General features: G+C 39.1%; 1 pseudogene; it reads left to right on the plus strand.

Moving 5' to 3' along the window:
* The first annotated feature begins 4,164 nt into the window (after positions 1–4,164).
* Positions 4,165–53,498, plus strand: LOC100617314 (p21-activated protein kinase-interacting protein 1-like; annotated as a pseudogene).
* Positions 53,499–72,089: the final 18,591 nt, after the last annotated feature.

The following is a 72,089-nucleotide window of genomic DNA, read 5'->3' on the forward strand; positions in this document are numbered from 1 at the left end:
CAGATGAATACCTTAGGCTAGGAAGAGTAAGAGTTGAACAACTCAAATCTTTTATAAGCACTTAGACCCTCCTGCAGCCAAAAGAGGCTGACCACTGTTAATGCAAAGCTAAGGAGCTATATTGTTAGAGGCTTGATTGGATTTCTGGACTGGTATTTGAGATGTACTGCAATAAAATCTGTCATGGGGTGCACTTTGCATGGTTTAGCCTAGGAAAAAAGGCAATAAACTTCATGGCTGGTTTGCTGTTGCCTGCTAGACTATTGGCAATTAGCTGCGCTCAGATGCCTGAGGAATCATTTGTGGATTATCTCACAGTAATATTCTGCTGACTTCTTTTACAGGTGAAAAATCGGGGGGTAATAGACCCATCTGAGCAGGAGAGGTTACTCCCAGATGGACCTAACAATGCCCTTGTCTATCTTTCCCATCTTCAAGTTCAGCTCTCCTACTTTGGGGGTAGTGCCAAAGATGGGTAGTGGAAACATACTGTAACTGCTTGGCTTTGACATCTGAGGACCCTGGGTTTGAATTCTGGCCACTCCACTTTCTCGATATGTGTCCTGGGGAAATCGCTTCACCTCTCTGATCCATTGCCTCCTCCTCTCTACAGTGAGGTGCTTAGATCTGATGCCTTTTAAGGTCCCCTCTAGCTCTAACCCTAATCTTGTGGTTCCAAGTTTTCCCATCCAGTTTGCTATGACTAAGTGTTCTCCAGCCTTATGGGTTGCTCTTTTTGAGACTAGATTCTAGATGTTTTTCTCCTAGGAACCTTCTGGAACAAATCAAACTGCTTTCCAAATGCCCTCCACCCTTCCATATGCAGTGTGTTGCATTTTTGTGTTGTTTTATTGATTCACAGATTTCTGGCTGGAATGCTTTATAAAGCTAAACAATGCCTATCTTAGTGTTCCCCAATTTACAGATAAGGAAACTGAGGCCCAGGAATGTTAGGGGCCTTGTTCAACATTGCCCAGAGAATGCTCGACAGAGGTGTGACTTGAAGCTAGGTTCTCCTCTGACTATAAAGCCAGTGTTTTCCATTGTGGCATATGTTAAGATTATATGCATCTGAACATTTGAATGATTTCTTCCTAGCTAGATTGTAACTTTATTGAGGATGGTGTTGACTTTGAAAAACACAGAACTATTAAATAGACAGAAAAAAATCACTCTTTAATCAAGGAAAAGGGGTTTCAATGTGATAGTGGGCCTCCACACAGAGCTGTGTGCTAACAACCACACAGATTCCACACAGAGGATTGAACTCTGGCCGCTCTGGACACTGATCCCTGGGAAAGCCAACCTAGCTAGATTGGAGCTATTAAAGTTGGGAAGCTTAAATACCTTTCTAGGTGAAACATGAGGATGGGAGGGACAGTTGATTGACTGTACAATGGTACCAAAGGAAAATGGGGAGTCCTAGACAGGAATAACAGTGAGGGGCTGATGCTTTACAATGGGCACAAAAGGGAAAGTATGGGGCCACCCAGGTAAAGGACTTTGACCTAAGAGGAGAGACCATTGGGACAAAAGAGACCCTTAATATCTGATGGGATTAGCCATTTTCACCCAAATTACCTTGAGGTCTATTGTTAGTCCTGACCTGTGAAGTAGCACTTTCCCTCAGGGAGGAACTCTCATGTGACAAGGTCAAACCTTTAAGCTAAATAAACTGGGGATCATTAAATCTTCTAGGCTACAAGTTTGGGGTTTCTAGATTCCATGTTGACAATGGCAATGCATCATCTTCTTCCTTTTTTTCTGTGAGGTTCTGTAGTATCCACACTGAAGTGGGATGAAGCACACAGCTAGCCTGATCCTCAAATGGGTGACTAAATATTGAATTTTAATGGAACTTTCACTAGCATTTCTAAAGAGTCACATTAAATGGGAAGCCCAGGAATGACCAGATCACAAAATTGGCATCTATCCTTTGGTATTTTTTATCCCCAGCTATTTCCCTTCAATTTTCTGACTTCTGTTCAGGGCTCAGATGAAATGCTTTTCCCAGGGTGATTTCTAGGAGGCATTCTGAGGTTAGATGTCTTTTCATACAGAATACTAATTAGAGGCAAAGAAAAATCCTTTCTGTACTTCCTCAATATTATTAGGGCAGTGTGTTTCCAGGGTCATAAAGGCTTTATTCTTTTTTGTTCATTGTTTAATTCTGTAAAATTTTCTAGAAACTGCATGCTGATTGCTAAAGACTCTACTCTGAACAAATGCTTAAGACTAAATCTACCTTTGCACACTAAGTGATAAAAAGTGAAATATTCAAAGAAATGAGTGTGTTTGTTTAGTCTACATAATATGAATAATTGGCTTGAGTTTTCTATTCACTGAAATAATTAGTTGTTTTGTATTTGTATAGACATGTTGGGGAAAATGACAAGAAGGAAGGGATCAGCATGTTGAGTTTTCCTAAATTTACTTTTCTCTCTACCCCAAGTCCATTGATTCTTTATGGGCTCCCTAGTTGCCACTGTTTCTGCCATCATTAGGCCAGGTCTCTCTTGTCATGGTGATCTCATTATCTGGTTTGTAGATCCCTACTCTCATTAATTCAAACAAGACAAGGTTTCTTGTTTTTTCTCAAAAGGAAGCTTTAAAATATAGCAATGATGAACTCAGCCATGACAAAAGACAGAAATATATAGAGACCTCTGTTTGGCTTTTAAAACCTTTTTTTAACTGACCCCTTTCTACCTCTTGAGTCTTCTTAAACTTTACTTCCCTCTGAGTACTCTATGTTCTAGCTCCATTGGTGTTCTTCACAAATGACTCTCCATCTCCAATCTTGGTGCCCTTACACCTCTTGATGCTGATACCCAGAATGCTCTCCTCTTCCACTTCTGCCTCTTGATTCCATGGCTTCCTTTAAAACACATCTCAGGTAAAATCTGTTGCAAGAGATCTTTCCCAGTTCCTCTTCTTACTAGTGTCTTCCATCAGGGATTACATTCTAGTTCCTCTGTATGTATGTACTTAATAATTGATAAGTCATCTCCTTCATTAGAATGCATGCTCCTTGAGGTCAGGCCCCAGTTTTCCTTTTCTTTGTATCCCCAGTGCTTAGAACAGGGTCTCCAAACTTTTTACACAGGGGGCCAGTTTACTGTCCCTCAAACTGTTGGAGGGCTGGACTATATAAAAAAAACTATGAACAAATCCCTATGCACACTGCACATATATTATTTTAAAGTAAAAAAAAATGGAAACAAACACAATATTTAAAATAAAGAACAAGTAAATTTAAATCAACAAACTGACCAGTATTTCAATGGGAACTATGGGCCTGCTTTAGGCTAATAAGATGGTCAATGCCCAGTTCCATATTTGTCACTGCTAGCTGGAACAAGTTCCAGAAGTGCAGTGGGGGCCGGATAAATGGCCTCAGGAGGCCGCAGTTTGGGGACTTAGAGCAATGTCTGGCACACAGTAAATGCTTAATAAATGTTTGTTGACTGATTCTTGACTGATGAGTGATAGAGACAGAGGTGGGGATGGGAAATGAAGTATCATATGTGTGGAACAATAAGGCTCATTTTGTTGCATCATAGAGCACAGGCATCAGAGTAATGTATAATAGAGTTGGAATGGTAAATTAGGTCCATGTTGTCAAGTTAAATAGAGGAACTTATATTTGATCCTAGAGGCAGTAGGGAACCATTAGAATTTGTTAATTGAGGTAGTGATAGGATCAGACCTGTGCTTAATGAAAATCCCTTTGACAGCTACTTGGTAGATGAAGCAGAGAGGGTGGATAGAGACTTGAGATAGGGAAGTTATTTTAGAAGTCATCAAAGTAGTTCAGGCAAAAGGTGATAGATAGTTGAACTAGGGTGGTGTCCCTGTGAGTAAAAAGGAGGGAGCTGCCAGAGATCTTGTAGAGATATTGTGTTCCTATTCTCTATAGAAACAACAAGATTTAGCAACCGATTTGATATAGAACAGTGATGGCAAACTTTTTAGAGACTGAGTGCCTAAACTACAACCTTCATGTTGCATGTGAGCCCCCCTCCCCTTTATTCTAGATAGAGGAGGGAGGATGTGCTCTCATTGGGCTGCTGGGCAGAGGGGCAGATGATGGGAGAAATGTCCTCAGGTGCATGTGGAGGGGGGGAGCAGCCCCTCTGGCACATATGCCATAGGTTTGCCAACATGGACATAGAGAATGAAAGTGGAGAGTCAAGAATGTCACATCTGAATGACTATGAGGATAAAGGTAAAGAGGTCCAGAAGAGTAATGGATTTGGGGAAAAAATAAGAGGATTCTACTTTGGACATATTTGGAGATTTGTATGAGGCATAACATGTGAAGTATCTAACAGGAAGTTTGTGATATTTTTCTGAGACACCAGAGAGAGATTAGAGCTAGATATGTGGATCTGAGAGGCAGATCTAAGTTGTGAAGGATTTTTTATCTAAATATTTGAGTATGCTAGAGAAAATGGGGAGCCACTGGGGATTCTTGAACTTGAGCAGGGGTATGACATAGTCAGATCTATATTTTGGAAATTCATTTGTTACCTGTGTTGTAGGTGGATTGAACACGAGAGAGGCTAGAATCAGGGAGACTAATTAGAAGGATCCTACAGTAGTTCAAGTAAGAAGTTATAAGATGTGAATTTGACTTGTGGCCATGTGATGGGATGGTCATGTGAGGACATTGAAGGGGATATGGCTGAGAGATGGTTTGGAGTCATAGACTTGACAAGACTTGAAGGGTGAGCTCAGAGTTGAGGATAACTTCAAGGTTGCATACCTGGGCAGCTAGGAGAGTGATGAAATATTCTCCTTGACAAAAGCAGAAAAGTTAGGAAGGAGGTGTGGAGTTAAGGGAAAACCCAATGAATTCCAGTTTGGATGTGTTGAGTCTTAGGTGGGACATTCAGGTAGAGCTGTCCAACCAGCAGATGGAGTAGAGGTAGGACTCAGAATAGAGAGATGAGGGCAGGATATTTATATTTGAGAGGGATCTACACAGAGATGAGAGTTGAACTCATTGGAATAGATGAGGGCCTATGGCTAATTTCCCTTTTTATACCCCCTATATTCCAGCCAAACTAGTCCACTTACTGTTCTCCTTAACAAGGATCCCATCTCCCATCTCTATACCATTACACAAGCTATTGATCATGCCTAAAATGATTTCTCTCCTCACCCTCTGCTACTTGGAAGTCCTCAATTCCTTCAAGACTCCAGTGCTAACCCTAAGCTAAGTCTCTCCCTTATCCCCCAGTTGTTAATGCTCCCCTTCCCCCAGATTACCTTGTATGCATGTCATATGTACTTTGTATTTATTTACCTCTCTACATGTCTTTCTCAATAGAATGTGGGCTCCCTGAGGACAGAGATGGCTTCATTTTTGTTTCTGTTTCTAGTGCAGTGCTTGGCATATAGTAGTTGCTTAACAGATGTTTATTGATGTAAGTATAACAGATTTGGTTCCGTTTTTATGCACGAGGAAACTGAGACACAGGGAAAATAAATGATGCGTGCAAGACCAAAGAGTGGGTTAGTGGCAAAGCCAGGACTAGAACTTGAGATTTTCTCACCTTCCCTTTTGATTAAGAAGGTAAAAAAGAGTAAAAATGCTTCATAGTTTATTAGTGGCAAATAGTATAAGTAAGTGATATACTTGGGGTTGGAGAGACCTAAATTTGAATCCTGCCTTAGACAATTATTAGTTGCATGACCCTGCAAAAATCATCTGACCTCTTTCTGTCCCAGTTTACTTTTCTATAAAATGGGCATAATAATAGCACCTACCCCACTAAGTTATTTTAAGTAACAAATGAGATAATATATGTAAAATGCTTTGCAAAAAACATTAAAGCACTTTATAAATGTTAACTACTATTATTAGCTATTATTATTGGGGTGAAGGAGTCCGTTGATTAGTCAAAGAAGATGTGGGTGGGTAGTATCTGAAATAAGATCGCATTCAGCGTATATCTCTTACCTTTGAATATACCTTTTAATGTGACAATTTCACACCATTCAGTTCATCTGAATCTTTTTAAACTTTGAAGAGATTGAGTTTAAAACAGGATTACTAATTGAACTATTTGATCTCCTAGAAGTGAAAACAAGTGCCCAAGAATTACTACTCATAATAAAAGCCATTAATAACCTATTTAATTCCAACACTAAAATAACTGTTAATTGCACAAGGCTTAATAGTGGTTAATCAACCTGGCAGAGGAAAATCAAGGTATACTTTAGTAATAAACCAGTCATGTGAAGTAAATCAAGGATGAAAGTCAGACTCCAGTTAATTTATTGAAAAATGGTATGGGATTTCCAAATGATTTTTACGTTTTCTATATTTTATCATGCTCCCAAAGAGACCAGCAGTTTCCCTGGGGATACCATGGGTTGAGGTTGTACTTTGCTCCAAGTTCTAGTCACTTACGAGAAGACAGCTAGAACCAATTGGGCATTTCTAGATGAAATGGTGGGGCCTTTTCCCATGGGGAAAGATGCATATGCCTGTTTAAAAATTATCCAGGCTTGTTTGGTTGCCTTAAAGTGTTACCAAGAGGCATCTTAAACAAGGTAAAATTTGTCATCTTGCTTGGAGTACAACCAAGAAGAACTAATTAGCAGGGAACACTTTCCCCCTGCTGGCTGCAAAATTAGTCTTGAGGTCAAAATAAATGATAATGAGAAAGTAGGGTTATTAAGTCTAGAGCAGAGTTTCCAGAGGATAAATATAAAAGGTCATTGAATAGAGTATTATTAGTGAGATGGTTTCAGGCTAGTAGGTTTAGATTGGCTTAATAGAACTGACTGAATTTTAAAAAAAAAATAAATTTGCATCACATACTTGACTTTCATCTGCCCTGAATTATTAAATGAACAAAGATAAGTTCTCAGGAATTTTTAATCTTTCAGTTGAATTCAGAACATTCTGGGATCTTTATTTTGCAGAAGCTAACTGTGGCTGTTAGAACTCATCACAAAATGAAAACATTCTGTGCTTTGATAAATATTCATTAGCATTGGGGGGGGGTCCAGACTTGTGATTTTATTGCTGTGGGTAATTTCCAATGTGAAAATTCCTTGCACTGATGTAGATTGGCAGCTCTCGGTAATATAGATTGTTATTTTTGTGAGGGCTTAAGTGACTTGTCCAGAGTTACCCATCTCCTCTGTCAGAGACAGAACTCCAACCCAGCTTTTTCTGACTCCAAGGCTGCCAAGCTATCTATCCACTGCATTACAATCCACTATCTGCTTTATAGGAAAGACAGCATAATGCCTTTATTTCCTATAAAAGTGTCATTTTTCCTCAATAAAGGAAGAAACCCGGATACTCTCTTCCCTTTGCAAACAGAATCATTCCATCAGTGGTAGGATCCAAAGTGCCTAAGATAATGAATTATATTTCCTAATATGGCATCACTAGGTACAAAGGTGAGGCAGCTAGGTAGGAAAATGCATAGAGTACCAGGCCTGGAGTCAGGAAGACTCATTCATCTTCCTGAGTTCAAATTTGGCCTCAGACATTTACTAGGCTGGGTGACCCGGGGCAAGTCACTTAACCCTGTTGGCTTCAGTTCCTCATCTGTAAAATGAACTGGAGAAGGAAATGGCAAACCACTTCAGTATATCTTTGCCAAGAAAACCCCAAATAGGAACATGAAGAGTAAGACGACTGAAAACAACTGAAAGGTACATGGTAAAATCATAACTCCCCTGAGCCTGGCACTCAGCACCTTGGATGTCATAAAATCCAGGAGGAACTTCAGAGGTCATTTAATCCAACCCATCTTTCACCACGAATCCCAGTGTGCCATACCTGACAAATGAGCATACAGCTACTACATCCAAAGTGATCCTACTACTTCCTCTTATAACTCCCTCCACTTTGGGAGAATTCCAAATCCTGGGAAGCTAGGAGTTGGGAGCTCCCCCAACTAATTCATTTTTCCAAGATAAGGCTTGAATGCGTTTAAATTTAGTCTTTCCTTTCAGTACTTTAAAAATATACGAAAATTACTTGTATTCCTTTCTCTGCACCATTTTGAGAGTTCCTTATCTTTAAAATTGAAGCTAATAAAATTTGTGTTACCTTACAAGGTTAAGAGAAAAGTGTTTAATGAACTTTAAAGTGCTTTACTTAGAGGATTTGCCCAAGACAATGGATTGTCCATGACTGGAGGCTGGGTGATCTTGTTGGGGATAGTGTAGAAGAGTTTCCTGTTAAGATACTGATTAAACTAGATGGCCTCTGAGATCTCTTCTAATTCTGAGTTTGTGTGATGTCCAGAATTAAACTTGATACCTCCACCACCTCCACTTCTGTTCTCTTCTTACTTCTTTATTTCTATGGATGGTAATAATCATCCTCTGAGTCACCCAGGCTTGTGATCTTGGTATCTTTCACTCTTATCCATCTTTTATACCCAATCAGCTTCTGAGTACTATACCTTTTACCTCTTCATTATCTCTTGCATTAATTCACTCTCATCAATTTCTAGTTTAAATGCTCACCTGGTCTCTCCCAAGAAGCTTCTTGAAAATTCTTCTTGAAAACAGGAAATTTTTCATTGTTGTGTTGGTATCTTCAGTGCATAGCACAGAGCCTGGAATAGAGTAGGTACCTAATAAGTATTTTATGATTGATTTTGTCAGCTTAAAAAAACCCCAACAACCCTTAGTTTGATCATTTCTGTAGCCATTTTCTTCTGTCTCATATTTATTTCTCCTCTTACCTTCAAGATTTCATCTTTTGTCTCTTTTGGAATTAATAAATGTATTGATTTTCTAGTGTGATTTTAAAAAATGCACATATAGTTCATTAGTCTTCTCTTTTTCTATTTTTAACATATATTTTCAGAGATGTATTTTTTTCCCTCTGAGCAGTGCCCTAGACATATCCCCAAAATATTGGTATGTTTTCTCATTGTTATTCATTTTACATAGTTGTTAATTGTATCCATGATTCATTCTTTGACCTACTAATTATTTAGGATATCATTACTTAGTCTATATTTAGGTCTCCCTTTTTGGCTTGTGTTTGTTGTATTAACTACTATTTTTATTGTATTGTGGTATGTAATGGATGTGTTTAATATTTCTACCTTTTTATACTTATTAATAATTTCTCTGAGGTCTAGCTTAATAAATATTTTCCATTAATGAATGAATATAGCACTTTATCACTACTAATGTTATGATAAAATGAAATATACAGGGTATATTGCAGATAATGTTTTATTAAATTTATTTCTAGGGAAATGAACCTAGAGAGAAGAAATGATTGTCCTTAGTATAGTCAGCACATGCCAGAGATGGGTCCTTAAGCAAACTCTTGACCTCCTTCCCCTACCCAAGTTGCTTCTTCTGTCTAGGCCTCAGGTTCTTCACCTGCAAAATAAAAATGTTTACCTAGAATCTAGAACAGAAGTCCTTTACCTCTATTGTGTCATGAACCCCTTTGAGCAGTCTGGTGAAATTTGTTGACTCCTTCTCAGAATTATACATTTTGAAAATGTATAATTAAAGAAAATACTTAATTTCTGGTAGAGGTTACTGAGAATAAAGATGTTATTTTGTTTCCCTATCCAAGTTAGCAGACCTCCTCCTGAAATCTGTCTGTGGGCCCCAGATTAGGAACCCTCAGATTAGATAAATACTAAGGCTCTATCCAACTCTGAATAGTGCTCTGGATTATACTATATATAGTGTCTTTAAGTGAAGAGCCAGGTTAGGAAGTTGCCCAATGTTCCTTCCTTCTCTTTCCTTCCTCACATTTCCGGCTGGAATCTGGAGTAAATTGAGTTATTATCATGAGGCTGATATCACAGTGTTATCATCACTTGCTCTCATATGGGTATGGACACTAAGCTGGAGGATTCACAAAGTATGTTCCCGATAGTTGACAACAGTGGTAACAGGCCACCCCACTCCCCAAGGCCCCAACTACAATGACCATTCAAGGGGAGGAAACCTAAGGACAAGAGTCCTTTTATCTTGTGTCTTTTTGTTCTTCTGATCTGTCCTTCCTCATAGGATCCTTTCCTGCCAAGAAGTACATCACCTGTTACAGATACACTGATTCCTACAGGCACATTCTGGTTTCTGGAGGTTTGTTAAGATCTATCAGCAATGAGCCTTCTTTAAAATATGGCTGCCTTTCATTTTCCCACTTCAATTTCGATGAATTCTGGGAAGTGAAGAGATAACTACTGCCCAAGTGATCCCAACATATGTGGGCAGAGAAGGAAAATGGTGTGATTGCTGGTAGGAGTACATAGTCTCCAAGGTATCCTCCCACGACATCCTTCTTCTCCTTCCTGTCTCCTCAGAACCATAACTAGGGCAAAATGAGCCAGGCTTTGCTCCAGGGCACCAACATTTAAGAGAATTTAAAATTAAAACTTAAAAAATCTGCACAATTTAAAAATTCTTGGCAACACTGACTCCTTCAGCAGTGTATATAAACAAGCAATCTTTAGCAAGAATAATCAGACTCCTGAAGCTTACAGATGTCCTGTCTCTTCTCCAGTCTATCTCCTACCCTCCCCATTCCTATCCTCAGTCTCACATACCTGCTGAGTTTCACCTGCCTCTCCCTTCTCTCCCCACAGTGACTTTTCTCCAACAGTAGCCTCTTCTATCCTAGGCTGTGTCTCTTTCTGATTTCAGGGACTACAAGTTGTATCTCCCACAATAGGGTTGTGTTTCAGGATTTTCCTTCCAATTAAGCTGAATTTTTAAAGTATTTCTTGTCTTTTTTTCATATAAAGACTTAGAAAATTCATGTGAGACTCCACTTACTGCTACTTTTCTCAGGCACCAAAACTACTCTACCCAGGGAACAATCTCATACTATGTTTAAAGAGTCTTTTATTTTGCATAGGTTTGAAAATCCTTTCAAAGGTCATTTCTGACTTGCCTTTGAAACAATGGCTCTGAGGCTCTTGGATACATGGGTTGTGGCAGCTAGCTGTGGAAATTGCTCTGCTTTTGTGAGTGTGATCAAATGTAGTTTGGTCATCATTGTTCAGGACACTTCATTCTCAGGCTATCCAAATCCCCCACTGACACGCTTTCTCTTTATTCCCGTTGAACGGGTCTTCCATAAAGTCACCTTCTTCAAAGCCTATGTCAGCATCTATATTTCATGCTCTACAACTTCAGCATTTACCTTGAGAGGAGTACTATTAATTACTTATTAGGGTTGCATCTCAAAAGTACTGAGAGAATATCATGTTATGAAGGGAGAAGGCGGATTCATTGGGATATTCACTTGGGGCTCCTGAAGACAAAGGGGACAGGCCTTTGATGAATGCCCTTGCAGATGCCCTCTCCAGGTTGGCTCCTCAACATCAGGCCAGTTCTATGCATCTTGTTCTAAGGAGGCATATTTTTGGCACCGGTCACACAGAGCATCCAGAAATCTCCCCTCGCAAGCCTTCTCATCCACATCATCAAAGAGAAGAGGAAATTCTTTCCCAGCCTCTTAGCCTTCAGCCTCATTACCTAGGCTGCTTAGGTCAGATACTACAGCCATAGAATCAGGTTTTTTTTCAGGAAATGTCTTCCAGCAACTAGTAATATCAGCAACACAGAACTGTTTGAAATGCAGATTGACTTTAACTGCTTTTTGCCTGACTATGTGAAAGCCAGAGATCCATTGATTCCTGGTAGATCCATTTACCTGTAGGACAGCCCCTCTGCTCTGTATTGAGGATATGGCATGAACCATCATTGCCTCCCTCCAGCTTTGTGCATTACAGGAAGCTCTAGAGAGGAGACCCTACCACTATTTTATTGCCAGTGCTTTTTCATAGCCCAGATAACCCCAGGGTAGATGGGAAGTGTCAATGAAGGTAAAACTCTCCAACCCCTCCATTAGAGGGGCTAAGAAAATAGGAAACACCTCAATAAACAAGCCACTGGGTGCCACTACAGTAGAGGGAGCTCTGGGCCTGGATTTAGGAAGGCCTGAGTGAAAATATGACCTTAGCTACTTCCTAGTGGTTGGACCGAGGCAAGTCACTGAACCTCTGTTTGCCTCAGTTTTCTCATTGATTAAAATGGAGAAAACAATAATGCCTGCCTCCCAGGATGGTTATGAAGACCAGAATTAATGATTGTAAAACACTCAGCATAGTGCCTGGCACATAATAGGCCATTTATAAGGCCATTTCTTTCCTTCCCTCTTTCTAGGAGTTAGATGAGAGTGTACATATGGACCTACTTGGCTTTAATTTAACTAGGAGGTCTTTTGATTGAGTAGGGAACACTACAGCTATCTGAGGAGGAATGAACGTAGATATCAGAGACATAGAGTTGGAAGAGACATATGAGGAAACGAAGGATCCCAGAAGTTAAGTGACAGGCTCAAGGTCACAAAGGTAGTTAAGTATCCAAATAGAAAGTTGGAGATGGCTCAGCAGTATTCTTGACCCTGAGCCCAACTAATGAACCTGAAAGCTTTTAGCTGTCTGCGGACATTTTGATTCTGACTTTTTATGAAACAACTGGAGCAAAGGTAAGGAGGAAAGCAGATTTCTCTTTGGGAATGCTCTCTTTGGGAATCATCTCTCCAACAACTTGCACAGGACTCGGTACTTTTCAGTTTGCCCAGTTTGAAGGAAATATGAGAATTTCATGGAAGTTGGGAACAGAGAAATTGAGCTGTGCCTTGGAGAAGTGAAACCTGTGATGTCTAGAGGCTTAATGCTCTGTTTGCTCTGTTCTGCAGATGCGGAACGGTTTGAAAGGAGCCAAGACTAGTGTTCTGTAAGAGACATGAGAGGAGAGGGTGGCTATTGAATTCAGTGTCCTGTTTGCATTGGAAGTCTTTTCTTGATGATTTCATATAGCAAACCGGTTTGTTTTGCAAGAGAACACACTGTATGAGGACTTGAACTGAAAGTCTGACAATCTACTGAGCCAAAAATTCCCTGAACCTGGAAAGTCCAGAGGAGAACCAGATCCTTATGGGGAGTCTGACTAGAACTGGGAGGAGGACTTGAGTTCAAATTCTTCTTTGAATATTTTCTATAGCTAGATGACCCTGGATAAGTCACTTAAGGCCCCCATAGCCCTAGTTTTCTTATCTGTAAAATGGGGATCATTATAGCACTTACAAGAATTTTTGTGAGGATCAAATTTGATAAAAGTCAAGCATTTCAGAAACCTTAGATATAAAAATATCAGCGATTATTGTTACAATCAGTTTTATGGTTGCTTGGGCTGACCTAACTTGCTTCAGAAAATTTCCTTTAAAAACCACTATAAAAAACCCAGTACTTGTATAAATCACAAATATCTATTACCGCATTTGGAAACATTTTCTAACATGACCTCTGGATTTGATTTGGGCTGTTTTCCCTAGTGATCAGATGGTGAACACGGGCAGAAAAATGGGCCAGTTTCAGCAACTCTTCCTCCATCTCTACCTTTATCACTGACCCCACCTCCACCCCTTTAACCTACAAGAATAAAAGCCCTGAAAAGCATCTGAAAGCAAAAGTGAAGCCGGCTAAGATAGTGACTCTCTAGCTTGGCAAGCAAAGAGATCAGAATGAGCCATGGGTGTTCCAGAAAATAGATGGCTATTTCTTAGCTACCGGGACATAATCCTTCATTTATTTTGCAGGGTGTTTAGAGGTCATCCAGTTTTTGGAAAACCTACACTTGTATAAACATTCCTCACAAAGATCAAATTTCAAATTTAGGCAATTTTCCGGGGGGTGGGGGGGAGGAACTTTAGAATAAAATATTTTCTTATCATAGACTTAATGTTCCTCAAACAGGAACATTCAGTATGCAAAGAGCAAAAAAGAGGTCCACATATGAAATTGTGACCTTTGGAAATGTACAGTTTTTCCAAATGCTTATCAAACTTATCACAGTAGTAATGAAATTGCCCTGTTTCTACTTCCTGCCAAAGTTGGACTCCTTCTCTTTTCCTAAAGGTGCCTCTGCAAGGCCAAGCCCCTTTTACTCCAGACACCAATCCCTATGATGGCTCTCCACTTATACCAGACCATATATGGGATAGCTCTTTTAGCGCTGGAGTTGAATATGATTCTTATATTAGTCTGACTTTGAGTCAGCTAGGTGATGAGTATAGTAGATAGAGTGCTGGACTTGAGTCAATAAGACCTGAATTCAACTTTGACCTCAGATGCTTCCAACTGTGTGATTTTGGGCAAGTCACTTAATCTCCATCTGCCTCAGTTTCCTCATCCATTAAATGGGACTAATAAAAGCACTTACTTCTTAGGATTTTTGTGAGGATAAAATAAATAAAGAATCATAAACCTAGGTGCTTAATAAATGTTCGTTTCTTTTCCTTCATTCAGCAGGAAGATCTGGATTATGTGATAAATGTGAATAACATGAACCTGGAAGTAGGGAAGGTGTTAAGCGATGGTGGTAGAGGGCAATGGTAATTATGGGATCTTCTAAATCTCCAACCATGGCAAATGAGTTGATAGTATCAGAAAGGGTATGTAGTACTGGAAAGGGTGAGCAGCAATGTAGTCTCATCCCCTGGGGGGAATCTAGATCTCAGTGATGCCAAGAGATCGAAGATACCAGAAAGTAAGAGGCTAAAAATGAAACGTTTATTAGTTATGGAGTGGGACTTTCAGAGGGAACAGTGGAGCAAGTAGGCAAATCTAGGATAGTACATTGGGAGGTGGGACTGGGGTGGAGAGAAAACAATGCTCTAAACATGCCCCTTATTTCACAAGGCACATACCAACAAATATTTCCCCTCCTGAACCCGATGCATGCCCCTATAGCTTTTAGCATATGTTAGTACCAGTCCATAGTTCAGAGCCTTACATATTTTCAGCAGTGTTTGGCACACAGCAAGGGTATAATGAAGGCTTGCTGATTCTTTATCAGCTGAAGGGATGCCAAGTTGAATTATTTCTTTGATTAATTATTTTCTTTCATCCAAAGAATAATGGACAATTTCCTGATAGAGAATCACAGAATTTTAGAGTTGTAAGAAGAGACTTTAGTATTGTTATATCTCACTGTTCACTTGAAAAAGAATTCCTTACTATTATGCTTTCTACAAATGGTCATTCAGTTTTTGCTTGAAGGTATTAACCCACTCCCTCCTGAGGCAGCCCGTTCTCACTGTTGGGAAGTTATGAAGTCATTCCTGACTTCAAGGCTAAATTTATATCCCCCTGACTCACATCTCATGTTCTTAGTTCTCCCCTCTGGGCCCAGATAGAAAGAATAAGGCTAATCTCTCTTACTCATGTGGCATGATCTTCTTCTGAACATTTTCCAGTTTGTCAATATCCTTCCACAAATATGGTACCCAGCACTGAACACAACACTCTGTATAGTTACCATCAATTATTCCTTTTGGTCTAGGTGAAATTAGAGGACTCAGGGAGTGGATGTAGCCTCCTAGTTAACATTCCTTGTAGGTTTTTTAAAGACTGGGTTCAATTGAGATGTTTCAACTTTGCTGTCTGGCCCAAGCGAACTCTTAATACTTGAGATTCCTCAATCATTCTGGAGTCTATAAAAATAATAATGGATAACATTTATATAGTGCTTACTTACTATGTGTCCAGGAATATACTAGGTGCTTTACATATGTCATCTCATTTGATCCTCACTACAACCTTGGGAGGTAGGTACTATTAAGATCCTCATTTTGCAAAAAAGAAAAATGAGGCAGAGATAAAATGACTTACCCAGGGTTAACTTTGAAATCAAGTCATCCTGACTCTAGATCCAGTTCTTTATCCACTATGCTTCCAGACTTGGGGGGTTGGTAATTTTCAAGTAAAATGGTAATTCACACAAAGATAAAGCAATGCTTACTTCCTTTCCCTTGTATCCCCAAACTTTTGTAGCCAAAGTCTCTTCTTGCCCAAATGTAAGGCCAATCTTTCCCATAGATGAGGACAGTTTAAGAGGCTGTATACCTTTGAATCAGGGCCTAAGCAGAGTCAGCCTGAGATTTGTCCTTTTTTCCTTTTTGAACCCTGATCCCTCTGAATTGAAACCTGGCTTCTCCTCTATCCACTCCCCCTTGAATTTCACACTTGACTCTCTGATAAATTCCCCTTAAATGGGGTCCCACATTGTTTTGCCAGTCCTTCTCAGAACTGGAGCCCTTACCTCTTTATTGAACCCGTGTCCTTTTGGTTCTTTCCTTAATATATGCTGCTAGACATCTCTTTTGTGGCTTGTCTGCTTGTTGCACCCTCCATTTATTGTTCCTAACACTGGAATCCCCAATATTGTTTATAAGCTCTCTATCATGAATTTGGCAACTATTATTTTGGCTACTTAGAAGCATTCTTTCTTCCTCCTTCTGTGTTTTGTGATTTGTGACATGACTGGATAGTTGTGTTGTTAGTTGAAATAATGTACAGAAATAAATCGGGGGTCAGGAAGAGCTGGGTTCAAATGTGCCTATACTGGCCACATGTCTATATACAAGACACTTCAATTCTGGGTCTCATTTTTCTCCCCTGAAAACAGTACAACTAACTCATTGTGAAGCTAAGATGAGATGATGTACACAAAATTAAATTGAATCTGCCAGAAAATCTATTATGTGTCCCTGTTCTCAAGAAGCATATCTTTTCTATTGGAGGAGAAACAGCTTGGCATTGTGGGTAGTGAGTCATCCTTAGAGGCAAGAACATCTTGGTTCCAGTCCTGCCTCTGACACTCATTTAATTCCAAAAACTTTCTAGTCAGTAAGTTGGTGTGAATTAGGCACCTACTGTGTGGCAGGTAAAAGACAGTCCTTACTCTCATGGAACTCCCAGTCTAATTCTCTAATATGATAGAGTTAGTTGTGAGAGAGAATTTAAACTTTTTGTTTATTTTAACTTAATCAATCAAGAACTTGGCATCCCCCACACTTAATTAATCCTAAAAGACCACAAGCACGCCCTCCCCAGTGCTAGGCATATTGGGAGACTGTGATTGGTTCCTGAGATGTCATAGACCAGCCCACAGTGAAAGGAACTAGAAACCAAAGAGACAGGAAGTGACATGGAGAAAACTACTTATAAAAGCCAGCCAAGGGCATTCTGAATCATTCTGCTGCCTTGGCGGCTCTTGCTGAGGGACATCTTCTGCATTGGTAGCTCTTGATGGACTCCTTTTGCATTGGAGGGATTCTTCTGCCTTGGACTTCTGCTTCGGAGATTGATTTTGCGCTGGTAAGACTGTTGCTGAAGAGATTACTGTGACTCCTGGTTGGAGATCAGGACCTGAGGGAGCCTTTGTCAGAACTAAGCTGGATTTCTTTGGAACTGGACTTAGGAAATTTAGCTAGGCAGTGTTTTCTACCTCCTCCCTACATTTCCCTCTCTTACTATCACTATTTTGCTGTACCAAAGCTACTAATAGTCTCATGACTTCATATTTAATTATTTGTAAACAGCGACCACAATTTTTTAATTCTTATATTTATCAAACGCATTTTAATTAGTACACAGTGCTGATTTCTGTTAGTAGAAGTAATTTCCTTCCAGAGAGGCCTTTACCCTAATGAGATCATAGATATAGTCCAAAAAAAGGAATTTTATTTTCTCTTGCTTATCATTGCTCATATTGAATTCCTTCTCTATGCTTATCACTGTCTTGTGACAATAGAATGATAGTATAAGGTGAGGCCACTTTGGCTTTCAGGGCAATATAAGATTAGGCCTTGAAGAGCAGTAAGATTTAGATAGGCAGAGGAGACAGGAAAGGACCTTCTGATCAGAGGTGATAGAATTAAAAGAAAAGAGTGTTGAAGAGAGATTGTCTGCTTCTCATGGAGTGGTAATACCTTAACAGCAGGAACAGTGGCATAAAGGGTGGCATATTAATGGAAGGATGATGAGAAGAGTGGATCCAGAGCATGACTTGAAGTCAGGAAGACTTCAATTTGAATATAGCCTCAGACACTTATTAGCCATGAGATCCTAAGCAAGTCACTTTTGCGAGAAGGGAATTTGTGTGCTGATTTGCTCAATCACAGATTTGAACTTCTCTTCCATTTGTTTTGAATTTGGGTCAATCAGCAACCACTCAATTGATCCCACAGGCACTGCCCCTCTGGGTGGTGCCAGGCTAATTGCAGAACTGGGATTGGTTCCTGGGGAGTTAGGGAAGAGTTAGTGGGTATAGTAAGGATTTATAAGATGAGATGCAGTAGGAAGCTGGACAGGGTTGTTGTTTCTGAGGCTGAGCTTTGGAGACAGACTTTGTGTTGTTAGGTAATTCTTTACCTCCTTTCTCTATTTCCCTCTCTTATTATCTTTATCTTACTATAATAAAACGAGTAGAGCTACTAACAGTCTTGTGTCTAAAGAGTATATTTTTATAAACTGTGACCACAACTTTTTTTTACTCTTATAATTTACTCAAACCCATTCTAACCATTACACCTTCAATTTGTTTGGGTCACAGTTCCCTCATCTTAAAAATGGGGAGTCATAACAGTGCCTGCTTCCCAGCGTTTTTGTAAGGAACACATGAGATAATATATGTAAAGCACTTGGTAAACATTAAAGCCCCATATAAATGCTTCCTATGATAAGAATGCTTCCTCCCAAAGATGGCTAATCGTACCCATTCTGCATTCATTCTTTTTTTTAACCCCTCACCTTCCACCTTAGAATCAATACTGTGTATTGGTTCCAAGGCAGAAGAGTGGTAAGGGCTAGGCCATGGGGGTGAAATGACTTGCCCAGGGTCACACAGCTGGGAAGTATCTGAGGCTACATTTGAACCTAGGACCTCATGCCTCTAGGCCTGGCTCTTAATCCACTGAGCTACCCTGCTGCCCCCTGCATTCATTCTTTTTTTTTTTTGGAATTTTTTTTCATTCTTTTTTTTTTAATTTTATAGTATTTTATATGATCATTTCCATGCATTTTTCATTAAAGACAAAGATCATTTTCTTTTCCTCCCTCCCACCCCCCGTGGCCGACGTGTGATTCCACTGGTATCACATGTGTTCTTGATTCGAACCCATTGCCATGTTGTTAGTATTTGCATTAGAGTGTTCATTTAGAGTCTCTCCTCTGTCATGTCCCCTCAGCCATTGTAGTCAGGCAGTTGCTTTTCCTCGGTGTTTCTACTCCCTCAGTTTGTCCTCTGCTTATGGATAGTGTTTTTTCTCCTTGATCCCTGCAGATTGTGCAGGGACATTACACCGCCACTAATGGAGAAGTCCATTACGTTCGATTATACCACAGTGTACAATATTCTCCTGGTTCTGCTCCTCTCGCTCCGCATCACTTCCTGGAGGTCGTTCCAGTCTCCATGGAACTCCTTCACTTTATTATTCCTTTTTGCCCAATAATATTCCATCACCAACATATACCACAATTTGTTCAGCCATTCCCCAATTGATGGGCATCCCCTCGTTTTCCAATTTTTGGCCACCACAAAGAGCGCAGCTATGAATATTTTTGTACAAGTCTTTTTTCTCATTGTCTCTTTGGGGTACAAACCCAGCAGTGCTATGGCTGGATCAAAGGGTAGACATTCTTTTATCACCCTTTGTGCATAGTTCCAAATTGCCCTCCAGAATGGCTGGATCAGTTCACAACTCCACCAGCAGTGAATTAATGTCCCTACTTTGCCACATCCCCTCCAGCATTCATAGCTTTCCTTTGCTGTCATGTTAGTCAATCTGCTAGGTGTGAGGTGATACCTCAGAGTTGTTTTGATATGCATCTCTCTGATTATAAGAGATTTAGAGCACTTTTTCATGTGCTTATTAATAGTTTTGATTTCTTTATCTGAAAACTGCCTATCCACCCTGCATTCATTCTTAAAAGGGTTAGATTCATAGGGTAACATTTTTTAGACTTTGTCCCCACATCCTGACTGGGGTTGTAGCCTTTTTAAGCCCCTTTACATAGATTCTAAGAAAAATATAGCGTGAAAAGACAGTCCATTTGAGGGTATTGATGTGAGATAGAATGGAATAGGCCAAATGGAGTAAGATGCTTAAACAGAAGGAAAAGTTAGATGAGGATTTGGGAAATGGTGCACAAACCTGGCAGATAAGTGTGTCAGTATCATTATTGGAGTATTTCAGCTGTTGGGACATTTGTTGGAGCTTACTGTCAAAAAGAGAGCAGGTAATCAACTCTTGGCTTGCCTTAATGATAATTTCATCCTTTAGAAGGTGGAGGAAACAATTATGGGAACTACAGTTTTGAATCTGATTGCCACAACCAGTAATGGACCAATTGCTAAAACACATATGCAATAGGAATCTTGCTGCTCCATCCTGGTGTTCATGATAGCTAAGTAAAGGAAAGCCATGCAGAGTTGGATATGCACCCTACAATTCAGAGAAGCAATAGACAGGTTCTAATGCCCAATATTTTGCAAGAGAAATTGGTCCAAGAAAACAGGGAAGCACTCACGAATGAAATTCTGCATTCTTGTTTTATTTTACTATTTTAATTTTAATAACAAATTTCCACATATGTTTTCCAAAGTTATATGATCTCCTTCCCTTTCTCCTCCCTTCTCTTGGAGCTGACAAGCACTTTGATCTGCGTTATACATGGATTATCATGCAAAACATTTCTATATTATTCATTTTTACAAGCAAATAATCTTAAAGAACGAAAACCTCCAAAGATATACCAAACAAACAAGTGAAAATTCATGTTTTCATCTGTATTCCTACTCCAATCCTGCTTTCTGAAGCACAAATCTCCTCCAAAAGTATAACCACCTGAGATCAATGTGGATGCACAGGGAACTCATCACCATCTTCCACGTTTAAAGGTATTTACAGAGGATGGAAGTGAGGACAAGTGACTGAGAATGAACTCAATGTGGAAATGCCTGTGCCAAAACAAGATGTGAGTGTTTTAGGGCAAAATAGTAGCGGCCAAACTCCCTAGTGCTGTATTACATAGCAATGAAAGAAACATAGTTTCCAGAATAGAGATAATCATTTTCTAGTACTCTGCCTTGGGCAGGCCACCTCCAGTGTACTGGGTTCACTTCTGAGCATCATGTTTTAGGAGAAATTATTGACAAATCTTGAGAAGCAGAAATTCAGAGGGAACCTTTTAATTGCCTACAAGTACTTGAAGGTCCATCATATGACCCCCGAATCTAAAGAAAAATATTATCTTTGTTTTGCTTGTCTCTGATAGTAGTAATAGGAGCCATGGGTGGAAGGTTCAGAAAGGCAGATTTAAGTTGGATAGGAGGGAAAATGTTCCAACACCTCATGTTTTTGCCAGTTGGAATGGGTGCCTTAGGGGTGAGGGACTCCCCTCCTGGAAGTCTTCAAGAAGCAGTTGAATGACCACTTGTTGGACATGTTGTAAAGATGGCCTGATGAGTTCCCTTCCAACTCTGAGGTTCTGTGACTTTGTGAATTAAAAATAAACCAGAAGGCTTTTTTGACTGTCCTGGGGGAAATGGGGATCTTATGGCAGTTTTTCGGCAGGGATTGGATGAAATGGAAATGGTCTTTAGGTGGCTTAGCCCAGCAGTTGCTGATGGATCAGTAGGCAGAGAAGCTGGATGTAGAGAGCCTGGACATTGAGGGTAAGCATACATGCAATAGAATGGTGTAGTATTTAGGTAATTAAAATTAGAATTAAAATTCCCAGAAAGGAAGAGACAAATGGGATAACTTTTTTTAAGGAAGAAAGGACAGGAGAATTTTGTATTTGGTGAATGAGAGGGATAAAGGAAGTTTCACAGAGCATTTCCTGTTCTGGACAAATACAAGCAGTTAAGAGAATCATTGTCTGTGTACTCTTTCAGGTTAACAGATTAAGTTGGTTCCAATTAAAGCATACACAATAGTTGCTAACACATGGAAATTGGAATTTACCAAATAAATATTTGTATTAATAATAACAGCTAACATTTACATAGTGTTTAAAGCTGGCATTTTAAATTAATTTTTATTTAATTTTATTATTTTAATTAATTTTATTCTCACAACACCTCTGGGAGGTAGTTGCTATTATTATCCCAATTTTATAGATGAGGAAACTGAGGCAGGCAAAGGTTAAATTACTTGCATAAAGTCATATAGTGGTAAATGGCTAAAACCATATTTGAACTCAGGTCTTCCTGATTCCAAGCCCAGTACTCTATTGACTGAGCTCTCAATTTGTGTCCATTTCCTTCTCCTGACATCAGAAGCAGTCCATCTCTGTTCTGTCAGCTGTGACTCAGGCACTGTGGTGGATGCCTAGACACATCCATTCGAAAGAAGTTTTGAGCCGGAGAATGGATATGTAGCTCTAAGATTCTCACTCTCCCTTTATTTTATTAGCTATGACATTTACCGATATAGAAATGTGAACATGAACATGTATACATCTACATTGATTTTGAAAAATACATTTCTCCAAATAATTTTTTTCTGCAGAATTTTACATCTAGGTCCCCAGTGAGAATAGTTGACATCAGTGCATTTCAATTAATTAATCAAGCACTCTTCAAAATACTTTCCCAGCCAACCCCACTGCTTCTTACCATCCAGAGAAAGCCAGTTCTTTCTCCAGCTCAAATTCAGTTATCACCTTTTGTCTCCTCTTTCACCAGAAGACAGTTTAATTCAGTTCAGCGCATCCCAGGCCCCCAAATGAATGTGCTCTTGTCACTTTGAAAATGTCATTGTCACTTGGAAACATCTCCAGGAGAAACACAAAAAGGGATTTTGCTGTGGCATATAAGATGTTTCAGAAACTTAAATTGAGTCATGAGGGGGAAACATGAGGGATTAAGGAAACAAAACCAAATACCAAGGTGAAAAGCATGCTGAAATGGAAAGAACACTCAACTTGGTATTAGAAGGCTAGGGTTCAAATATTGCCTCTGCTGCATACTAGCTGTGTGCCCTCAGGCAGCTAGGTGGTACAGTGAATAGAGTGCTGGCCTAGGAGTCAGGAAGAATTGGTTCAAATCTGACTTCAGATACTTACTAGCTATATGACCCTGGGCAAGTCACTTCACCCTATTTGCTTCAGTTTCCTCATCTGTAAAATGAGCTGAAGAAGGATATGGCAAACCAGTCCAGCATCCTTGCCAGGAAAACTCCAAATGAGGTCATGAAGGATTAGACACAACTGAAACCCTCAGGCAAGCCCACGGAATGTCCTTGAGACATTCTTCTCTTCTTTGTAAAGTGGGGATAATTATACATACCCTACCTACCATTCAGGGTTGTTATGGAAATGAATAAGGTGCCTCGAAATTATAAAGTTGTACAAAGGGAAGACAATTTCATAGATCTTTGATCTCATTCATGTAAGGATATTCCTTTCAGTGGTACAGATCCCATCCTTTCCTGCCCATCCTGTTGGGCTGTTTGTCCTGTGGATTTCCTGCTGGAAATCTACCCACATACTGGGGACTTCCTCTAGACGTCTAGGTATTGTGTGGTTAAACAAAGATGGTGCATATTGTCCATCAGTTTCCCCCTATTCTTTGCATGTGAAGAGCCCACCTCCTTTTCTAGTCATGTATATATCTTCAATGAACTCCCTTCCATTACTTCCTGTGCTCAGCCTTCTCAAGGCAAACGGATGTCTCTCCAGTACCCTCAGAGTGACCTGCAACTTTCATTCTTCTAGGCTCATGGTATTTCATGACTCTGACTGTATAACATGCAAGCCATTATTCTAGGAGAGAAATTACCCAGGTGCACCGGGTACCATGCAGTGAATTTCTAAGAAGTGCCTACGGTGTAGAATGTAGCTCAGGCTCTGTCCTCAAGTAGCTCATGGTCTGGTCATCAAAGGGACATGTTATTAAAACATTCTCTAACATCCCAGGACCTGAACATGCCCTCTCATAATGGTACAGTGAAATGAAGAGTTAACTAGCCAACCCTCTAGAACCTAACTCTCATCTCTCTCTCTCTCTCTGAGGATCAGATAAATCATAGATTTAAAGCCAGAAGCAACCTTAGAGCTAATATAGTTCAGAGATGTTAAATATATTCACACAGAACCAGATTAAAATATAGTTGGGGGGCATCTGGGTAGCTCAATGGATTGAGAGCCAGGCCTAGAGATGGGAGGTCCTGGGTTCAAATGTGATCTCGGACACTTCCCAGCTGGGTGACCCTGGGCAAGTCGCTTAACCTCTGTTTGCCTAAGTTTCTCCATCTACAAAGTGAGGGCAATAAGAGCCCCTGTTTCCCAAGGTTGCTGCAAGGATCAAATGAGATAATATTTGTAAAGCAATTAACATGGTGCTTGGCACACAGTAAGTGCTGCATAAATGCTCGCTATGATTTTAATGTAAGGCATTCCAAAAGTTTTAATGCCTTTTTAAATTTTTGTAACTTCAGAAGTATAAACACTACAAACTTGCCAGAAACACAATTTGAAAGTTTAATTATATAAAATTTTGATGTTTCTTATTAACATTCACCATCACCACCATTTCATGTCTCATCACTCCAGTCAATAGTCATATTCTGCAAAGAATTTCATCAGCTGCTGCTTACTGACTGAAAGGTTTGCCTTTATAATCCTATCCTTATGGTTATCCAAAGAATGAGGTTTTCTTTAAAAAAAAAACAACCCTTATCCTTCTGTCTTCGAATTAATACTGTGCATTGTGGTTCCAAGTCAGAAGATAGGTAAGAGTTAGGCAATGAGGGTCAAGTGACTTGCCCAGGGTCACCCAGCTGGGAAGTGTCTGAGGCTAGATTGGAACCCAGGACCTCCCAACTTGGGGTCTGACTCTCAATCCACTGAACCGCCCAGCTGCCCCCCCCCAAAGAATGAGATTTTGATACATATACACTTGGCTCGACATGATCCAACAAGAAAAAGTCTAATGGAGACAGGTCAGTTGACCTGATCATTCATAAACTCTTCCATAGACAGTGCATAATGCCACTCTCCTGTCTTGTTCAAATAAAAATTGTAATTTATATTCCCAATTCACAAAACTAGATGAGTAGAAAAATTTAAATAACTACATTTTCATGTATTTTTTTTAGTCTGTGGCATGTTGTCTCCCTTCTGTTACTAAGCACAATGTCTGGCACATCTAGAAACTTCATGAGTGTTTGTTGATTGATTATCATCCTGATAACCCTGTGAGGCATGGAAGGTGGAACTTGGCCCTATTTTCAGTGCTATTTTACTGTTGCCTGAGGAAACTGAAGCTCACAAGAGTGAAATGAGCTTGGGTCTCTCCGTGACCCTCTGCTGCTTAGAACTGAACTCATAGGCCAGGTCTAGACTATATTCAAACCACTGAGCAAATGCAGGAATGAGTCAGTGAGGACCGACAGCTGGTTGTGACTGTGCCATGAAGACAGAGCCAGCCTGGAATAGAATCCTGATGATTAGCAATGGATAAATAGAAAGACCTTCATTATTGACATGCAGGAAAGGTCTAATTTTCTCTGAAGGAAAATTCCTTTTGAAAATAGAACATCTTGGAATTAGAGTTTTAAGAAGAATATTTTTGACTCTTGTTTTATTAACCCTTACTGGGTACTGGTTCCAAGGCAGAAGAGTGGCAAGGGCTAGGCAGTGGGGGTCAAGTGATTCACCCAGGGCTACACGTGGCCCTTACCCAAGGGGTTCTTACCCAAGAAAGAATCTTTTTGAATGGTAAAAGTGTCTACAATCATCTGAATGCCAAGAGCAAAGAGCCAATAACCCCATTATTCATGAAAAATTAAGTTCAGAGGGTCGTAGAGGCAAAGATGCATTGTTGAAAGATATATAGATTAAATCTTGACTTTTTTTTACACGAGGATCCTGGAGCCCAGAAGAATTAAGTGACTTGACCATGGTAGTGTCGAAAGAAATGGCAGAAGCCAGGTACTTTGACTTTGAAGCTGGATGGGAAGTTAACTGTATTGCTTCTCCATTCATCATGAAGCAGTCATTGAGCCATTCTCCTGATCAGGGATTCAGTACTGTGTGAGGGAGAGGAGAGAAGAAACTCCATTGCCCAAGCATCTTCTGCCTTGAGAATCATCATTCCAGGAACCGCACAAGAATTCTCTTGCAGCGATAACACAAATTGCCTGATCTGCTTGTTCGTTTGCATGTCAGATGTGTCTGTGTCTGTGTCTGTGTCTGTATCTGGGTGTGTACATGTGCTATTTAAAGAGATACTATAATTACAACTTTAAAAACATTTCTTTGTAGCCAAGGCAGGCTTGGGTTGCTTCTTGCATCAACAGTTTTAATTAAATCCTGTTGGTTTCAGGGGTAATTTAAGCTGGTATCTTTATACTTTAATTTACAAATACAAGTGCACAGTAAAGGTAAAGAGAGGGAAGGTGTGGAGAGAAAAAAAAAGACTTGGTGTTTTGTGTAAAAATGTCAGAGGCAATTTCATATCCTGTTCTTTCTTGGCAGGAGAAAAAATCGGTTGAGCCCTACAGCCAAAATTGCATCATTAATCAGACTTTTTTGCATTATTTATCATTCTCAGGTGTGTTTCTAGCACTTGTGTATGGGTGTATGGAGGGGGGTGTTGGGAGGGAAGAATACCGCATCTGTCACCTAGTGTGGCAAGTTAGACTGTGGGAAGCCGGGATTCAAAAGCCACCTGTGGAGCCCTGGTTCCATTGAATTCGTCAGAAACCTTGAAACGTCAATCATAGCTTCGTGGAGAATCCAGCTTGAAGGTTTTGAGTGCTCTTTCTAAAGGACTGATGTGACATTGCTAACACACACAGAGTTGGTGAGAAAGACAAGAGAAGGGTCCAGGCAGAGATGCCTTTCTTCCTCCTGCCTCCCTGGAGACGGTCAAACAAGGCGAGATGATGATCGCCTGCTGGGGACCCGATAGGAAGAGATTCTCATTCAGATGTGAGATGGCCTGGATGGCTGCTGAGGTCCCTTCCTATTCTCCGGGTCAGAGATTTTACATCATTCATGATCCAGTCTGTCCCAGGGCCTTTGGTTTGTGGCCTCCTCCATTGCTGCTTGCTGCTTTGACCGAAGCAATGAAGAGATGAACCTCTTTGAGGTTAGGGATCTGTGGTGATTCAGGTTGGTGTTTACTGAAGTGATAAGACTAATGTTTAAATTGCTTCATGGATTAATAAATACAGTGGTATATTGGTGCCACTGAGATTGGAAAATAACTGGAGATGAGTCCTTAATATATTGGCCCCTAGCACATCCTCCACACAAGACTTCTGGGAAAGCAGGGATAAGGAATCACACAGGACAGTAGAGTGCCTCAAGGCTCCATGGAGATTGATAGCCACCAGAGACCATAAGCTTCAGGGTTCCATCCTCAGCAGAGGATCTGCCACAAAGACCCTCCCATCCATCACAGATCCTGATGCCAGAGACAGAAGCATGCATGGGCTTGTGCCAAAGGGGGCCCATGTCAGTTTAAGATCTTAATCTAGTCCATCAGAGATCCCAAATCTCAGGCATGATACTATACTTCTAATTACTGAGTGCTTGTGCCAGGTGCAAGTTATCTCCTGGGGATGTACCTTCCCCTCCCATGTATGTATGGTCAGCATCCCTACTTCTCTCATCATCAGATGCTCGATTTACATTTGGGAGCGCCTTTGAAAATCATCTAGTCCAAATTGTCATTTTGCCAGTGAGGTAGCTAAGGTTCATGGGAATTCAGCGATTTGCCTAAGGTCACACGGGTGATTGACAGGGCTGAGATTTGACCCCACATAGTCCTTACCTCAAATCCAACGTTCTTTTTTCTCTGTGATGCTACTGCTTACTTTAATTGCTCCCCGAGGAACTGGATCCCTGGATCTTTGCCAAGGCCAACCTTTCTGTTTGGACCTTTGACCTCCTTCCTTTCTGCCTTCTTTGGAAATTTGCCCTTGATAATTCACTGTTTCTCATTGTCAGTTTCTTCTTATCCCTTGGATCCTTCTCATTCACTTGCCAATGTACCCAGATCATCTTCCATCTTTAAAAACAACTTCAATAAACTGCTCTTTCCTCTTAGGCTATCATCCTAATATGTCCTTTCCTTTGCATTTTTTAATTCCCAGAAAGAGAAGTATATACCCATTGCCTTGATTTCCTCATCTCTTATTCCTCCTTTTGCAATCCAACTCAGGACCTTTTAACTACTAACTCCAATGAACTTTTCCCAGTCTTCATTCTACTTGACTTCTTTGCAGCTTTTGACCCTGTTGATCACCTACTTCCATGTAACTTCTCTGCTTCTATGGCATTTCTCCACCATTATTTTTCTCCTGTCTGTTATTCCTCTTAGTTGAGTCCAACTCTCACCCATTAACCAGTCCCCCAAGGTTCTACCCTTGGACCACTTTTTATACCCTCTTAGTGGTTTCATCTGTGAACTGGATTTTTTGCCTTATTGCCTCTTAATACATGACTCAAATCTTTTTATCCATCCCTAATTTCTCTCCTTAATATCAAGTGTGTACCACCCTGGGAAAGTCACTTAACCTCTGTTTCATTCGGTTTCCTTATCTACCTTCCAGACTTGTGAGAATCTAATGAAATACTGTTTGCAAAGTGCTTTGCAAACTTTAAAGTGCTATGAAAAGTAGTACTAATACTATTGAATACTATTGAATACTAATACTATGAATACTAATATTCAATTCTTCAGTGAAGCTGTGATCTCACTGCTTTGGGTACACATAGGTACATTGCTGTATCTCCAAGGGTGCAAATTGCAATCTAAACATTCCTCATAAAGGGCTCTTGTCTATGTCCTTCAAATACACCCCCAGGGATCAGCCCAGTGTGGGAGAAATGCCTTGTAACTACTGCTTTCTATGCCATTTGAGTAAATGCCTTTTCTAAAAAGCCAGTTGTGTCTGTTAGCTGATTGTCAAGGGGAATCAAGCAGCTAGCTGGCACAGTGGATAGAGCACTGGACTTGGAATCATCAGGACTCATCATGAATTAAAATCTGATCAAAGATACTTAATAGCTGTATGACCCTGGGCACATCATGTACCCCTCTTTACCTCAGTTTCCCCATCTGTACATTTTACTGGAGAAGGAAATTTCAAAGCTCTCCAGTATCTTTGCCAAGAAAACCCCAAATGTGGTCATGGAAAGTCAGACATGACTGAAAACAAATGAACAACAAAAACAACAAGGGGAATCACATTTACCAGGGCTTAGTGAATTCCAGTAACAAGAGAAATGGGTTACCTTAGGACCTGACATTCCAACATGAATTGGGGGAGTGATCCCAGGAGATTGATACAGATATTATCTAATTTAATTCTCAAAAATATTTTTGAGGCAGATGCTATTATTTTCCCTGTTACAAATGAAGAAATAAAGCCAAGAGGTTAAGTGACTAGCCCATGGTTGCACAGTTATTGAATACCTGAAGCAGGATTTAAACCCAGGTCTTCCCGACTCCAAGCCTACTAGTCATTCTGTCTTCCTAGAAGTAACTTAGAATAGAAAACAGAAAACATTACAACGTGGCTGGATATGAGACTATAGAACACAGAATAACAGATATCCAGAGGACATAAGAATATATAGTACATAGAATGCTAGAACTTTGACAGATCTTGGACAATACAGCCTTGGATATTAGAAATGGAAAGGCTCTCAGAATATATAAAATATTTTGAATTGGGAAGGCTTACAGGATATTAATTAGAACTCAAATTCAATTTCTAATAGGGAACATATGTTAGAACTCAAGCAGACTTTAGAATATAGGACATAGGGGGCAGCTAGGTAATTCAGTGAACTGAGATCCAGGGCCACAAACGGGAGGTCTTGGGTTCAAATCTGGATTCAGATACTTCTTAGCTGTGTGACCCTGGGCAAGTCACTTGACCCCTGCTGCCTAACCCTTACCACTCTTCTGCCTTAGAACCAATACACACTATTGATTCTAAGATGGAAAGTAAGAGGTAAAATAAATATTTTTTAAAAAAGAATATAGGACATAAAAGGTTAAAGCTTGGCAAGATCTTAGAAATTTTAGAACTCAAACAGATATTAGAACATAAACAATGGAAATTGAGAGCCATCTCAAGACTTCAGCTATAGAGTGTCATTGCTCAGAAAGTCCTTTGAATGTAGGAAATAGAACCTCCAAACTGGATGAGTCTTTAGAACATTTGGATATGGAATATCATTAATGGCTATAATCTCAAATTTGGACCTCTTAACTGTGTCCATGCCATTTCCTATCTTTTTCTTTCCATCTCATCTTCCTTCCTACTTCTTGCTTTGGAAAGAGTAATCAAAGCAAGCCAACCATACTTAGAAAAGGCATGTCACTCAGGCAGTCCTCCAGTAATTCCATTCATTAACTTTTTCACTTCTCTGAGCAAACAGCCACACCTGCCCACCAGGACTCTATTTGTAATGTTTTACTCTATTAAAAATGCAAATTCCTTGAGGGCAGGGACTGCTTTGCTTTTTACATTTGTATTCCCAGCATTCAACACAGTAATTAATACTTAATAAATGTTTTTATTAGTGCAGATAAAATCACTTTAGATACCACATCTTTCAGGTGACCCAGATTGAGCTTGAAGTCCACCATAGCTCTCTTATCTTTATTTTTCTCAGAACGATTGCTATCTCACCTGGTCTCCCTTATTCTTTCTGGTCTTATTCTTTTAAAGCTGATTTATTTTTTGCCAATTTTTAAATTCATGTTTCATTTGTTCCTATTGGTTTGATTTGTATTACATTCATTCCTGGACTTCAGCAGCCTCTCAAGATCTTTCTGAATGGAGACTGCATAGATTTCAGGAAGAGAGAAACAATAGGGCCATCAAACTCTGCCTTCATCAGAACCCATCTGGTGTGCTGTATTGAGTTTGGGTGCCACAGCCTAAGAAGGACATTGTTAAGCTGGAGAATAATCATAGGGGGCCACCAGGATGATGAAGAGTCTTATGAGGATTGGTCGAATGAAATGGGGAGTTTTCAGCTCGGAAAAGAGAAGACAAGAGACTGAAAAGCTTATAGCTTTCTTTAAGTATTTGAGGGCTGTCACATGGAAAAGAGATGAGACTTATTCTGTTTAGCCCCAGAGGGAGACACAATGGGCAGAAGTAACAAGGACACAATTTTGATGTCAGGAAAAACATCCTAACGCTTAGAGGTGTCTTTAATGAAAAGGATTGCTTTGAACGTTTTGGATCTTTGTTGGAGGTCTCTAAGCAGGGTCTGGATGACCACTTGGGCATGTTTTAATGGGGGCTTCCTTAAGTGTAGGGATTTGATTAGATGGCCAGAGAAGGTCCTTTCAACCTTCTGTCTCCTTGAAGAGAGGTGGTGGGTTGACCATAGATATGGAGAGAAGCTACAGCTAGCGTGTTCCGTTGTTTTGCTTGTGGATTGGAGAAAAGGCAGTAGTCATTTGGAACTCTGTGATTTTTTTTAAAACATCACGACATCTTTTTTCTCTTTGAATTCAAGTCCTGGTATTTCTTTGTATGAAGGAATAAGCTAAACTAAAAGAAGGGGAAGTGACTTGGTGGTAGAACTGAAACCAGAATCCAGGTTTCCTGGCTTTGAGTCCATAGTTAGGCTCCCCCTTTTGAAACACAGAATTGCAGGTATTAGCTGTTAATTCTCATAATATGTAAAATAAGAGTTCTACCATAGCAGTGAACTCAATCGATTGTCCTTTCCTTATTGTTATGCTTCATCTTCTGGCTTTATGTATGGAGTAAAAGTCACTATTAGAATTCATTGGACACTAGATCCCGGCACATAAAAGGGAAAGCAACAAGAACATAGCTAGCTGTTGCCACTTTTTCCAATTCTACAGAAAAATAAGAGGATTACAATTTTGATGAGTTTCAGTAAACCAGGGATTGATTTTGTTTCATCTCTTGAGAAAACAAATGATGACTTTTCCTACTTTTAGCTTTGATAAGTGACATTTGTTGAATCTTGACAGTGTTTAGCCATGGCATGTGAGTTGGCTCTATTCCCAAAACCCAGATGTGGCCAAGCAGCAAGAGATGAGCACCCAGCAGCTATGGGAGGCTTCTGGTCCACTGTACTAAGCCATAGGAGTTGAGCTCCTCAGGATCAAGTCAATAGGCTGGGTGTAGAGGTAAGGGGGGTGTCACAAAAACAAGTCAGAGTACAGATATCAGGAATCTTAGGATGGTAGGAGTTAGGTCAAAGAGCCTTTAGAGTCTTATAACCATGGAAAAATATTCTAAATCATCTAATTAAATAAAAATTTCAAAATGAAATAAAAATAAATAAAATCTAAAAGAGCCTTTAGAGATCACTGAGCCCAGACAATATATTGGAAATTCTGCCAGGTCTTTGTATCCCCAGAGCTTAGTGAGGTACCTATGAGAGTAGGTGCTTAATCAATGCTTGTTAAGTTAAATTGCACCCCGTCCTCACTTAAGGGAACAGAAGCCTAGAGAAGGGAAGATGATACAGATAAGTAGAAAAGCCAGCACTAGGAATCAGTAAGATCTTATTACCAAGCCATCACCAGGAGGAAGTGATTGAGTGGATGAAGGGCTAGAAGCCATCTACTTCAACTCACTCTTCACCTGAGGAAACTGAGGCCTAGGAAAGTTAAGTGGATTGACCAAAGTTATGCAATTAGCGAGCATCAGAATCCTAATCTGAACCCAGATCCTTGTGCTACACTCAAGTCCTTTGACTCCTCTGAGATAACTCTTTCAGGCTCTCCAGAAGGGAGGGGAGACTGATGGCAGCCTGCCTATATGCTTTCAGTTGAGTTTAACCAATAGTAGGTTTCTGAAAAGCCAAGGCAGCTGTCAAAGACTTAAATGATTGTCAGGACTGGCCATTACAATTTGGTGTCCTAAAAAGGGTGTCAGAGTCAGAAGACCTGAATTTCTATCCTGGTTCTGCCACCTATTGTATGAACTGGGTGAAGTTACTTCTGGTCTCTTGGCCTCAGTTTCCTCATCTTTAAAATAAGACTGAATTAGATGATTTTTGAGGCCACTTGCAACCAGTCAGTAAACATTTATTATGCGCTTACTATGAGTCCTTACTGCCATATTGTCCAAATAATTCCAATGAGAAGCAAATCTAGTTGTTTAACTTCCCTATATTGTGAATTTCTTCCTGTGCTGATACTCCAGCAATAGGGGCCACCTGGGTCTTTCTCTTCTTTTTTATTTTTATTTTATTTTATTTTTTAAAAACCTTACCTTCCATTTTGGAATCAATACTATGAATTGATTCCAAGGTGGAAGACTGGTAAGGGCTGGACAATGGAGGTGAAGTGACTTGCCCAGGGTCACCCAGCTAGGAAATGTCTGAGACCAGATTGGAACCCAGGACCTTCTGTCTCCAGGCTTGGCTTTCAATCCACTGAGCTACCCAGCTGCCTCCTCATCTTTTTTTTAAGCACATACACTGTAAAGAAATTTTCTTCTCGGGTCAGGAGAGGCCAGACTCTCAAACTCTAGTCCTCAGGGTTAGTTGTGAGACAACCCCTAAAACTGACACTGTCCAAGAAATCTCTCTTCTCAGGCTAGAAGGGAATCACCTTCTTTTCTAACTAGGAGGCAGAGGTTCATGGAGGGCTACATTGTCCATGAAATCCCCTTTCACCATATAGGCAAACACATATCTACCCCCACCACATAACTTTTCTAGGGCTCAATTTCCCCCTCTGAAGGATGAGGGAATTGGCCTCTGAATGGGCCCTGAAGCAGTGGGTTAATGATGCATGTGCTTCAAATTTTGGAAGGCTAAAGGGAAAAAGTCTTCATCACATGGAATGCTCTCTACCCTTTCATCAGCAGTACTGAACCCCAGTTATTAATTCTGTAGACATGGATAATTTCCTCAGGGAACCTTCAGTTTGCAAAGTAGCTGAGTTGGGAGCTGCCAAGTAACCTTGAACTTTCCAGGCCTTGTGAAGGTCTGATTCCCCACTTTAGAAAAACTCCTGGGGCTGCCTTATTTGTGCTCCTCTGGAAGCAAGATTAACCAGCTGAACCCGAATCAACATGTTCTTTGAATTTCTGACAGTATGGAAAAAATGATCAAGAAGAGCCGAGTCCATGATATGACTTTGCTTTATTGGACGAGGGGCAGAAGGAGCACTCCTAATATTTTCATTATGGTAAAAACCTCGTAGTAAGTCGGACAGCTTGAAGCAGTCTTCACTCCAAAGGGGAAGAATGCTTAGAAATGTAAGTGTCTTTCTCGTGCAGATAGTGGAGAGGACAAGAACATCACTTTGGCAGATCCATGGTCAAAGAGCCTAAGATTAGAGCAATGAGACAGGACGTAGCTTGAAGAGGAGATGACATAAGAGAGGAGAGTGCCTGCCCAAAGCTGTGGGCTTCAAACCCAGAATCGTGGCCTAAGGAAATGGATTCCAGTAGAACCAAGATGTCTGCAGTTCTGCCCACTCTCAGTCCATTAGCTTAAGACCTGAGGACAGCAAGGGGACTTGGTTGGAGAAAATAAGAGCTCACATTTCAGTAGCCACCTCAAGGTTGGCATCCTGTGAGGTAGGTAGTATAAGTATTATTGCTCCAACTGTCATGTGATGCTAAGAAGCCACATGATTAGAACCCAGTAAATGTCTGTCAGGACTCGACTCTTGATCACTGTACTTGAAGGTCCGTACTCTAACTTCTTTAGGCCATTGTGCCTCTCTACAGAATCACGAAGAGGAGGAAAGAATCAAATTGAACTCATTGCATATGTAGAAAAGACCAAAACTAACTGAAAACACATATGTAACATCATAACAATACAAGAGTCGTGTGTTGTTTTAGGGAACCGGGGAAAGGAAAAGAACTCCGGACTTCTCTCTGCAAGCAATATGGGCTTTGGCAACATCAGTAGAGAGGGGAAATGGTAGCATTTGGAACCCAGGAGAATGGCATAACAGATCTGGTAGCTTCAGCTCTTTGAAACATACAGGATTTTTTTTTTTGCTGAGATTCCATTTGATTGATTTATGCACGTTTTTTGCAAAAGTAATTACAAAGAAGGCTAAAGCCAGAGTGAAAAATATTTTCTCTGGCAAGTTTGACTATGTATTGCAGATGTACTTCTTTATCTTCCTTTTATTGATAACTTTATTAAAATTTTTTTTATTGATAACTTTAAAAAATCCCTCACCTTTCATGATGGAATCGATAAGGTTCCAAGGCTGAAGAACTGTAAGGGCTAGGCAATAGGGATTAAGTGACTTGCCCAGGGTCACACATCTGGGAAGTGTCTGAGGCTAGATTTGAACTCAGGACTTCCTGTCCTAGAGATTGCCTGTCTATCTACTGAGCCACCTAGTTGCCTGCAAGAACTTCTTTTTTTTAATCCCTTTATTTTTTCAAAATATCCATTTCCTCCTCCCCTATCTGGGAAACTATCCCTTCTAGCAAAGATTTTAAAAGAAATAGAAAAAAAGTCATTCAACCAAGCTAAACGGTACATCAACAATGTCTGACAGTGTGTGTGAGATTCTTTCTAGGGTTCGGTTTTGTTTTGCTTTGGATTTGTTTTTTGGTTCTTTCCATTTATGTTGTTGTAGTTTTGCATTTATTTTTTTCCATCTCAGATTACCCAAGTCTGTCACTAAAAGTAAGTCTTTCCATGCTGCTCTGAATTCTGTTTCATTCATGTGTTGTAATTAGCCATTGCTTTTTGGCAGTTCTTTGGTACTACAAAAAACAGCTATTATGAATAGTTTGGTGGATGTGAGAGTTTTCTGCCTCTGATTCTCTTAGAATATTTACCTGGTAATGGATACAGACATCAGTTAGGATTTGACTAAAATGGGAAAGTAATTTGAAAGCAGTGACTAAAAAGTCATTTCACTTGTGTAATTTCAAATTGCTCTTCAGAATGGTGGGACTAATTCATGGCTCTATGTGCAGTATACGAATGCATTTTCATTTCTGTAACCTCTGCTGCATAATGTATTCTTATTTTTAAAAAAAAGTTTATTAATATCTTTTGTTTTTACATACAGAAACTCCACCATCTGACCAATCCCAGGGAGCCATCCCATCCATATAACAAGGAATGTTTTTATTAAAAAATTTTGTTTTTAATTGAAAAATTTTATTTAATTAAGAATATTTTTCATGGTTACAAAATTCATGTCTTTTCCTCTCCTTCCCCCTCCCCCGCCATGGCTGATGCACAATTCCACTGGGTTTTACATGTGTCATTGATTAAGACCTATTTCCATATTATTGATATTTGCACCAGGGTGATTCTTTAGAGTCTACATCCCCAATCCTATCCCCATTGAACCATGTGATCAGGCAGTTGTTTTTCTTCTGTGTTTCTACTCCCACAGTTCTTTCTCTGGATGTGGATAGCATCTTTCTCAAGAGTCCCTCAGAATTGTCCTGGGTCATTGCATTGCTGCTAGTAGAGAAGTCAAGGAATATTATTTAAAGAAAAAGAGGAATAAGATAAAAAAAAGTAGTAAAACCTATCAATATATCTGAAAAGTCTGAAAATCTGCACCTCCCACTTCTGTAAAGGAATGATGTTGGGGTATCTTCTTGTATGTTTTCTTTGTGACCGGTCGTGCTTGTTCTTTGGAAGTTTGTGGTATTCACTTTTGATGATTTTAGAGTTGTTCTTTTCATTTGCATTGTTGTATTGATTGTGCATCTTATTTTTTTGGTTCTGCTTCTTTTACTTTCCATCATTTCTTGTGTTTTCCCCATGCTTCTCTGTATTCATCATATTCACCATTTCTTAGAGCACAGTAGTATTGGATTGGGTTTCCAAACAATGGTTTGTTTAGCCATTCCCCCATCAGTGGTTATTTTGTTTCCAGTTTTCTGTAAGTGGAAAAACTGTTGTTACAAATATTTTGGTATATATTAGACGTTTCTTCTTAACATTGGTCTTCTTGGGGTATATTTCTGGTAGTGGAATCTCTGAATCAAAGAATATGGATAAATTTTAGTCTCTTTGCTTAATATCAAATTGCTTTTCATAATTATTATACAGATTAGCAGTTCTGTCAACAGTGCACTAATGTACACTACCTTCTCAAAGCTCCTCCCACTTGACTATTACCATTATTTCTCATCTTTGCCAATTTACTAGTTGTGAAGTGAAATTATAGCATTATTTTGATATGCATTTCTCTCATTCTTTATGACTTGGAGCATTCTTTCGTAGGATGATAAATAGTTTGAAGTTCTTTTAGGAACTGTTTGTATCCCAAGATTATTCAATTTTTTGAGGAATGATTACAGTGTGTGTAAATGTATGTGTAAACACAGACATATATGTGTATAATGTATATATATTTATATATGTATATATAGGTATATTATCTGTATGTCTTGGATACCAAAGCATTATCAGGAAAATTTGATATAAAGTTCCCCCCCATTCATTAGCTTCCTTTCTTATCCTAAATGCATTAATTTCTTTTGTATAGAAGCTTTTCAATTTCATGTAATCAAAATGATTTACTTTATCTGTTGTAATTGCTTCTATTCTTTTTTTTTGTTTGTTAAGACTATATCTCTAGGGAGCAGCAAGATGGCTCATTGGACAGAAAGCCAGGCCTGAAGATGGGGTATCCAGGGTTCAAATGTGGCCTCAGATATTTCCTAGCTATATGACCTCACTTAACCCCATTGCCTGGCCCTTAGTGTTCTTCTACTTTAGAACCAATACATAGTATTAATTCTAAGGCAGAAGGTAAGGAATTTCTTTTTAAAAGAATTATCTCCCACCCATAGTTATGAAAGGTATTTGATCTCCCTTATGATTAGAAGACTGGAAGGCATTGCAATGAAATCCTCTCAAAGTTTTCATTTATAGAAGACTCAAAATTTTTCAGCCATCTCTTCATTTCCTATCAGTTTCTCTACTTGGTTTTTACTCTATGTTCTTATGCCAGCTACCCTCCGGTGGTGCCCTTTCTTTTTTTGCTTCCTTTTGTGTACTGTCTTTCCCCATTAGATTATAAGCTCCTTGAGGGCAAGGACTATCTTTTTTCTTATTTTGTATCCCGAGAGTTTAACACAATGACTAACACGTAGTTAGTGCTTAGTAAGTATTTATTAACAATAACTATTGATTAAGGTTATGTGATCTACTCTTCTAATTTTTTATGGTATGAATTTAAGATTATTTTACCATTTGGGATAATATATAGTATAAGGTATTGATCTAAGCCTAATTTCTATCAAACTGCTTTCCAGTTTTTTTTTCAACAGCTGTTATCAAATAAGGAATTCTTTCTGAAGTAATTTTCCAGTTTATTGAATATTGGTTATCGAGTTGCTTTGTTTCCTGTTCTCCTTTGTGTACTTGGATCCATTTTTCTACTCTATTTTTTAACCATTTAACCAAATTGTTTTCATGGCTACTACATTATAATATAGTTTGAAGACTGGTAGTGTTATTCTTTCATCCCTATTTTTTATTATTTCCCTTGATATTCTAGATCTTTTTTTTCTGGATAAATTTTGTTATTTTATCTGGTGCTGTTTAAAGCATGATTTTGATAGTTTGATATAGCATTAAAATTATAAATCTACTTTAGTAGTATTTTCATTTATATAATATTACCTTGTTTTTTCATTTTTATTAATTTTCTGGGTATAAGGTGAAGCATTAGTTCATTGATTTGCATTTCACTGATTTGGAGCAACCTTTCATGAGTTTGTTAATAGCTTGGAATTTTTCTTTTGAGATCTGTTGTTCACACTCTTTAGTAATTTTTCTGTTGTTGATTGGCTCTTGGTCTTATACATTTGCATTTGTTTCCTATATATCTTGTAAGTCAGCACCTTATCTGAGATACTTGATGAAAATTTTTTTCCCAATTGATACTTTCCCTATGTATGCTAGCTATATTGATTTTGTTCATTTAAACCCTTTTCAGTTTATTGTAATCAGAATGATCTGTTTTGTCTTTTGCAATCATCTCCGTTCCCTTTTGGATTAAGAATATTCTCCCTATTCACAGATGTGAAAAGTATCTTGTGTCCTTCTCTTCCAACTTTTAGTGGTGCGACTTTTTATTTTCCTGTCATATATTCAAAGTGAGTTTATTGTGGTATATGGTGTAAGATGCCAATTTAAACCAAATTTCTGCTAACTTGCTTTTCGGTTTTCCCCAGCAGTTAGCTCTATTCCAAGTTATTTATGTTATTGAGTTTACCAAACATGTTTACTGAATTCATTTGTTTCTGATTTGCTTTATCTAGTGTATTTCTCTTATTCGCCTGCCTTATTTTTGTTATTGTTGTTCAATCATTGAAGTTGTATTATCATATACATATCATATCATATACAACTTCAATGATTGTGTGTATACAAATGTGTATATATATATATATATATATATATATATATATATACACACACACACACCCAATTCATTCCTTCTCTAAGGAATATATTTAAATTACATTTGTATTTTCAAGTGTGTCTTAGGCTTGATTTCTAGATGTATTATATATCTTATAGTAATTTTGAGTGGAATTTCCTTTTCTGTTATCTCCTTCTAGAGAGATACTGATGATTTTTTGTAGATTTATTTTGTTACTACTTTCCTAAACTTATTCATTGTCACAATAAGGTTTTTTTTATGATGCCTTGGTGTTTTGTGAGTAGGCCATTTCAGTATCAACAAATAAGGATAGTTTTGTCTCCTCTTTGCCAATGTTTGAACATTTAATTTCTTACATAGGAAGATGGAACAGCTTTGCTTCATTTCTGTTTTTATGGGGAATATTTCTAATGTGCATCGGTTACAAATACAGGTATCCTTTCACATCACAAGGGTTAGGCCCTGGTGCCCCAATAATCTGAATCTGGAAAATCTGCATAAAATTTTTTGGCTCTACCTTCAGAACCAGAGAAGACTTTCATTTTTTCTTTTTCTTTTGTGGGATGTTTACTGTGTAATTTGTGGTATTAGAAGAGAAAATATATTTATGTTATATAATACTATACATATATTTTATGCATTTCTGAATTTCTAAACTTTTTCTGTGTTTGCTAGCCTTTGTGTCTTGTCTTAGGCTTCTATAAAACTCTTCCAAAATTCCCATTTAATTTCTTATGCTGGCCCACTATATATCAAAACCATGATGGGGAAAGTCACTATGTGAAAGGGATACCTGTAGTGGCTATTGGTTTTAGATTTATAACATTTAGTTATATTAAAATAGTGCTTCTAAACCAATTGCAAATAGAGTTTTTAGTGTAAATAGATATTGTTCATTGTTAAAACCTCTTTTCTTACAAATATAATTAAAGAAGTTAGCAATGATCTTATTTTTATTTAATTATGTAATTGTTTGATTTATTTTCCTGCATCCTTACATCTTGGATATAAATCCAACTTGGCCATAGTGAATAATTTTTGGCTATATTCCTATAATATTTTTAAGACTTTATTTTAAAATTTTGCATCAGTAATTTTCTATACTGGCCTATAGTTCTCTTTCTTTGTCTTATCTTTCCCTGGTTTAAACATTAAATATTTGTCCATCAATCAGTTAATCAGTAAGCATTTACTAATCATATACTATATAAAGGCAAAAGTGAAACAATTAAGGAGCTTACATTTTAATGTAAACAACTTTTCTATATAAATATATAAGCGTTTATTTGATGAATGAAAGATAATTTTGAAAGGGAGAGCACTAGCACCTAGGCACATCTAGAAAGGTTTGATATGGAAGATGATATTTAAGCTAAATATAGAAGAAAACCAGAGATTCAAGATCTAGAGATGAGAAGTGAAAGTATTCCAGGTGGGAAGCTCATTCAATACAAGGAAGTGGAGAGGGAGATGCTATATCTATCACACGTGCAGAACGAGGAGAACTTAGAAGAGAATAATGTGTAGTAAGATTGGAAATACAGAAGGGACAAGGTTATGAGAAAAAAGGTATATGTCAGAGGAGTGTATATTTGATAAAGTAGCACTGTACTTCAATGAGTGAGGGGTGGAGGAAATCAGAATTGCCCTTGAGGAAACTCACTTTGGCAGCAGTGTGGAGGAATCAGTGGAGGCCCAAAAGGAGGCTCTTGGAATGGTCCAGGGAACAACGTGATAAGGGTCTGAGCTAGGCAGAGACTGGGTAAGTTGAGAAGGACCTGTGTAAGAGATGTGGTGGTGAAGAAAAGCAAATTTACCATCTGATTGGATAGAGCTTCTGAACCTGCTTGAGTGAAGGGATAGTGGTGTCTTAGATGGTGAGAAAAGTTCAGGCTTCATTTACTCATTGTCAGTGGCTGCTCTTGGGCTACAACAGCAGAGTTGAGTACTTGGACTAGATGCCGTAGGTGTGCAACTTACAAATTGCAGTGACTCAGTTCTAATTTTTTTGAGTGCTAAGCTTTTTGAGTACCACACATACCTCCATACCATAAAATTTTATTTTGTTTTTATGATCAGTGTGTATCCATCATTCATGTCAAAGGAAGAAAAGGAAAAAAATGACACTTTTTTGAGCTAAGGGCCAAGACTGAAATTTCTCCCAATGAGATGAAGGACTTTCAACCGTTATGTTATTGAAAAATCATTGGCTTTGGAAATTAGCTTTTACTTGACAATGTTTATTAATGAATTCATTCCCAAATAACAAGAAAAAGAACACTAATATGTGAAAAACTTGAATGGAGACAGTCATACAAGCACAAGTGATAGCAGCTTATTTTATACATTTCCTGTGCTGTCAAAAATTAAATGATGCAAGATCTCCATTTCCACACAAATTTGCAACATATATTTTTTTCTGACCCCAACCTATAGTTCTATCAGCATTTTGCAATTTCAAAGGAGATTCTATAGTTCGAGATCTATTTAACAGAGGAACTCTCACTTAACTTTCAATTGGAAATGATTATAATTTGCAAAGTAAAGACATGCTAAAGGACAAATATCAAGAGAAGATCCAGTAAGATTCTATGAATGCCTTTTAAGAGATGAATATACACAAAATCATATGCTTATGAGTTGATATTAGTATTTGGCTGTACCTATATGTGTCAAGAAATTTTCAGAGATAAAGTAAAAAATCTTATTACAAATCAATATTAATAGATGAACATTTGAAATTTGATTTTGCTGATAGGAAACATTAACTTGCAACACCTATTAAGTGAAATGTTTTCGCAATAATTCCATTCATATTGGTAAACCCATATTACCAAAAAGTATTATTATTATTTATTATATGATTGTATTCTGGATTTTGCAAATAAAAATTTCTTTTCTTCTTTAACTATCTGGCCCCATGTTGGTGAACCTATTGCATGTGTGCTGGAGCATGCTGGAGGGGGCTTCTCCCTTTCCCCTCTCCACGTGCACCTGAGGACATTTCTCCTGTCACCCACCCCTCTGCCCAGCAACCCAATGGGAGTGCTTCCTCCTTCTTCTGTATGGGGTAATGCTGGAGGCTTACATGCGGTATGAGGGTTGCAGTTTGGATACTTGGTCTCTAAAGTCTCTAAAAGGTTCACCATCACTGATCTGGCCTTTTACAGAAAATTTGCTACTTCCTGCATTACACCAAAGGCAGCTAAGTGGTGTAAACCTTGAAATTTCTTAGACTTGTGAATGTTGGAAATTTCACCATTGGAAAGTTTCATACTTGGAAAAAAATTCCTACTGATAGGAAATTTCAGGGGGGATTGTATTTTAATTTAAAATCTAAGAATTTTTTTATTTTTGAATTTTTTTTGTTTGAGATTGTATTTTTATAAAAATCCAAGAATTTTGAATTTTGTTTAAGATTTTACTGTTATAAAAAAATCAAAGATTTTGATTCTGTTTGAGAAAAGATCTTCAAGAAAGAAGCTTGAAGCTTTTATATCCAGAGAATGAATTGTTGCAGAAAGATGCCGAAAACCTACACTTCATCAAGGAGATCAAGAATGAACTTTGGATATGATTGATTGGACTGAACTTTTGATTGAACATTTATTGTAATTGTACACATTTATGCCAAAAGGAACTGCCCCTAATTTGGCTTTCTGTCAATGCGCCTAGCAAAACATTGGTTTTGCTTTCTTTTCTTTTCTATTTCCTCTATCACTATTCTAATTTCTCTTAGAAAATTGAATATTGTGTATATCTATACTTAGAAGTGCATTTAGAACTACAAAATGATTATGTTAAATGATCAATGGGGAGACTAGTCTCCCAATGATCATCAGGGGAGATTGTAAACCTTGAAATTTCTTAGACTTGTGAATGTTGGAAATTTCACCATTGGAAAGTTTCATACTTGGAAAAAATTTCCTACTGATAGTAAGAACTCTATTGGAATGTGAACCCCCTTGGCATGGGAGGATTCTTCTCCTCCCTACTTGACACTGCTTTAGGACAGAAACCTTTTGCTGAACAATGGAAAGGGCTTTGACCTATGCTTAAGCATAGAACAGGAAGTTCTTTGAGTCATGATTGATTTTAGAATTGATACAATAGAGATACTTGGAATGACAGAACCAGGTCTTGGAACTTACAATCTCCACCCTACTCAGTCTAACAGGATTTAGGAAGGGCTGCAGCAAGGATCAAGATTTAATTATTTGAGAATATGACCTTCAAAAGACATGTGCAAAGGGGCAGATCTCTGGGCGGTCCTGGGTTAAGCTAGAGCCACCATTGGCACAGGGAAGACATGGACAGTGATTGGTAGATGTGAGAACTGAGGGGAGGGAACTTAGATGGTTTCCTTAAAGATAGAGGGGGTCTGAGGACTAGGTGGTTGGAGAGGTTTTGCTCTGAGAGGTTGTGCTCTGAGAAGTTTTGCTCTGAAGGAAGCTGGAAGTGGAGGCCCCTGAGACTGTTTCTCCATTTTGGTCACGTGAGTGATAGGGACTGATCTCTTTTCTTTGCCTCAGTCTCCCCAGTCTCCCCTAAATTTTAACTGTTACAGTGGCCCAGTGGATGGAGTCCTAGAAGTCCCAAAGATCTAAATTCAAATCTGTCCTCAGACACTTCTAGTTAAGTGATCCCAGGCAAATCACTTTACTCTGCCTGAAACCAGATTTTGCCTTTGGACCAGATTTATTCCAAGTTCTCTTCCAGCTTAGAGATTCTTTGCCTTTAAGATGAATTTCTATGTAGAAAAATTAAACAATATTCTTCCTCCCATCATGATTAATCTAAAGTTTATTCAACTCATGTTGGAATTTATATCTGGGGGATTCCCCCATTTCAAATTCAACTCCTGAGGTCATAGCATATTTGTTCTAAATGAAAAGCAATTATCTTTCCACTAACTTATCCGAAACTCTTGCTGAAAAGAAGCTATTGGTATATTAAAAGATCTACAAATAGATAAGAGCAATTATGCATACATTTAAAAATTAGCCAATTATGGTTAAATTATGCCATTTAGTTAGTAGTTTAACAAAATGTAAATCTTTCCCACATGAAGCTTTGCCCCAAATTGGTAAGATTGCTTCTGACCATCTGGTTCTAACAAAAGTGACAAGATTTCAATTTTCCCCTATAGCTGCTGAATTTAAAAATGGGGAGGAGAAAAGGGGAAACTGTTCTACAGAGAACATGGCTATTTTGGAAATAAATGATACATTCACTAGGATTAATTACAACGTTTCAGGCACAGTTAGAAAAGCCAAGGGCAGAAGTTTACAGTTTCCTTTCTTTAAGGGAGATACTTTCTTGGGTGAGCTATTAGATTTGATAGCTACTACTATGTAGGCCATTTGAAAAATATTTTACAAAATATAGGAAGAATCTATGAGTTTCTCAGGATAAGGACCTCCCAGTTTGGGAAGGAATACCACCAATGCAGATGAGAATACTGTTTAGCCATTTCTGACTGGCCCTTCCTGATCCCATTTTGGGTTTTCTTGGCAGAGGTACTGGAGTAATTTGCCATTTCCTTTTCCAGCTGAGGAACTGAGGCCAACAGAGTAAAGTGACTTGCCCAGGGTCACACAGCTATTCTGAGACCACATTTGAACTCAGGTTTCCCCAACTCTTATTCTAAGAGCCTTTGTCCTTTATGGTAAGAATTTAGTACATTTACTACCTAGAACTCTCTTGGGTCTCAGTTACCATTGTGGTGCCTCTATCTATAAACTAGGGTTCTTTTGTATTTTGAAACAATCATATTCCTGGCAATCTAGATTACTTGAATGCACAGGTATAACCTATATCCAACTGCTTGCTGCTTCAGGGAAGAGGGAGGGAAGAAGAGAATCTGAATTGCAATATGTCAGAAGACTATCAGCAAAAATGGTTTCTACATGCAGTTTTTAAAAAGTCTTCAAACATTTAGATGGGGCAAGTAAGCAAAGAAAGAGAATATGATGCCCTGGAGTGAGACCTCTAGCATTAACCCTGTCCTGTGTGAGCCTAAAGTCCTGGGCCATGAATTCCACTACAATACTCTTATCTGTGTATGTGGTGCTTATCTCCACTAAAATGGAGGTCCTATGAGGGCAGGAATTGTTTCATCCTCTCCTTCCATCCCTTGTGCTTAGCACAGTGCCAAGAACTAGTAGGTGTTTAATAAATTCTTATTCTGTTTAGAAAGAAATAAATAAGCATATTCCTGTGTTAAGCACATGATGAAACAGCTAGGTTGTACAGTGTGTAGAGTGCTGAACTTGGAGTCAGGAAAAAATGAGTTTGAATCTTGCCTCAGCTAGTTACTAGCTGTGCGGGGAAGTTATTTAACCTCTCTCAGCCTTAGTTTCTTCATCTGTAAAATGGGGCTAATAATAATAGTAGCTAGGTGGCACAGTGGATAATTCTTCAAGCTTAGACTTAGGAACACTTGAGTTCCAATGCAATCTGAGGCACTTGCTAGCTCTGACCCTGGGCAAGGCACTTCACCCTGTTTGCCTCTGTTTCTTCATGTGTAAAATGGACTGGAGAAGGACGCGGCAAATCACTCCAGTATCTTTACCAAGAAAACCCCAAATGGGATAACAAAGAACAGGGTATGACTGAAATGCGTAAAAGATAAACAACAAATAGTACATACCTCCCAGGGTTGTTATGAGAATCAAATAAGATCACGTATCTGTGCTTTGCAAATTTCAAAGTATTAAATGAATGCTAGCTATCATGAAAATAGTGCTAATGAAAACCAAAGAGAATGTAATAATTTCATTTGAAAAGAGCTCATTTGGATTTCAGCCCTTGTTCTTATTCTGGGTCTTTAGAGAGGCATCATTACATATTAGGAAGAGTGGGGGCAAGGCATTCAAAAGACCTGATTCGGAATCCCCAAATCATGACTTATATAATCAGCGATGACCTTGTTGTAGTTAAAATCTCAGCTTGAATATTTCCATTTGTGCAATGAGACTAATAATCTTGACCCAACCTATGTCGCAAGCTTCTGATGAAGCTTTAACCTGGTAGAGTTGGTAGAAGGAACAGATGAACTAATGGAAATCAGATGCTATAGATGTGAGCCATTTACTCCAACCGAGTTGGTAGAGCTCTCAATAGTCATCTAGTATAGACAGTACCTGAAAAAAAATGCCTTACTACTTGTGGCCATCTATCCTGTGAACATCTCCAAACACTATAGTGACTGATCTTTTCCTTTGCCTGATTCTCTTTGGTCTCCTGACCAGTTCTAGTTCCCTTAAGCAATTTTTTAAACCCTCACCTTCCTTCTTGGAATCACCACTGTGTATTGGCTCCAAGGCAGAAGAGCAGTAAAGGCTAGGCAATGGGGGTCAAGTGACTTGCCCAGGGTCACACAGCTGGGAAGTGTCTGAGGCAAGATTTGAACCCAGGATCTCCTGTCTCTAGGCCTGGCTCTCAATCCACTGAGCTACCCAGCTGCCTCCCAATTTTTAATTTTAAACTAGAGTTAATCGGAAGATACTAAGTTTAAAAGAGCAGAATGAGCCCAAATGGGGCCTATTAAGAAAACCCCAACACTTCTGAAGCAGCCCCATTCCACTTTGTGAATATTCTAATTGTTAGGAAATCTTTTTTGAAATGAAGACTAAATTTGCTTCTGCAACTCTGTCCAGTCCTCCTAGTTCTGTCTTTTGGGGGCAAAAGAGAATGAATCTAATCATTCTTCCATATGAAATTCTTTTGAGCACTAGAAGACAGTTATCATATTCCCCTGGAGCCTTCTCTTCTCCAGGCTAAACATCAGTTCCTTCAACTGATCTTTATGTAACACCTCTTTCAGCAGAGCTAGACCAACTCACAGAAGAGGTATAAGTCCCTAAAGACCATAGCAGTTGTTTTTCTTCCAAGCAGAGAAGAGGAGACTTATTATGAAGTCAGACCTGAAGGGTGGGGAGAATTTGAGAAAGCTCTCTGAAGAGGAAGAAGAGAGTTGAAGAGAGCATAGTGCAGCACCAACAGCAGCAGAAGGGGGTTCCTTCTCAAGAGACTGAATGCCTGAAGGCTTTTCCTTGCCATGGCTCACACCTCCAACTTGGCTTAGTAAGAGAATCCAGAAAAGGGCTTCTCTGAGAAACCATTGGAACAATGGCGGATGTACTCCACTCTCTGTTTCTGTTTTGGGTTATTATTGTGGGAGTAGTGAGGGTTGAGGTTAATTACTAAGGGTTGCTTTGTGTTTGCCTTACTTTGGTTTAATAAAGATAAGATCATTTTAGTGGCATCTTAAGTTTTATGTTTTGCTTATAGAAAGTGTTAGAAGGAAAGGAAATCTAGGCCTGGCATATGAAACTTTGCCTGGGGGCTCAGAGCATCCTGGGAATCATATATACACTTTTCATTTTTCAAGGTTTTTTTAGCTTTTTGTTTGTTTTTTAGCTTAATAGAGACAGGAAGCCACCTAGAATTGGACCCTTACAATGATTTGGGCCATGAGCTTTTGTGTTTTCTTTCATTCACTTAAAAGAGGGGAAGAGAATAGAGACCTCAAGAAGGTCATGACCTGAGTGGACAACACCTACATAATATATTCTCTCATGGTCTTTTACCATCTTGGTTGCCATATTCTAGACTTGATAGCTATTATTAATATTAAATGAAATCATGTATATGAAAGCATGTTTGAACCATAAAACACTCTAGAAATGTAGACTAAAATTCGATGAGTTGGGCCCACATTGAAGGAAAATTAGTTATCAACTTACCATACCTATGAGGTGTCCCCAGAGCATAGATATAAGTCTTAGTCCAAGAAGGCTTCTCTAACCTCTGTAAGCCATGGATTAGCTAGAACTAGGAGCTTAGAGGAATATATTTGAATCTGGATTCTCCTCATCCCATGGAAGTGAAAGAAGTGTAGAAAGTAACAAATGATGGAATCCACAAAAATATTGAAATTTGACCATCTCTTTTTTTATTTCTTCTAAAATTTTCAGAAATTCTAAAGATCTATGATTTTGTCGATGTGGTGGGGTACTCCTGTCCTACCACTTTATTCTGAAAGGGCATAAAATGGTGGTTCAAGAACAGCAAAAGAATATTAAATGGCATCAGGTGGTACTCTAAAGTTTTCAAACCATCTTCCATACAGAGTATTATTTGATCCTTACAAAAGGAAAGCGGCTATAAAGATGTTATTCCCATTTTACAGGTAAGGAAGCAATGACTAAGAAAACTCTTACCCATAGTCCCACAGCTAGGAAGTTTCTGATGTGGTATTTGAACCTAGGTGTTACTCCAAATCCAGTATTTATTCACTATGTGGTAGAAAAGAGAGATGGATATAATAATTACTTAGTACTAGCTAGTTCTTGGACCATTCACTTCCCAAGACTGGGCCTTGTTTTCTGTATCTAGGAAAAGCTGAGGGAGAAGGGGAAGAGGAGGAGGAGCTACCTAAGTACAAAGAGTCTTGCTTTAGGAATTTCTACTTTATCTTCTTATCTTCCTTCTTCCCCCTCAGGGGAATTACAGATTTCTTTTCTTTGCTCAAGGCTCTGGTTCTCCTGGTCTCCAGCAGATTTCTAGTCCCCTGAAGCAATTTTTTTGTTTTCTGCTAGAACTGATGGACAGATATTAATTTAGAAAGAGCAGAATAAGCCCAAATGGGGAAGATAAATGTTTCACTTCAGTAATCTACATTTCATTGTCTGTAGCAGCTGAAAGGATTCTCAGTTCAAACTTCTTTCAGTTTTCTTAGCTTTCCTGGAGATGATTCCATTTTCCTCTCTAGTCTATCCCTTTTAGTGGCCAAGCTCACCTTGTAGCCATGGATGTTGAACACTAAACCAATTTTATTTTATTGTTATTGTTATTATTTTTTAACTCCTTACCTTCTGTCTTGGAATCAATACTGTGTATTGGTTCCAAGGTAGAAGAGCAGTCAGGGCTAGGCAATGGGGGTTAAGTGACTTGTCCAGGGTCACACAGCTAGAAAGTATCTGAGGCCACATTTGAACCCAGGACCTCCCGTCTGTGGGTCTGGCTCTCAATCCACTGAGCCACCTAACTGCCCCCATACTAAACCAATTTTAGGAGACCTTCAAATATTTGAGCAACCAAGCTTAGATTTTCAAAGACAAGAATAGAACTTTTGAGGCAGGCCCCAAATATTTATTCAACCCTGCTAGTGCACTAGGTGCTGTGCTAATTTCTGGGGATACAAAGACAGAGGAATAAGGGCCCCTACCCTTAAAGAGCATACAGTCTAGTTAGGTGAGACCATACACACATGAGTATAATAGTTTGCCTTACTGAGACATTCCAAAACTGAAGCGAAATCTAAAAGGGAAGCTCTTATATAGATAGATATATTGGAAGGGGGACTGGGGTTTGAATAGCCCAATTGCATATTAAAAATGTTGGAAGAGAACTAACTAGCCTTTCAGGCTGAGACCTTTCAAACCTTTGTCCCTACCCATTCAAAGAAGTTTGGGAAGTAAAACCTGATGAATTGGGCTTCATGCCCATAACTAAGATCGAGTCTTTTACTGAGAAAACTCTGAACCAGGAAAGATTGTTGACCAAGACAAGGCTAGGGCTCTCCCGCCTCTTGGATGGTGGTAACAAACCTCAGGATTTTGATGGAATCTATGCCAGTGCTAGGCTAAGGATCACTGCCTTGCCTGCAAAAGCACATTAACATTCCAGCTGAAAAGAACATTGGACCAGACAGCTGAGGCCAAGGGACTAAAGGTGATGAAAGACGGCAGCTACTCATCAAAGAGTGAAATCCAAGGAGTCAGAGCCCTTCTAACCATCTAGTAGAAATGTGCCCAGTGAAAACCACTGGAGCCAAAACATCTTGCACAACCTAGTCTGCAGCCCAGAAGCAGAGTGACTTTTCCAGTCTCAGCTGCAGCTGAATCTGGTGACAAGTTCGGGAAGCAGCCAAGTGACTCGTTTAATAGAGTCTAATAGCAAATTGACCCATACAGCTGAGATTTCATACCCCCCAGTGAACAATGGGGCAACTCTACCATCACTGCCATGTTCTACAAGAGACTTTGCAAGGACTTCTTGGAGAAAGAAAGTCCATTAAGTTTCTATATTTCCGGAGTTGTGAATGTCCATTCTTTTAATAACTTATATCAGTCACAAACAATTGTTACAAGAACTTTTTATTTCTTTTCATTCAATTTTATGATGCCATTCCTCCTACAACATTTGATTGATTAAAGCCTGTTTCTTGTTAATATTAACATTCCTGGCTAAAACCTAACTCAAGGACTGATCCTATTAAGGGCAGATTTTTGACATTCCTGAATAGGAGCCAAGAGAAGAGAAAGAAGGGAATATATCATGTACAAAACGTTTGAAACCTGCCCAAAGCGATTTAGCTAATTCTATTTGTGGAAGTATTTTCGTGAACCTTTGGTTATCTTTTTGACATGTAAATCTGTTCCTTTCAATTAGCCCATTGTAACTTCTTTAAAATATAACTTATAATTTTGTATGGGTAGAATTTTACAAACTTACTATTTAAATCTGTAATTTAATCCGTTTCCTAATTTGTTCTAAGTTCATTCAACCTTAATTGAAGGAATCATAAGACAAAGTCTGTTTGAGTAGGCTTGTGTGGCCTTTATGGCCATACAGATTGTTATATATTAAAAAAAACTTATCTCTGTCTCTGTGTTGTAATGTCCACTATAAAGGCTTTGTCAGAAATTTCATTTTTGGTTCAGGATTATTTTTCTAAATCCTGAGCCTATGCTTAAGCATAATAAAACCTAGGTTTTTAGCTCTATAATTTCTGCATTGTGATAGATTTATTCGGCAGCAGTTACCTATCCTACGAATTCAATAGGGAGATATTTTCCCCATAACACAGCAGTTATTTTATCCATCTCTGCAATAGTCCTTACAAAATTTGATATACAACCATAATAGGAGACTAGCAACTTGTGCCAGGATTACTTCTATTTGAGTTCCATCTAAAAAAGATGAGAACAACATGATAGCAATAATAAAGAAATACTGGACTCATAACCCAAGATAGCTATAGAAAGATTACCAATTAATCATTAAAAAGGAGGAATTTGATTGGTAGATGCTCTCAGAACACATTGCTTGAAGGAGTTCCACACCAATAAAAATACAGATTCAGACCATAATAATAATCATCATCATGACAGTAATTATAACTGACACAAAGGCACATTAGTTATTTTTTGTTGTTGCGTTGTTTCAGTATGTCTGCTCTTCATAACCTCTTTTGGGGGTTTTATTTGCAGAGATACTGGAGTGATTTTCCATTTCCTTCTCCAGCTCATTTTCCAGATGAGGAAATTGAGCCAAACAGGTGAAGTGGTGAAGTGACTTGCCCAGGGTGACAAAGCTAGTGTCTGACACCAGATTTGAACTCAAGAAGATGGACTTCTGGACTTCAGATCCAGTGTTCTATCTACTGAGCTGCTTCATATGAGTTATACCTTGTCTCAAATTTAGTGCTTTTATCTTCCCTCTTTGCCTTGTTCCCAAGTCATTTGCCAGAACCACATTTCCTAAAACATTACGATTCGGCTTTGTGCCTTTCTCCCAAGCCAGCAGTTCTCTAGGGGGGTTGAAAGCTTGCATCTGGAGTATACACTAGGTGCCTACCACCTTCTGTCTGGTCTTCCTTATTTTCTGAATGGCCTGCCCATATCCATGTCTACTGTGATGCCACACTCCTCCAGTGTGGCTGAGATCCCTGCCCATGTGTTATTTTGTGAAAATGATCTCTGTCCTGGTACCCCTGACATATAAGCCCACAGCTCAAAGGAGCATAATTTACAAATTGTATTAGATATCAACCAAGTTCACATCCTGGTCGTATGTGCTGGCTGAATCAGCAGAAGCTGTCTAGGCACTGCTGTCAGGGCCTTTTGGTCCTATGATATGCAACTCTCAGATAAGTTCCTGATGTTTGTGGGGAAACCAGCAGAACACCAGAAGGTGCTAGTAATTTTGAGATGATGCAGATGTGTTCATTTTAAAGTTTTACCAAGAGCTTTGAGATGCTTTGGATATGTTCATGAAGTAGACTACATGGCAGGAGTTTGAGGTCTCAGAGGTTTTTGAGGGAACAGACTAATGGGCATTTAATCAGTGGAGAAGATGGACTAATTTGTATGTGGTAAGAAAGATATGGGACTGCTTGAAGCCTATTAAAGGGCATGTGAGTTCTCTTTCTGTTCATCCATCTGACAAATAAGCACTCTGAGCAGAAACAGACAAGACATTACAAACATGGAACCTTATTGAAAGAAGATGGGGGGGGGGGCGCAGCTGGGTAACTCAGTGGATTGAGAGCCAAGCCTAGAGTCAGGAGGTCCTAGGTTCAAATCTGACCTCAGACACTTCCCAGCTGTGTGACCCTGGGCAAGTCACTTGACCCCCATGGCCTAGCCCTTACCACTCTTCTGCCTTTATTGGCTCCAAGATAGAAGGAAAGGGTTTAAAAAAAAAGAAAGAAGATACGCATTTATAAAAAATATAAAACAAAATGCTCACATAGTTGAGTGGTCCCCTGGTGGAGAGAAGTATATAGTCAACACCATAAACCAGATAGATATCTACCTACTGGATACTATATCCATCACTGCCATCTTTACCACTGGAAAAGGAATTTCTTCTTTTAAATTTATTAAAGATTCCATACTTGCTGTGGCTGGAAATGAAGATTATAAGGTTATTTAACTGTGATTCACTAAAATGTTTCTGCAGATTTAAGGCTCACAAAAACAGAGTACAAGACAATTGTAGCTTTCAAGTCCAGAGTACCATGTTATTGTTATAGCATTGAATGATAGCTTCATTAAAATGTGGAGGCATAACCCAAATAAGAAAACTCCCTTATCTTTACTATCTAAAGTAAACACTAAAGCCATACTCACATTCTTTGGAATATGGCTGGACAAAGATGTGGACACCAAAGATCAATTTCCTACAGCCATAGTCCCTTCTGTAAAAGAACAAGAGTTCAAAACTAGCCAAAACAAATTTGATGATTCGAAAGGAAAATAGCAACAATCCAAGAAATTTGGTGAGACTAAGGATAGTAAAAATCAACAAAAGTAGAAAGCCTAGTGTCAGTGAAGAAAAGAAAATTGGAAGATATACTAGAAAAGAAGAGAAAAAAGAAAGTACTAATCATTGATAAATCTTTGAAAATTGAAAAAAAACAAACCCTTAGAATGGTCCTCTTAAATTTTCATTAGGTCCCTGCTGACTAGAGTAACCAATTCTAATGCATGGTTATGCAAATGATACTGTCTGCCTCTCCAACCCTTCCCATTCTTTTCCTCATCACTGCCTACCTTCCTTTACCATCTCTGAATTCCTTTGGCCACTTGTCTCTTTACTTTCTATAGTGTTTTCCCTTAAGCCCTGGTCTACTTGGATAGCTGTGAAACTAGTGCTTGGGGCTCCTAAAGAAATTGTAAAGCAAAATACCACTGTTTTAAATTTAATTCTCAGTTTAATAAGCTGTCCAGTATAGCTTTTTTTTTTGAACATTATTTTATTTGGTCATTTTCATACATTGTTCATTGGAAACAGATCATTTTCTTTTCCTCCTCCCTCCCAATACCCCCCCACCTTTTCCCTAGCCTACCCACGATTCCTCTGGGTATCACATGTGTCCTTGCTCTGAACCCATTACCTTGTTGTTGGTATTTGCATTAGGGCGCTCATTTAGCATCTCTCCTCAATCATATCCTCTCAACCCCTGTAGTCAAGCAATTGCTTTTCCTCAGTGTTTTTACTCCCTCAGTTTGTCCTCTGCTTGAGGATAGTTTTTTTTTTCTCGTAGATCGCTGCAGGTTGTTCAGGGACATTGTAAAGCCATTACTGGAGAAGTCCATTACGTTCTCTTGTACCACAATGTGTCAGTCTCTGTGTACAATGTTCTCCTGGTTCTGCTCCTCTCGCTCTACATCACTTCCTGGAGGTTGTTCCAGTCTCCATGGAATTCCTCCACTTTATTATTCCTTTTAGCATAATAGTATTCCATCACCAACAGATACCACAATTTGTTCAGCCATTCCCCAATTGATGGGCATCCCCTCGTTTTCCAGTTTTTGGCCACCACAAAGAGCGCAGCTATGAATATTCTTGCACAAGTCTTTTTCCTTATTATCTCTTTGGGGTATAAACCCAGCAGTGCTATGGCTGGATCAAAGGGCAGACAGTCTTTTATCGCCCTTTGGGCGTAGTTCCAAATTGCCCTCCAGAATGGTTGGATCAATTCACAACTCCACCAGCAATGCATTAATGTCCCTACTTTGCCACATCCCCTCCAGCATTCATTACTTTCCTTTGCTGTCATGTTGAACAATCTGCTAGGTGTGAAGTGATACCTCAGAGTTATTTTGATTTGCTTCTCTCTGATTATAAGAGATCTAGAACACTTTTTCATGTGCTTATTAATAGTCTTGATTTCTTTAACTGAAAATTGCCTATTCATGTCCTTTGCCCATTTTTCAATTGGGGAATGGCTTGATTTTTTGTACAACTGGTTTAGCTCTTTATAGATTTGAGTAATTAGACCTTTGTCAGAGGTTTTTGTTATGAAGATTGTTTCCCAATTTGTTGCTTTCCTTCTAATTTTAGTTACATTGGTTTTGTTTGTACAAAAACTTTTTAATTTGATGTAGTCAAAATTATTTATTTTGCATTTTGTGACTCTTTCTAAGTCTTGCTTGGTTTTAAAATCTTTCCCTTCCCAAAGTTCTGACATGTATACTATTCTGTGTTCACCTAATTTACTTATAGTTTCCTTCTTTATATTCAAGTCATTCCAGTATAGCTTTTAAGCAAATAAGTTAACAGAAACATGAGAGGGTTAAAATGTCAAACATCCTGTGAATTCATCCAACCATTCTGGAAGGCAATTTGAAATTATGCCCAAAGGGCCTTAAAAGAATACCTGCCATTTGATCCAGCCATACCACTACTAGGTTTGTATCCCAAAGAGATAATAAAAAGGGTTGTGCAAAAATATTTATAGCCTCACTCTTTGTGGTGGCAAAAAAAAAAATGGAAGATGAGAGGATGTCTCTTGATTGGGGAATAGCTGAACAAATTGTGGTATATGACAGTGATGGAATACTATTGTACTGTAAGAAATGATGATCTGGAGGATTTATACATGAACTGGAAGAACCTCCATGAACTGATGCAGGGTGAAATGAGCAGAACCAAGAAAACACTGTACCCAGAAAGTGAAACATTGTGGAATGATCCAATGTAATCGGCTTTACTACTAGCAGCAATGCAGTGATCCAGGACAATCCTGAGGGACTTATGAGAAAGAACGCTATCCACATCGAGAAAAAGACCTATAGGAGTAGAAACACAGAAGGAAAACATGACTTATCACTTGTTTATATGGGTATGTGGTTTGGGGGGGTTTGGCTTTAAAAGAATTCTCTATTGCAAAAATGAATAATATGGAAATAGATATCAAGTGATAACATTTGTACAACCTAGTTGAATTGCTTGTCAGCTCTGGGATTGGGGAGAAAAGAGAGGAGGGAAAGAAAATGAATCATTTAAACAGGGAAAATATTTTTAAAAATAAATTTTTTTTAAAAATGTCAAACATCAAACATTTGATCCCAAAGTGGAATGAGATGCTCCAGGATGTTGTGAATTACCTTTCATAGGACATATTGGAGGAGAGGTCATATGACCATTAGCCAAGGATAGTATAGTGGAGATTGATGTTCAGGTTGGTCTCTCACTCTTCTCAAATTCCATCTACCTCTGAGATTCTATGATTCCATGAAAATTAAGTAATAAAAATAAATGTGGAAGAAAGCTCATAAAATTGGTACAAATCTAATTGGTTATCCTCACAAACATTCCATTGTATGAAACTCCTAAAAATCAGTTGATAGGGGATTTAGATTTCATCTAGACCAACCCTTTCATTTCAAAAGGGAGAAAACCTAAACCCAAGGTCACAGTGAACTAGTAGTAGAGATGAGATTAGAAAGTAGGCCCCCTCTGAATGCAAATCTAGAACTCTTTCCCTGGCCTTACAGTACTTCCTCCGATCTTCCCATGAAAATCAGAGTATTGAGGCTCTTTAGGTGGTCATATAAAATATTCTGGCTGGTCAGTGCCACGCAACCTATCCATAGTACCTACCTCTTGTGACACATGACTTTCTGGAGTAAGCTTCCTAAGCTTGAATGCAGCTGCTCACTGATATCAAAGATCTTCAGGGAAAACTAGGCCCCATGGAAGAGCAGCCCCTGAAGTGCAGCATTGAGTGAAGGTACTGATTGTCAACTCAAATCAATAGAGGCAGGAGATCAGAGGAGCCCCATCCACCCCACCTCAACTGAGGCAAACATTCCTTCTGATCTGTTAGAGCAAAGGAACTCAGCAACGAGTGTGAGAAGAATCTCAAGTCAATGTATCATTAAAAGGATTATGCTGGCAGATGGCTTATGTTTGAAACAAAAAAAAAAATTGGCTGTGACTCAGAGCTGCAGACATGCACAAGGCAAGCTTTCTATCTTTACTGGATTCTGAGTTGAAATTTGCAAATTTATTGCACTTTTCTCATCTCTTGCCCATATTAATGGCACAAATAAAATAAGTGCTGCTTTCTTGTTAATTGAGGTCAATAAAACATGGTGGCCTCCTTATGTCAACGTCTAGAGCTCCTTAAGTCAGCCCATGGAAAGGGTGAAAAGATGGTTCCCTGCATAATTATCACTTCTTTCATCCTTTTATCAGTGCTGATCTCGGAAGGAAGGGAACAACACAGATTATTCTGGCTCTGTTCAAACCAACTCAGGGCACAAGGCCAGGGAAGAAAGCCGAGATGAATGCCAGCTTTGGAACCAAGAAACAAATGTTCACATCCAGATAAGGGAAAAGAACCGTACAAGCGAGCAGTATCTACACATTATATTTCCTTTCATTAAAATGTAGATTGTGGAAATTAATTACCATGGATTATTCTTCTTTCCTCCAGCGGAAAGAATATATACACTTCAAGAAAAAAAATTATCAGAATGACTGAAACAGACACTGTTCTTTTTGAAAGAGAACATTTTCCCCTTAAGTTTTCATTTTCAATAGCCATTTAGGGTTTGCTGATCTGTATTATATTGTTCCAGTCTTAATTTTTCCCCCTATTCCTTATTTCTTCTTTTTTTTAATGTTCTTTTTTTTAATTTAAGCTTTGCTTCAGAGATTGGTATTATATCTCAGAATTTCAAGGGCTTTCCAGCTCTCACATGATGACAACTCTAAAGGCCATCTAATTCTTTGTTCTTCATTCATCATCTTAGAATTAGATCCTTAAAGTTGAAAGGATACTCGAAGGCCATTTAGTTTAACACTGACCTGAGCACGAATCCCCTTTACAATGATCTAACAGGCACTTAAGTACAAAAACCTCTAGCAAGGGAGACCCAACTGCCTCCCAGGCAGCATATTCCATTTTTGGAGATCTCTTATTGTTTTCTTGCCGTCAAGCTTAATTTGGCTACATTGCAAATTTTTCTCCATTGCTCCTATAACAGATCTTAACATTTTAAAAATATAAATTAGCTTTTTTGAATATATATGATAGATGGGAAGATAACTATATTTTAATACAATTGGTTTCTTTTGTAATCCTATGTATTTTATTTCCTATGTAATTAAATACATTATTTTTTAAATTTAGAATATTTTTCCATGGTTACATGATTCATGATTCGCCCCCCACCCAGCTCTTTCCTCCCCCCTCCCGAAGCTGACAAACAGTTCCACTGAGTTACCCATGTATCATTGTTCAAAACCCATTTCCATATTATTCATATTTGCAGTAAAGCATCCATTAACATCAAAACCCCAATCACATCCTTATCAAACCATGTGATCGATCACATGTTAAAAATATTATTTTCAAAAGAAGTTCATAAGCTTCACTGGACTGCCAGAACAGAGGGGCAAAGCAAGTTAAGAATCTCTGACCTATTTTGAACAATGATACATGTATGACCTAGCAGAATTCGGGGAGGGAAGAGGGGTGGGAAAAATCATGAATCATGTAACCATGGAAAAATATTCTAAATAAAAAAATTTAAATTAAATTAAAAATTAAAAGAAAAGAATTTCTGCCCTATAGGGATACTTAGCAAAGTTGACTATATACTGTGGCTAAAATACAGCACCAAAGTTCTAGTTTTGCTGCTGAAGATATACATAATAAAGTAAAGAATGGAAGTTAGGTGATGACCTTGCTTCTCTCTTACCCCTTTTTTAGCTCAAATTTATTTGTATACTAAACCAGAGAGGATTTAGGGAATTCCTAACCTTAATGTAGATAGGTGTGTGGATCAGAGAACTGCAGTCTCTACCAGATCTAAGAATGCAGTGTAAAACTTGGGGTACCCAAAATAGCTACCCTAGTTTCAAAATATTCCCTCAATATTCAATATCACAGTTTGCAAGCCCCCTTTAATGCATTTTTCCTTATTAGTCATCCAAGGATACAATTAGTCCAAAGTAAAAGCATTTGATGAAATATAAGAAAAGTAGCAGTAAAACATTCCATCCATAAAACCCAGGGTACATCCTTTCACAAATACATACATGATCAGGAAGGGTGCTCACCACTCCTCCCTTTCTAATGGACTTTTCTGCATCGCTGTGCTGTTCTCATGCTTTCTGTTGGGCAATCTTTTCCACTACTAGCTTCTGAGATTTATCTTCAAGGGCCATCAGCCAGCCATTTCAGGTCCAGTCTGGTCAGGTGTGATGACTGTAAGCCTTAGCCTGTTAAGGGTAGGTTCAGGGCTCTTTAGGCATACCTAGACAAAAATCCAGCTTTCAAAAAGCAGTCTACAATTAAGTCAATCCATGAAGTTCATATAAAAATTAGTTGCTAATGAATGAGTGAAAATAATTTAATAAGCACTTGTGTATGAAGCATTGTATTAAGTCCTAGAGAAGACAATTACTTTTATTTTTGTTATTCCAATGTTTGGGGTAGATATTACAGCCCTATATTCTAGACAACTATTTGATTAAGGGTTAGCATTTATCAAAATCTTCTCTGCCTTAGCTTGTGGATGAATTGAGCCAATGAAAAGAGAGGAGAAAAGGAAGCAGAGGTCCTTCTACCCCCATCCTACCTTTATTATGTGTATCTATGAGCAGTATAAACTGCCCCTAGTTTGGGGTTGTATTTTAAGCCCCACATTCCTAAATTTCCCCTCCCTGGGCTAATCTCTTTTCCTCCCCAGAGCCCTTGATACCCAAAGATAATTTTTCTATCCCATCTACGTCTTCTTTTCTCCACATTAAATATGCCCGATTCCTTTAACTTATGGCATAAGTTCAAGACCTATTATTGAAGATTCCAGATTCCTCTATCCCTTACTATCTTTTCCTTCTCTCTTCCCTCCTCCTGCTCATCTTTCTCTCTCCCTTTCCTTCTCCTTTCTCCCTCTCTATTTTCACCTCATTTCCTTCCTTCCTTTCTCCTCATTTCTCAATCCCTCTTTCAATCTCCTTTGAAAAGAGAAGTTCATGCTCACATGCCCAGCCAAGCCTGCTGGGTTTAAGCCAGGTATCCATTGCAGTCTGTTGTAATCTATATATGAATAATTGCTTAATTTACATTTCTAGGATTATCAAGGATTGTGTTATTATATATGAATAGGTATTGATAGATTAGTTTTTGTTGTGCTGATAATTCTCCTAATGCCTCATGTTCTTAGTAACCCAATTTAGACTACAATGCTATTTTCCTAACTTCCTCAAGAATTCCCCTATGGCAGTGATAGGGAAACTTTTAGAGACCAAGTACCAAAACTGCAACCCTCATGCTGCATATGAGTCCCCTGCCTTACTCCAGACAGGGGAGGGAGGAAGCATTACCATTGGGCTGCTGGGCAGAGGGGCAGGTGAAGTGATAAATGCCCTCAGGCATATGTGGAGAAGGAGAGGGGAGTGGCCCCCTCTGGCATGTGTGCCTTAGGTTTGCCAACACAGCCTGATAGCCTATATTCTGAGAGTGCCCATTAAATACTTGTCTCAAGCAAAACTATATAGTTCTTTTGTTAGCTTTGCTGGCATACTAAGACCCGGGGCTAAAAATTCCAGTAAATTAAGGGGTTTGAGAGATTCAAGAGTTGGTGGTTACTGAAGGGGAGAAGTGTTAATTTTCCTCTAGTCTCACAGATCATTTGCCATACCTTTCCCTAACTTGGCTGCCCTCCCCTGGGCATTATTACATCTTATCATCATGTTTAATAAATTGCAGCACCCAGAACGAATGCTCAACATGTGACTTTACAAAGGACGAATACTACAGGATTATCACTTCTTTAATCTTAGATGGGGCAGGGAAGGGAAAGGAACAAGCATTTTTTAAGTTTCTACTACATACTTTATAGATATTGTCTCCTTTAATCCTTCAGTAATCCTGAGAGGTAGGTGCTACTTTATTTTACAGTTGAGAAAATAGAGGCAAAATAACTTGCCCAGGATCCCACAGCCAGTGAGTGTCTAATGAATACCAGTTTTGAACTCCATTCTTACAGACTTCAGATTTAGCGCTCTATCTACTGTGCTACCTAGTTGTCTCTTTAGATGCTATGCCTCTTAAAGCAACCTAATTAATCTAGCTTCTGTGACTTCTGTCTTACATATATCATTGACTTATATTGAACCTGAAGTCTACTCAGAACTTCAGTCTTTTTACAGGAAACTTTTCTAACTAAACTTCTCGTATTTTTCACTTGTGAATTTTTACATTTATTCCTAGAAAAATTCATTTGACTAGTTCTAGGCTGTTAGGATTGTTTTTGATACTGACTCCATCCCATCTCCCATGTAAGCTGAACCAACGTTGTGCCATCTGCACTTGTTTTGAGCATGCTATCTAGGACTTTGTCTAAGTCATTGATAAAGAATGTTAAGCAGCTGAGGACCAAGCATAAATTCCTGGAGTGCTCCACCAGAGATGTTCCAGGCCATGAGATCATGTGAACAAAGTGCTGAGTCAGAGTCAGGAGTCAGAGAGACTGGGTTTTGAACCTTGCCTCATGCACCAGCCGTGTTGGTTTGTGCAAGTCAAAAATCTCAGTTTCCCAAACTGTAAAAGAATATAATAGCACCTGACTCACAGAATCAAAAGCGTTTTGCACATCTTAAAGCATTCTATAAATGTCCTCCATTATGAAGTTGATAGTGAATCATTTAAAATGGCTCTTTGAGTTCAGCCATTCAACCAGGAAGATCTGCACCTAGACTAGAACAAAATAAGACTAAAACGCAGTCATCCGGAAGGTGAATAAAGAGAATTGAAAATGCCTGACTAGTTCTGGTGGTATCTCTTCCTCCTTTGCTAAATTGTGGAGAAAGACTTGACTGAGGGCTTAAAAAATAGTGAAGATCATAAAAAGGGGGAAAAAGCACTTATTAAGCTTTAAAACAGTGATTTCAAAAAACAATTATATTAAAACTACATTTATTGAGTTCACAAATCGAGTTAAAAACAATTTAATTTGAAAAGACTTTCACCGAATCCAAAAAGCTACTTTTATTAATTTAATTGTTTTGAATTCACTGTTTTGGAACTCAATAAAAGTACTTTTTATTACCTTCATTTAAAAACAACACCAACAAGGAAAAAACTTCATTCGATCTTCTTTTTGTATTTAGGCAGGTCCTACCAGTCAATCAGGCTGGTCTGTTTGCAAACAGGGCAGTTAGGCCCAAGTTGCCCAATTAGTGCTTGGTGGCAGCTTCTGGATTGGTAGGCCTAGAGAGTCAGAAGAAAATAGCTAAACATTGTAGGCCAAGCACTCTGGAGGAGGAAGAGGGTCAGTACTCATAGCTGCACTCCAGACACAGTTCTATCTTTGATGTTTTTTACTCTATCAACATATCCCGGAGGTACTAGGATAGTGATCTCTTTTTCTTTGTTGTGGCCTAAGTCCTCTTCTGACTGCCAGCACACCAAGATTTTTCTCCCCATCTGGATTTCACGGGTCCAGGCATAGCCAATGTCCTCCCTTTAACTTTATTCCATCTTATGCAAGGTGGAGGTGGTTGGGGCCAGCTGGGTAGCTAGCTCAGTGGATCGAGAGCCAGGCCCAGAGATGGGAGGTCCTGGGTTCAAATCTGGCCTCAGACACTTCCCAGCTGTGTGACCCTAGGCAAGTCACTTGACTCCCATTACCTAGCCCTTACCGCTCTTCTTCTTTGTAACCAATACACAGTATTGATTCCAAGACAGAAGGCAAGGGTTTAAAAAAAAGATGGAGGTGGTTGTTGTCATTTGTAAAATGACTATACAAATGTAGGATTCCTAAAACAACTGCCTAATGCAAATATCTGAGAAGTTACAAGGCCTGGAAATGTTGTCCTATGGAATACCCAGTCTTGGGATGATGCTAACACTGTTCTTTTCAAGGCTCATCAGACCTTATTCCTATTTAACTAGCTTTTCCATAAGACCAGCTTCCATACTTCCTCTGGAGAGGTCTAACTACAGGTACCAAATGGGCAGAAATAACCTCTGGTAGGAAGAGAGCTAACCCACACAGCTGACTGTCATGCCCAAACCCCTCTGAGATCTTTGGGAGAGGAATGCCCCCCTTTTCTCTTTGCCACATTTCTCCATTTGCCCCCAAACAATGGTCTTGTAGAAGGGAGAAAGCCAAGCAAAAGCCTGAGAATGAATACTTTCAGGTATCGATATCGCTGCAATTATTCCTGCACATAGGAGAAAGGAAAATTACTCTGTGCTTTAGTGTAGTAGCTATTTCACACAAATTTTTGAGAAGTAACCAAGTAGCAGTGGAGAGATTCCAAAGTCTTATAATCGATTCCTATTAATTAGAGGTCAGTGACTTTTTTCAGCCCCTTAGTTATTTCATCACCAGAAGTGGATGAAGTCAGAGATGTGTTTGTGTCTGGGCATAATAATTAAAGAAGGATGTGTGTCTAGATCACCTTTCCCTCTGCTCCCCTGGGCTCAAATGTCAGATGTCAGTGTTCAGCTTGACTGTGTAGGCTGTTGGCTTTTTCTCTGTAGTGTTTTGGACAAATAATTGCCTCAGTTCAAAAAAATAGTGACAAACATTTACTTTTTACCAGAGAGGTAGGAGGTTCATAATGCTGACTTGAAACCTATTAGCTGGGAATTAGATTTAATTTGTTGATTTCGATAAAGAATTAACTGGAAGCGAAGTCACATGTTATTTAAAAATCTTAACAAATCTCCAGAGACTAATTTTAATATCTAATACCTGTCATTTTTTCTCAGAGGATCAGTCATTGGCTCATAGACTTAGAGCTGAAATGGACCTTGGTCATCCCAATTGCTTCATTTTATAGATAGGGAAACTGAGAGGAAATAGAGAAAGACCAAATTTTACAGTTCAGTTCCCATCATGTTCTACTAAATCTCTGGAGAGTTGGTAAGATTTTTAAATAACATATGGCTTTCCTTTTAGGTAATTTGAAAGTTCCAAGATGGAGGATGCTGATTGGGTTTGAGAAGAACAGGTTCATGGTGGTAGGGAGTTGGCGAGATGGCTTAGGTAGATGGCCTGGTTATTATTGCCTGTCCTTGACTTTTCCTCCTTCCAATCCATTCTATATATGACATTTGATATGTGTGACATGGCAGCCAAGGAAGTGACACAGTCCTAGGCTGTATTAAGAAAGGGATATTAAAGTCATAGATATAGGCCTGGAAGGAGTCTCAGAGGTCCAACTCCTTAATTTCATAGAAATGTAAGCTGAGACCCACTAAGTGAAGTGCCTTCACCACCGTAATATCTGTATCTATCCATATACCACCCTCTTCCACAGTCCCATGCATTGGGGAGTTTTGAGCAATAGCAGATAGCCATCTACATGGGTTTTCACTCTTCTTTAGGGTTAGAGGTCATGAAGTCCAACCCCTTCACTTTATAGATGAAGAAACAGATACGGAGGAATGGTCTGCCTGGTCCAAGGTAATGGAAGTTAGTGACAGTTTGCTTAGTATCCCATGGCCCTCTGACTCCAAGTTCCTACTCTTTCCTCAGCATCAAGGTGGATGTAGAGTAGGGTTGGTGAAATAGTCAACTAGTTGATAGTGGCTTCTGTGTTCCCTTCAATTCTGCTTTTCTGAATAACATGGGTATTGGGGGTAGGGGAGGGGAGTATCCCAATCCCTTCCTCACCATGAAAAGATGTTCTGGATACTTTGGAGAAAGTTGCTCTAGATCTTTCCTGATTTGACAGATTCTTGGATATACCAACCTGTGCAACTTCCTTTTCATTTTGCCAAGTAATTCCTATTTTCTTGCCCCTGAGTAACTTCCCTTTATCTCCCTTGGAGCATGGTTCTCTGCCATGGAAAGCAGCTGATCATTTTGTGCTCATAAAAGCAGTAGATGCTGAGCCATCACCTTTGGACTGACAGAGCTATCCATCATATCCTCACCTTGCAGAGAGGCCTTGGCCTCCATGGTGACAGGGCGCATATCTTTGGCTACACGGTGCTTGGAAATCCAGAGAGGTTCCCTACAATCCTTGAGTAAAAACTGTCCTGGAGAATGCATTCTCCCCTACTCTTTGCAGCTTCCACCTTCATAAAATGTGTAAAGTGCCAGCAGCAACCTTCCTCAGCTCTGCAGGCCCGTGAGACGAGATGAGACGGTGACTATTGCTGGAATGAAGAGATAAGCAGCACAGACAGATTTCTGTCTCCTCTGTGTCTATTGTTCCCTTTCAGCCAAACACAGTGGAGTCTCTTGGAAAGCACATGAGTTTCAGAGTTAGAGGTTCTGCACTTGAAATCCTGTCATCTTGACTCCTCATAGACGTAAAGCTGGAAGCAATCTTAGAGTCTAAAACCCTCATTTTACACATGAGAATCAGAGATACAAAGGGTTTGGGGAACTTGCCCAAGGTCACAGAGCTAGCAACTCTGGGGCAGGTTTTGAATTCAACTCTATCCCCCTACATCTCTCATAGACTTAGAGCAGATAGGGACCTTAAAAGTCATGTAGTCCATCCCTCTTGTTTTACAGGTGAGGAAACTGAGATTCTGAAAGAAATGACTTGCCAAAGCTTATAAGGTCAGCAGAGGGAGAAGACTTATTGACCTCCAAGTTCCCTTTCATTTCCAAAACGATTGCCCTAAAGTATAATGTAAATCTTTTAGGAAGCAGTTAGGACCAACTCTAAAGTCCCCAAATAGCCCTATTTTGACTTTTTCTACCAATAGAGAAGAGCGGTAGTGCACATAGACACACATTCACAAATTACTCAAGATTTTTCTTTCCTGCTGGAGTCCAGTAGTCTTCTGGAAGTTGCTTCCCCAACCAACCCCTGTGCTGTTTGACATCCTTTAAGAATCTCTGGGGAATGGTAGTATGTTGAAGGGATGCTCTATTGCCCTTAATCTTTGTTGCCCATAAAGAAGCAGAGAACACCTTAGAAGTACCCCCTGCTCAATTCCTCCCCTCAGACTACCACAGCAATTATAACTGTCCTGGATGGTAGTGAGATCCTCATCTCTGGAGTTCTTCATACAGAGGGTTTGAAGTCATTTGTCAGATACATTTTAGAGGGGATTTTTATTCATGGAAAGGTTGGACTAAATGGCCTCTGATGTTCCTTTAACTCTGTGTTTCTTATTGTAAGCATTTCTGTCTAAATATATATTCTCTGGTGTAATATTTAAAAGAGTATATGGCTTAAACTGTGGCAGTTAAAAGAGTTAATGCCATAAACTGTAAGAGTTAAAATGGTTGATGTTGTAAACTGTAGTGAGTTAAAATGGTGGAAGATATAAATTATGTTAGATATAAGAGAGGGTGAGTAAATTATGACCGCAGAAAATATGTTCACTACAGTGTCTTGGTTTTAAATCAAAATATAAGGTGGTCGCCAGGGAAATATTCCCAATTATTCAAATACCCAAGTCAACTGGGTTTTATAGAGATTTTAATTAATACAAATGTGGAATTAAAGAAAAAAGACAAAGAGAGAAAAAGGAATAAGTATGAAGGGCCTTAAGCCAACATGGCCTAGACCTGAGTCTTAAGAGAGAGAGATCAGTCAGTCAGTCTTTTATCACTCACCACAAGGTCTGTCTAAAGCAAGGATGTCTGGGGAACAGAGTCTCCCCAGAGGGAGCTCCAGCCAGAGTCAGCCTCTCAAGGGACTTCTTCTCAAGAGATCTTCAAAGGGCCTCCTCCAAAAGGATCTATCTCCAAGCCTCAAGGACCTCCAAGCCTCTCTTGTTCAAGAGATACCTTTTCTTATATAGGGGGTTTTTTCCCATGTCACCTCCCCTAAGTTCTTCCATCTACCAATCACCGTAGATGTTTCCCAAAGGACAGCCCATCTGAATTCCTGCTAAGTCGACTAATCTCCTCAGTAAGTCTGAACCAGAGAAAATGCTACTGTGTCGACTAATCGCCTCAGTAAATCTGAACCAGAGAAAATACAGCTGAGTTGACTAATCTCATTAAGAGAAAACTTGCCCGACCCTTTTAGGTACCTAGCATCCCATTGTATCAATTCTAAAAACAGGCATGGCTCAAAGAACTCCTTGCCTTATTATAAGCATGGGTCCAAGTACTTTCATTGTTTAGCAAGGAGTTTTCTCCCCTAAAGCAGTCTTAAGTATGGGTGGAGTAGAGGTCCTCCCCTAGCAAGGAGTTTTCTCCCCTAAAGCAGTCTTAAGTATGGGTGGAGTAGAGGTCCTCCCATTTCTGATCCTGGCGAGTTCTCACATCAAAATGGTGAATGTTTCCAGTAGGGAATTTGTTCCAATGGAGGATTCCTCAAATGTGGAAATTTTTAACATTCACAAGTCTGAGAGATTTTAAGATTTACACTGGGGAGGAGGAGACCAAGGATCACTGCTCTAATTCTCTTCTTGATAGTTTTAACAATATGTCCCCTTCCTCTAATCAACCTTTTATATGGATACATGTGACTCTTGACCGATAGCCTAATCTCTACTTCCCTGTTTGCTCTCTTCTATTTGCCCTTCCTCCTGGGTCAAGATACATATGATGGGTATACTAGAAGAGTAATGTCGAGTTGATGTCTTGGACCAATAAGAAAGTGTTCCACTGAAAAAAAAATCACAATAATCATAGTTATCAGTCATATAATGCTTTATTTAAGGTTTGCAAAACACTGGCCATATATTATCTCATTTGATCTTTGCAACAACCCTGGAATATAGCTACTGCTGTTATGAGATGTGGAAACAGACTGAAAGAGGTTAAGTGATTTGCCCAGTCAAATAGCTTATAAGTAAGTATCTGAATCAGAATTTGAACCCGAGTCTTTCTGATTGCAAGTCTATTACACTGGCCACTGTGACAGTAACCTAGCAAACTCAGTCACAACTTATCTTCCTACAGCAGGATCAACAAAACCCTGCAGTTAAATCACCTGCTCTTCCTCTGGAATTCCAGACAGATGGTGGGTGTGCGATGCAATCTGGGAACTCTATGGAACCCAGTTTTTGGTCAGCCTGAGATAAATAGCTGTTGCTACGCATAAAAGCCCCTTCATAGTGTTCCTCTATGGATCTGCTTACATTTGCAGACCATCTCAGGTTCAGAACCTGGTTTTGGTAGATGCTCTGATGATGGAGTCCTAGAAAATACCACTGGTGCCTTCCGGAATGATCCCAACAGCATCTTCACCTTGATAAGAGCAGAGCAGGATTCCCATTTGCTTTTGTTTTCTTTTTGATACAATCTTTGTCCTTGAAAATAGCTTATCACAGCAATGCAAATGCCCACATTCAATAACTGATAACTTTCTGTTTTCATATCTTCATAGGCTGTCTTTGTTCTGTTCTTGTCCACACTGTTCAAAGAGTTAGAAATACCGTGGATAGTTTTGACAGCCCTAAAAAGGTTTTGATTGGGTCGATCTGATATTGGAGGTATGTTGTGTGTGTGTGTGTGTGTGTGTGTGTGTGTGTGTGTGTGATTGTTGTATTTTTTTTAAGTGCCCAGGCAACAAGCAAGTACCTGTGCCTAGTACAAGTTCAAGTACCCAGAGTGTTCATTTCTTTATCGGAAATGTTACAACTCCCCTCCCTTATCCACAATATTTGATTCTGTACTTCGTGAACTCTACCAGCCAAGCTGACATTGCAGCTCATGTGTTGATTACAATGAGCTGCAGTAGAGAAAGGTAATTAAAAAATCTCCTTTAAAAAATTGCCTCTTAAAGCTTTATTTATCTTTTCTCTGGAAAAGCTGTTAGTTAAAACTGCAAGTTTTTTGTTTTTGTTTTCTTAAGGAAAGCTTTAACTTTCTGGGGAATTTCTGAAATGCTCTGAGGGTCTTCGAATACATCTTCCCACATCCCCAATTAATGTACATCAAACTGAGAAGTGAAGCTAGAAAGAATGAGTTACTCTTGTCCACAGGGACTTTTTTCCTCTGTCTGGGGCTACGGTAGTAGGCATTTCATAATTCATTTTCTTCTTTTCAGTGTTCTATGACCACAGACTGCCAAGGTCCCATGACCTCCGGCGTCTTAGAGAAGAGCACAGAAAATGTTGCCAAAGATGTAACTGTCCCCAAACTTGTGACACAGAATAATCAATGCCCAACTCTTTGGTGCACATTGGGCCTACAACACATGGACATTTATATCACAGCACACTATATTAGCCTTTCTTCAGGGACAGTCACAAAACAGGAGAAGGCAAGCAGAGAAAGCTAATCAAGTAATCAAACCCCCCAAGGAGCATCCTAGTTAGGAAGAAGTCTCCTTTGGCTCTGTTGTTTTCCTTCCTGTCAAGCCAGGCATTTTTTCCCAGTAGCCAGAGTAAAACACTAGCCCAGAGGCCTAGACTCTCCTGATTTCATCTATATGGCACTCCCATTCTAGATGAGACACCCTTATCAGAACTATTAGCACTAGATACCATTTTCCTGCTTCTATATCTTAACTACTCTGCCTCTAAATTGCCTTCTAAGATTGGTGGATTTGTGAATTGATCCTAATTAAAAGAACAACCTCTGGGTAAATTGGGTATTTGCATTTTAGCCACTCTGCCAAATTCCTAATTGCTTTCCAGAATATTTGGACCACTTCACAGATCCATCAACAGTGGATTAGTGTGCCTTCCACAAGCCCTCCATCACTGACCATCCCATTCTCTGAACATCTTTTCCAGTTTTCTGGATATGTGGTGAGACTTCAGGATTGTTTTGATTTGCATTTCTCTAATTATTAGTGATTCAGATCTATGTCTCATGTAGTTTTATAGCCTGAAATTTTTATTTGGCAAACTATTTGCTTGTATCCTTTGACCATTAATAAATTGGGGAATGGTTTTATCTTAATACTAATAAAATTCTTCAATAGGACCTCAAGGCTCTGGAATGTGCCAAGTATGGCAATAATGTAAGAACTGTTAAGGGAAGTGATAAAAAGTCATTTCACCTATAGTTTAGAAAAAAAAACACAAGGAATAGACTGCATAGTTCCTCAGGTCTTATGAAGCCTAGGTTACATGAAAATCAGTAAACAAAATATCCCCTGTTCAGACAACTAGGCCTACCATCACTGCTCTGTCTACCTTTCTGCAAACCTTTGTGGTTTTCATATTAGCTACCAAATAATTAATGAAATCATTTAATAATATGATGAGGTTGCATCGCCTTCACAAAGGAGGCCCATTATGGGCAGGTTTACAGTATTCTGGAATAGCAAAATGTTTTCTTTGTATCCCCGTCATTTAGCACAGTGCCTGGCATATAATAGGCACTCTATAAATAACTTGGTGACTCTCTTTAGCCCCACTGGAACATGCCTAGCATTCATACTGCCCCACAGACCGTATCCCCCATACCTGATTGTCCTCCATGCATCTTGACCCTTCTATTGGACAGGTGAAAGTAAATATTCTATTTATATGGATGAAGAGGAATGAGTTGGCCACCATTTTTCTTTCCTTAGATCCTGAACCAAATATAGCAGGCTCCTGTATGCACATAAAATCCCAAAGGCAACATTGTACTTGTTCTATGATCAGCTCTCTCTCTGCTGAAGACTGATGGATGCAGGGATACACATACATTTTCCTTGTAGCTTCTGGCTATATTAGTCTCATTGGGCCATATGGAGTCAAGGCTGCTTGTCATTTTCTAAAAGTAGAAGCAGGCCCTGCTTTCTATCTCAAACACAATAGCCATTTAGCACCATAAACTAATAGTATTTACTCATAGTTAGGAGCAGTACCAATTTTAACAAAGCAACAGCTCCCCTTACCCCAAAGCTGCCCAGTTCCCCAGCCTAGGCTTTCCCCCAAAGCAGTCATTTTTGTGCATAAACAAATAGCAATGGTCTCTCTCCAAGTTCTATACTATTAACGTATAAGACAAAATCAAATGGAGCATTGAAATAGTTATCTGGATAATTATTCTGAACAAAGTATACATACACACATTCTCTCTGTTTTTCTGTCTCTGTCTCCCTCTCCCTTTCTCTTTCTTTCCCTCTTTCTCTCTCCTTCTTCTTCCTTTTCTTCCTCCCTTCCTCTCCCGCCCCCACTGAGGCACAGGTGTTTCAGCAGCTCACATGACAACTGCTTCATTGCTCCACTTCTCATGGTATGAAGAGAAACAAAGCCTGATGGAGGCCTGAAAGATTCTGCTTACAAAACTGATAGAGAACTCTGTGACAAGCATTTTCTGCATCTCAAATTTCTTTTGCCCCATCTTTGACTTTTTCCATCCCTTACAACTTTAGAGGTCTTGGCAGCTTTTCCTATAAATCCTTTTCTTTGCTTTCCACGAGATAATTCCATTTTATTTGTCCCCATAAAAGTCATCTGCTCTAACAAAGGCTATTCCTCACTTAGATCTTACGATAGTAATCCATGTAGAAATATTAGCTGGCTTAACTGTCCCCACCCTGCAAATGTCTTTAATAATTGGGTCTGACTTTCAACTACATTTATGAAAGGTTAACAGTCTCCTTTCAGTGCCCTGAGTTCTGCTTTCTTAAATCCCTTCTTAAGTAATCCATTCTAGAGACAAACTTAGCTGGGTTTCGGCTATATTACCTATAAAAATCCCTTTTGTTTTACACAAAAGGGAAAACACCTCAAGGCAGGGATAGAGAGCTGAACTGGAAGCCCTAAGACCTGGGTTCTGTTCCTGCCTCTGACACATAGCTATGTGGCCATGGGCAAGGCATTTATCCTTTCTGAGATTCAATGTCTTCCCTTGTAAAATGTGGGTTGATAATACCTATGGGATCTCTCTCAGATAATGTATATATACAAAGCACTTTTCAAAGTTGGAAGCACTATGCAATATATTATTATACATTACAATTTATATATTTACAGTACTTTAGACATGCATTATGTTATAAATTATTGTTATTTATAACATGCTTTTTCAGCTTTAAAAGTACTGCTGTTTTCCATTCTCATTCTGCATGCACCTACTATGTTCAATTCAGAAACAGAGGCAGTATAGTAGGTTTAGGTCCTACCTCTGACATATACTCTGACGTTGTGAACCACCTAACATTCTAAACAACTCTCTCAAACAAGAAGCTGCAGAAAAGGTACTTTGTTGTTGTCCAGTTTTTTTCAGTTGTGTCCAACTCTTCATGACCTCATTTGGGATTTTCTTGGAAAAGATACTGGAGTGATTTGCTGTTTCCTTCTCCTGCTCATTTTCCAGATGAGGAAACTGGGACAAGGGGTGGGGGGTGACTTGCCCAGTGTCACCAAGCTAGAATTTGAGGTTATATTTGAATTCAGGAAGATGAGTACTCCTGATTCT

The sequence above is a fragment of the Monodelphis domestica genome, chromosome X (assembly GCF_027887165.1).
Source record: "Monodelphis domestica isolate mMonDom1 chromosome X, mMonDom1.pri, whole genome shotgun sequence".
Taxonomy (NCBI): Eukaryota; Metazoa; Chordata; class Mammalia; order Didelphimorphia; family Didelphidae; genus Monodelphis; species Monodelphis domestica.